This window comes from Corapipo altera, unplaced genomic scaffold (assembly GCF_003945725.1).
Source record: "Corapipo altera isolate COAL_440 unplaced genomic scaffold, ASM394572v1 114, whole genome shotgun sequence".
Taxonomy (NCBI): Eukaryota; Metazoa; Chordata; class Aves; order Passeriformes; family Pipridae; genus Corapipo; species Corapipo altera.
The window spans coordinates 823251-894802 of NW_020885009.1; the positions used below are offsets into that span (position 1 = coordinate 823251).

The 71552-nt window shown below is 40.0% G+C and overlaps 3 protein-coding genes across 3 annotated transcripts in view; 1 reads left to right on the forward strand and 2 right to left on the reverse strand.

Moving 5' to 3' along the window:
- The first annotated feature begins 10798 nt into the window (after nt 1-10798).
- CAT (catalase) lies at nt 10799-27315 on the forward strand. The gene is made up of 13 exons (XM_027667394.1): nt 10799-11066; nt 15899-16070; nt 16999-17109; nt 18409-18539; nt 19183-19287; nt 19701-19826; nt 20278-20469; nt 21342-21494; nt 22289-22427; nt 23775-23905; nt 24416-24523; nt 25123-25209; nt 25629-27315. Exons 1-13 carry the CDS (start codon nt 11001-11003, stop codon nt 25692-25694), a joined length of 1587 nt encoding a protein of 528 aa, XP_027523195.1. The 5' UTR covers nt 10799-11000; the 3' UTR covers nt 25695-27315.
- A 6328-nt stretch (nt 27316-33643) lies between these two features.
- Nucleotides 33644-43003, reverse strand: LOC113958838 (acyl-CoA (8-3)-desaturase-like). The gene is made up of 12 exons (XM_027667405.1): nt 42755-43003; nt 41025-41135; nt 40165-40362; nt 39705-39806; nt 39406-39534; nt 38254-38314; nt 36825-36901; nt 36408-36505; nt 35693-35789; nt 35143-35222; nt 34334-34459; nt 33644-34238 (listed from the first exon to the last, which is right to left on the reverse strand). The coding sequence occupies exons 1-12, from the start codon at nt 43001-43003 to the stop codon at nt 34187-34189; spliced, it is 1380 nt and encodes a 459-aa protein (XP_027523206.1). The 3' UTR covers nt 33644-34186.
- A 20833-nt stretch (nt 43004-63836) lies between these two features.
- The window catches only part of LOC113958844 (acyl-CoA (8-3)-desaturase-like), a 9959-nt gene continuing 2243 nt past the window's right edge, over nt 63837-71552 (reverse strand). The window contains exons 2-12 of the mRNA XM_027667417.1: nt 70484-70594; nt 69866-70063; nt 68776-68877; nt 68460-68588; nt 67102-67159; nt 66638-66714; nt 66115-66212; nt 65694-65790; nt 64998-65077; nt 64590-64715; nt 63837-64280 (exon numbers count right to left, since the gene is read on the reverse strand). Coding sequence (XP_027523218.1) covers nt 64229-64280; nt 64590-64715; nt 64998-65077; nt 65694-65790; nt 66115-66212; nt 66638-66714; nt 67102-67159; nt 68460-68588; nt 68776-68877; nt 69866-70063; nt 70484-70594 — 1128 coding nt within the window. The 3' untranslated portion in view covers nt 63837-64228. The remainder of the gene's footprint in view (nt 64281-64589; nt 64716-64997; nt 65078-65693; nt 65791-66114; nt 66213-66637; nt 66715-67101; nt 67160-68459; nt 68589-68775; nt 68878-69865; nt 70064-70483; nt 70595-71552) is intronic.

Genomic DNA, 71552 nt, shown 5'->3' on the forward strand with positions numbered 1-71552 from the left:
ATAAACTTCCCCACTCTCCAAGATACTTAACCCTGATATAACACCAGGTCTGCCAAGTCTGTATGATTAGCTACCAGTGTCAAATAACACTTGGGAGGCACTTAAAATAATCTCGGTTATCATGGGATCATACGTCATGTTTCCACTACTATATCACAAACCTGCTGCAGCTCTGGGTGCCAAAATACTCACATATTTGGAAGAACTTCATGTCAAAATTGCACTTATTACCGTGGCTGTAATATTAACTTGTCTCATGAGGCACTTGATAGAGCAAATTAAATGTATTGATGGCACAGGATATGTGTCATGTTTCCTGGGACGCGTGCACTGAAATAATGTTCATGTCCTCAACTCTCTCTTATTAGCCAGGGATACAGTACTGACAATAACATTATCAAGAGTCGGTCACTGTGATCACAGAGTCAATGGAAAGAATAGCCATAGTTAAATATTGTATTTTTCATAACCCTGAGCGGTCAGGAAATTGCCAGGAAGCCAAATAGAGTATTATCCTCTAACATATAAAGTGGATGCTCCAAAGATTATGGGTCCATGCTGAGATTAGTGGTTATATACAATGACAAACAGTGCTGAAAAGAATTGAAGACAAATTATTAGGGGACATTCAAGGGCAAACCCCAAATCCTAATGTGTTCTGCCTTGCCTGGGGTCATTCAGAGCTGCAGTGTTTACTGTGGTACTGACATGCAGGATCTCATTCCACGAGGTTCTTACCGGCTCTCACAAGAGCTACTACTCCATCATAGTCTACACTGGCCGTGTGCATAAATTCAGCTTCCCCCGGTTGTGCTTAGACCTTTGTTTTCCCAAGGAATACGAAACTTTGTAGGATTCGGAGCTGTGCTTTACCGCAGTGACCCACTGTCTCCCTCTTGTGGCCGGTTCTAGCTAATAACGTAACAGCACCGAACGTAAACTGCTCCAGGTTGCCGAAAAAACGTGGAGTAACTGAATTCCGAAGAACGCTGAGGGGAAGGATGGAGAGCAGCTTTCCCGGCGCAGTGTGAAGGGTGGATGTGTGACACTCCTCATGGAATGGGGGCAGAGCCGGGCACGTCCCGTGATGTGGCACCATCACAAGGTTCTTGCCTCACGGAGGGATCAGCGTGAGCAACACCTCTCCTATGTGACTGCTTGGAATAGCTGCAGGATTGCCCAGAGCAGCAGCTGAACTGCGTGGTAATGAAACCACCAACTTTCTATTTATAAAACTAGGAAGAGATGTCTGCTTTCTTTCCTTATCCCAAGCCTAAAGCCTCTGGAATGGGGAGCACCCCTTTCTCTTCACAATATGTTGGCAAAGCACAGTGCCCTGTTGCAGGCACTTGCCCCACAAAGGCAAAACTTGAAATTCTGCACGAGGAGGAGATTTAAACCTTCTCATTTGCACATCACATTCCCAGCACCTGAGGAGGTGGCCCAGCACGACAAGGTGCTGTGCCTACCAACCTTGGCATCTCTCTGTGGAATAACTTATTCCTGAGTGAGAAAATGCAAGGAAAAAGGAAGGAAAAAGCAAATGAGACGGAGATGTGAAAACAGCATGAGGAGACAAATCAAGCTGACGCATTTATGACCAGTGCAGTGTGGAAGTGGAACTTGCCTGCTGTACTTCTCTATTCTTCCCTCAGTGAGGAGTGAACCAAAAACTTTGTGATGCTGCAGGTGCCTCACTTTGAATTGGAATGTATTCTGTAATTTCTGGAGCATCCTCTTTTTCACATGTGCCCATGGGTGACAGGCCCAGGGGAAGGTGTCTCCTGCATTTAGGAATCTCAGAGAGCAGTTGGCTGGGAAATGCTGGTGAAAGCATCAATGGGAGAGGGCAGGAGGTGTGACGACTGTCCCTCCACCAGGATGACGTCACATCATTTATATAAACTGCATTACAGGGTGGTGGTGATGTTGTTTCCATGGGAAGAATGGGTAGAAGGGAGTTTGCACCCAGGGAGTACTACTTTTTCTGGTTTACATTGAAAAGTTTTGTGGGAAAACCTACAATGAATCAGTACTTCCAGCAACAAAATTATTACTAAAAGAATGCCAAATATTTTAGAATTAGAGGCAAAACCCACAGAAAATATCTTTACTTGCAGAATTTTCTTTTCACTAAGAACTTCCTACTGTTTTATTTTGTGATCCCTAATTTTCTATTCTCTGATTTCTCTGCTAAACTCCAGAGTTTTTAGCCCTTTCCACTATACACTAGAAAACCTTGCCTACCTGCACATAAATTCATAATAGAATGCTATAAATTTTTCAGTTTGAGGTATATTTCATATTGTTTACATAACTCAGAGCCAAGAGCATGTAAAGTTAATTTAGTAAATAAATGAGTGGTTGTCCAAAATTAGGCTGAAATTTTAATAAACTCACATCTAAAATTTGTAAAGCCTATGTGAAAAGTGCTATATAACTCACCTTGGGTTGGGGTTTTTTAATGAAATAAAAATAATTCCAAAAAACAAACAAACCAGAAAACAAAGCTTTGTAACACTAGTAGGCCACTAAAACGTGAATATTTGAGACAGAGGAAAAATCTTTGTTTCTCTCTCAAAGACTCTGTAAAAGAGTTTCAAGGAGATATTTTTATTTATTTAACGTTATATAACTATTTACAGTATTTAGAATATACAAATATTTACAATATTTATGTTATTTATATAATATTATAAGAGCACAGTAACTAGTTTTCTAGTACTTATCACCAAATTATATTGGCCTTATTACTAATTTTAGAAACTTTCTTCAATGAGATTTAATCTCAGTATGTTGGGAGCAGGAATTTGTTTAGTTGGACATTTATTGCCCAAATGAGTGGACTAATTAATGAAAACTTTCTGAGTTAACATGACAGTCAGAAAGTAATTTATATAAAACAGTGTTCGCTCTTTTTTAGGCTGTTTCTTCCTAGTTTTTATGTGGATGGACAGTGTTTTACCACCTCACTATTCTTGTGGAATGTGTATCCCATGGTTTTGCTACAGCAGAAGAGTATCCAACCCAAAAAGGAAAATCCTTGGAAAAAAAACATTAGGAAAACAATCCCATACTAAAGTTCCAAACCTCCTTGTCAGCTCATGGCACATGTTGTTAATTAGCATTGGTGGCTCAGGAGCCACCTTGTCTGAATAAATATAGCACCGTCCACCTCCTTGTATCCCTAATTCCAGGTATGACACAGGGCTGTTTGTTATCACAGAACCCAGCAGTATTTTTCCAACAAGGAGGCCACTGACACAGGCCAATTTGTCATTGCCACTCAGGATGAAACACATGCTGGAAGCGATGGGGACATAATTACCAACTCCCTTTTTTTCCACCTGCATCATTGGGAAGGAATTCCTGTGACACATCACCTGTAATGGAAGGATCACAGTGCTACATAATGCGCATTGGTCCCAAAAAATATAGGAACAGTCTGTGGGATTCAGTACAAGGGTATTACCAGGATTCTGAAGGATGGGATCCATCAGAGCTCAATAAAATGGTGTATCAGAAGTTGATAAAAAATTAAATTAAATGAAGAATTGGAGGGTGGATGTTGTAGGATAAGTCATTAGGACTGAATAACAGCTAAAACCTCTACCTTCTGTACATTACAATAGAGATGGATACACCAAAGCCTATCTCAAATCCATTGGGAATACTTAGAAGTTACATCTCAAGTACAGTGGAATGGAATATATTGGTTACAATCCCTACAAGTGGTAAGGAGGAAAAGGAGAAGAGCATCAATACAAAAGAAAATGGTACAAAGCCACAGGAATCTCTTGGGCAGCCAGAAAACTAAGATATCTCAGCCTTCCATATCTTGAAATCTATTTTCAGATTTCAGGAATATTTATGAATAAAAACACGAAACAGAAGAGGGATTAGCATGCTGTGAAACCAAATAAAAAAACCCCTACCATATTAACAACAACAAAAAAGGGAAAAAAATGTAAGCTTTCAAAATGATAACAGAGAACTACTGAAAAATAGCTGTTTTCACTCTGGGTGAATCAAAAGTAGTTGGTTGTCAAAAATAGGTCTAATTTTCATGATTAGTATCATGTAACTGTAAGAACTTATCAAATTATTTTAGACTAAAAGTATTGAAAAAATGAAGGCAGCATATCCACTGAAAAATATGTATTCCTCTTAAAATTGTATGGAAGTCCATGTTTTGGATCAAGACCCAACTGTGCTGTTCAACTACTGCCCTTAATCTAAGAAAAATAGGAAATGCACATAAACAAAGCCAGACAGGAATGCTGATAGATCCCTGTAGATCTGCTCCAAAGGGTTTACTGTGTTTATAAGTTTGGTGGTTTGTAAGTTATTATCTGTATTTCATTTTTATGCCTCCATCAGAAGTTTCTTGGTAATGTAAATGGCTTGTAAATGGCTTGTAAACCTCTCACAAATATCTTGTAAAGGGTCAGCCAGGGTGCGGGCAACAATTAGTAGCTAGAAAGAAACATATCAATTAACTTGGTAGCTTAATGTCAACCTCCAGGAAAAGAAAAACAAAACACATTAATTATTTGTTGTAGTTTCCAGATAAGTTTCACCTCTTGGTTGTCATTAAACAGCCAAGCTCTGTACTGATACGTCAAAATCTTTTTATCTCTTTTAGCAACATTTATAAGGAAGATGCACATTTTTAAAAACAGAGCTCTGCATACACATAAAAAAAATCTTTAAGATGTCTAAAATTGAATTCAATGTCTAGCTAAATGCTGTAGTTGTGGAATTATGTTGGGTTTTTTTCTACTATATTAGATGCTTCTATAATTTCGTTTTACCTATTTGAGGTCATGAATTTTCTGTTAATGGAAAACCTTGGAAAAATGAGGTCAAGTGTACAGAAGACAACTCTGGCTTCAAGAACAGCCACACCTAAATATGTGGAATAAAACCTGCTGTTTGTTTTCCAGGTATCTACCTGTGGCCAAAAGACTCAAGGTCTTGTCCAGGGCTTTAATCCAGAAGCAGGTCCCTGGCAATTGTGTAAATCTCAAAGAAAACAATGACCATCTTTGCAACCGATAATGATACATAACTAGGCAGAGTGAAAAACTGCTTTTAGCCAAGGACTGGAACAACAACTCCAATGGTGCCGTTACACAAGAGAGCTGGGGCAAAGGGCATCAGCCAGCTCCTGGTCATATGGCAGGCACTGGGCTGGATCAATTATTCCAGGCTGCAAATGCTATTTTATGTTTATTTAGTATGCTACTGTTATATTTCACTCCAGCCATACACCTTGGTTCTTTGTATCTCTCAAAACCCCAGAACTTTTTGTAGTCTTTCTTATTGTCAAAAATAAGATATGTAAGCAGAGGGTTTACAGATTTTTTTGCCACTGTTCCATCCTTAGATGCCTCCTATTATGATGTAAAATAGAGTGATAGTGGCAGTTACTTCAAGGGAAAAAAAAGGCTAAAATATTCACACCAAAATAAAAACAGATTTTCAAAGGTACTGAGAGCCTGCAGCTCCTATCAATTCAAGCAATACTAATTAGTGTGCTGGTGCCCTAGGATTAATTATTCCCTTGGTTCTATTTGCCACCATCTCAAGGGACAAGTCTTACATCGATAGCTGTTATTCCTCTTAAATGGGACAACTAAAGAGATGCCATAATTCATCTTCTAGAATAAAGCAGAGTTTTAAAATTGCATTTATTTCACAATTCATTGAAATTACCTTAAAAATATCAGTTATGTTCAGCATCTCTTAATTAATGAAAATGAATCAGTGATGAACTGCCATTAAATATTTTAAAGTGTGTGTGTTTTCAGGACAAAAAAAAAAGATGTAAGAGAAACAATATTAAACTACATTTGGATCATAAGCATATCAAACTTAGAAAATATTATCTTAATGGGATCCTGGCAGGCAATCTGAATACTGGGAATTAGCAGCAATTCCCTCCAGGTGATTCCATGGGAACTTGACCCATCAAGTCATCAGGGCAGATTATTATATATGTAAAGTGCTCTCTGAAACTGTGGCACCCAAATACCACGTGTCCCTGTTCCAATTGTCACATGCACTGGAAGAGGCTTTGATGTCTCTGTGCTTGCAGAGCTTCACATCTTTCACAACTGACACAAAAAATATAGATCCAGCCTTTTTTTAGACACCTAAACATCATTACCCGTCTGACTTTAATCCCTCAGATTTGCTTTAGTGACTAGGTCAAGTAGGGAGAATTTTTAGCTATTTGCCTATTGGTTTCAAAAATAATGACATTTTCTCTTTTTGTACCTTGCAAACCTTCTTCTTTGTCTTTCCTTGTTTACTGACATCCATATTTGCTCTCATGACACAAATCCCTCTCATTTGTTGCCATTCCACTGACTGTTTTGTTTGGTTTTTTTCCCATAAACTCCCTGTGATAACATTATAATCTCTTTCGGTCACCACCATGATCCATAAGAAAATTCAGAAATCACCACGGAAAAGAACAATGTGTAATCAGATGACAAATTTTACATTGTTTTAATACCAAAACTAACTGATATTTGATGTTTGAACCATGCCTAAATCCATTATAGCTGGTGTTATTCACAAACTAAATGTCAGTCAGGCACTCAAAATTACACTAATTAGGGCTTTTCTTTCCCTGTTGGTAAACCAGTGCTGATATTGTAAAGTATATATGCCTATATCCAAATTTTTCAGAGGCACATATCTAATTTTTCCTGGCAATGAAACAACAGCCTGATTTTCCAGTCCTGCTGGGCAGCCAACATTTTTAATTGCCTTTAATTTTCTGGAAATGAAATTGGTTTGAAAAACCAGTTCATTTAGGATTCTCTTCTTTCTAGAGGATTAGAACACATGAAATGACACCTATTGTATCAAGGTATCTCTTGGATCAAACATCTATATTTATACATGCAAACACCCATCATGCCAATTAAGCACTTGACTAATTTAAAGTACATGTGACTAAATCATACTAATGGTTGACCCATTTAAAAGCTTCAGAGCTTCTGATTCTAACAACTGGACAAAATATTGCTGTGTGCAGCTGGAAATCTTTTGTTATGCAGAATGAAGCTTTTATGGGCAAAACCATGTTTCAAAACAGATGTTTTATTATTTACTAGGTAAATGCTTCAGATAATGCTGCTAATAATACAGAGGACAAATGCAGGAAAACATTCCTAACCTTATGGGTGCTTGAGCTTAAAAGGGAATCAAATAAAAAGAGCTACATTAACAAAAGAAAATTGTATGTGTATAATGTGAATTAATTTTAATAATGTAGTTTTATGGAATAAAAACATAAATATCCAGGATACCAAACACATGTTTAAGTAACTCACCTTTGACAAGTGCTGTATTTCTTATTCTTTTCTTGTTCTTTTTTCACTTATCTCAAGGGCTATATTGCAGCTGTCTTTCCAGCACTAAATATGAAACACAACTTCTTGATGATGATCATGAGTACTGTTTATGAAAACCAATAAATTATTGCAAACCATTAACATAGATTAATTACATTCTGGTTTTGGTAAAAAATACAGAAAAAATTATTTTGCTCTAGGGCTGGTGTATCTATTGGCATTTAGGAACCACAAAGTTTGAAGACATCGAGTTCAAAATCACTGAAGTCACTCTCATGTTTTCAATGTTTTCCACTAGATCTGATAACTGAAAATACAAAATTTAAAAATCTACATCTTGTCAAGTTACTGAATGATAAACTTATCACCATGATGGCTTAAGCTGTAAATTGCTTTCAGACATACCCCACAGAGTACATAGATAACCAGTCTATTATTACCTCTCTTATTACATCTTTCCTCCTCACCACAGACTATGTCCAGAATCTCCCACATGTCACCCAGAGGTTGGAAGGCCTTTAAGAGCATGAAATTCATGTGTCTGTAATTGCAAGTTTGACATATAAAATTGTTTTGGGTGTGTATTTTCAGCTTGAAATCAAGACAGACAATATGTTCTGTCTTCTGTATTACAATGGACATTAATCTGTTGTTTCTATTCATACGTCTCTGGTTTTTTTTCCAAAATATATAAGCAACCTTCTTTTTCTGCCTGTATTTGCTGTACTCAATCCTCTGTTGTGTGAGTAAACAGATAAATATTAGTCTATGTTGCTCTTTCAGTGATTTTTCTGAGCCCTGATATTTACACCAGGTGTGACAGCAAACGGATGAGTGGAAAAGTCATTTGCAGAGGTTCCTGAGGTGCTGTAAATATCCAAAGGTTGGCTATTGATAAAGGCCAATTACTATTTCAAGTCTTGAGAATAGATTCATTGTATTACTTTGCAACTGGGGTACAGGCGGTGCTGAATTTGTTTCACGACTGAAAATATACTCAGTAATATCAATTATATTTTTATTATGTGAGCCTAAACCAGAGTTTTTATGTTTTTCTTTCTGACCTTATTCCTTGTGGCATAGGTAGAAAACGTATCCAAGCCTCACCTCTAGACACATAGTTTGGATACTTAGGAAGATACAAGTTTGAACATATTTGGTGGAAGTGTCAAAAATTAGGTTGCCCAATCCTGTGATCACTGTTCTCATCAATAATCAACTTAATTAAGAAATAGGCACTCTCTGCCTTGTGCTTCTCTTTTCTGATCTTTTAGAATAAAATAAAGGTTTGGGTGCCTGTGTAATTTAATTAGCAAAGCAACAGGCACTATGGACCTCCTACTCAACTAATTCCCTTGGGTGTAAAACACTGAATTACATGTAAGTTTTATTTACAACACAATCGTGTATGTGTGTGTGAGTGACACTGACATTGCAGTTTTGTGTTTAAACTCACTTTAAATACAGAAAACAAAACACAAATGAAAAGCACCATGACTTTTAATCTCCCAAAATCTTAATTAAGGGTGAAGTGTGGTTTGGATTAGCCCTCAGAAAGTCATGCAGCAACACAGAACCAGTCTCCCTAGGTAAATAAAGATGATTAATTCGGAATTGTTAATGGTTTGTTTACTTAACACATGTATAACAGGAGGCTCACACAGGCAAATAAGATGCCGCAGGAAACAAATATCAAGATAGAAGAGTGGAAAAAAGGAAATAAATGAAGATACCATAGCAAGAAACCAGTGGGATTCAAACCAGTATTCACTGCTTTCTTGACTAAAAAGGTAAAAAATTAGAGCAAGGTGAGAGATAAATGTATTTGCGTCAGGCTTAGCTTTATATGACCTTTCTTATGAAACACAGTCACTTGGTTTTAGTTAAGCTGAAGTGCAAACACTGTTTGCAATACACGCCATTGATGTTGCCACCTGCTCTCTCTTGGTTTTTATTTTGGTTTTTGCATATTTCCTTGGTCAATATTTAATCTCTTCTTGTTTGTTTTTTTATGCAAACATACACATATGTATATACACTTATATCTTTTTCTCTAGCATATAATAAGAAGGGTTGATGGGAGAGGAAAGAAGTAGTTTTTACAAGTTACTCTTATTTTGAAACAGATTTGTGACCAGCAAGGTTATCTACACACCTTGACCAGCAACGTTAAACTTTAAAGGAAAAGCAAACAATAGCTTTTCATGAAAATATCCACATTTTCCTCATGTTGCTGATTAAGCAAACTGAAATATCAATCACTGATTCAAAAAAAATCATGTGTGTGCAATCCTAGTAGTAAATCTAGATGGTATAGTCTGATGATGTATATTTTGTATAGAAATATCAGAAACATAGGTGATCTTCCTTGCTCTTTTTTATGATGTTGGTTATCATGTTAAGGAGAAAAAGATTATGAGACTCAGAGACATGAAAGAAATGTACCAAATAAGGCTGAAGCAGAAAAAAGGGACTTTTCTGTTCTTAATTCTGAGGAAAATTAATGATATTGCCTGTGTAGTACAGACAGAGGTTTAACCCTCTAATTCTCAATAACATATACTAGATAGAGCAATTGTCAGATTGAAATAATGAGCTAGAGAACTCTTTGTGTCTGTTAAGAGAAAAGAATGCAAACATAATCTCGCAGATAAGCAGTTTAAGATAGAATATTCATGTTGCTCAAAGGTTTTACCTCAGAATTAGGAAAAACAACCAGCTGTTAATCACTTTTATCAGCTGTGGTACATGAATTAGGCAAAAAGCCAGATCTCCTTCAGTGTTACCAGTGCCTAAAGGGAGAACAGTATTTATCTCATGGTTCGTAAGCATAACTACATTATTAATTCAAGTGTTTTTGTTTTTTTTTTTAAGGGTATACATTCAGAGCTCTAAAGAAATACTCTTTACTATTGGGCGCATATGATTATTACCAATGTTAATGTATTACCTGTACCGCATTTAAGGTACAAGAGAGAACCTTTATATAGCTACACATTTATATAGTTTATATAGTTATATTTGGTCACTTTGATTTTACAGTTTACAAACATCTTTTTCCTGCCGAAACCAACCCTGCCTCTGAAACTCCGTAAGCAAGTGCAGCCTTCACAGCGCCCTGAGCCTGTAATTTCTTAACAACATGTCCACCCTCAGCGGCTGTAGAAAGCTCCGACATCTCAAAATTTAAATTAGAGCCGAAAAAAAGTACTTTCACAGCTCGGTAATAGTTAACTGCGCCGCAACAAGGGAACGCCGCAGTCCCCCCGCCCTCTCGGGGCGAGGCGGCGGGCGGTGCCTCGCAGGGCCTGATTGACGTGCCTGTTGGCCAATCACAGGTCGATCTGACGGCTGGCGGCGATTCTATTGGCTGAGAAGGTAGCGGGGGGCGGGCGCAGTGCCGGGGGCAGGAGCAGTGCGCGGGGTCCCTCCCGCTACCCGCTGGTGCTGCGGGTCCCCGCGGGGTGACACTGTGACACGGTGACAGGGCGGTGACAAGGCGACAAAGCGACCTCTCCGGCGCTGTCTCCTCGCTGGGAGCGAGCGCAGCCCCTCCGCTCCTGCTTTCCCGCAGCTCCCGCTTCCCCCTTCGCCGCCCTTCCTGCCTCGGGGGTCGCCCGCGATCGCAAAATGGCCGACGGGCGGGACGACGCCGCGGACCAGCTGAAGCAGTGGAAGAGCCACCGGGGCTCGCAGGTACTCGCCGGCACGGCCCGTTCCTCGCATCCCCGGGAGGAGCGGGCGAGCCCTGGAGCCGGAGGGTGCAGAGCCCGGGGCGTTCCGGGAGATGCGGGGCTCGCTGTGCGCGGGAGTCCTCTGGACACCGCCGGCGGGCGAGGCGCCCTCACCCCCACGGACTGGGGCCGTGCCCGGGAACAGCAGGCGCACGGAGGGCAGGGGAGCTGCCAGCTGACCCCGAGTGATAAGGGCGGTCAGCGCTTATCCGGCCCCGGCATATCCCTTAGGCAGTAGTGGGGCTGCTCTGCGCCCAGGCCGGCAGGTCCTTGGTCAGAGATATTGTTAATTTTTCTCGTCTCAAGTCAGATGCTTGCATTTCAGTTTGCTGTCACATTGGTAGAACCCAGTGAAATTGTAACCAGGGAATAACATAAAAGATAAAGTGTGTTCAGCGGTATGTGGGGACTTGCTGACCAGGTTGAAGTGAATTTTTTAGGAAAAAGTTCTTCCCTGAGAGGGTGGTGAGTCACTGGCACAGGTTGCCCAGAGAAGCTGTGGCTGCCCCATCCCTAGAAGTGTCCAAGGTTGGACGGCTCTTGACCAGCAACCTGGGATAGTGGAAGGTGTCACTGCCCATGACAGGGGGTTGGAAGTAAAGGGTCCTTTCCAACCCAAACCATTCTGGGATTCTGTGATTCTGTGAAGTGAATTGACTTGAAATCATAAAAGCATGTAACCAACAGCATGGCACTCAGCCTTCTGAAGATATAGAATATTTCCAAAATATTTGGGTAAATGTATAAATGCTGCAAGACTTGATTTCACTCATTCTTCATCAAATCACTGTGATAGTTTCTGTATGTATTTTCTGACAGAAATGTGTATATTCCATTAAATACTCTTCCTGCTGATTTTACTAAACAGAAATCTTACAAGATGGAAGTGGATGCCTCAGTTCCTGCTGGCTATATCTATTAAGTCATCTTAATATTATTTTATTCTTCTCACTTCTAAAAGGTGCTGTGTGAGAACTACCTGCTGAATTGTGACTTCATCAAGCCCCAGTGTGTGTCATAATAGCTCCTTTTTATCCATGAGTAATACTTTTTGTAAGGATGTCGGCTTTTCTGTAACATAGCAGCATTTGAAAACAGGCCAAGGTTAATTTGAAGGTTTGGGAGGCAACCCAAAGTCTGTGTTGCATAAGGAGTCATGAGACTTTAAGATAGAAAGTAGGGAGGACTTATTAGAATTTTAAAGTGAGTTGTATAAGGTACAAAGTATCAGTAATGCCTGGAAGTGTGTACTTTGATGTGTGGTGTTTACAACAGCAGTGACTAAAATTCTTCTGGCTTTGTTTCCCTTCTTTCTGTCATGGCAGGTTGGTGCTGTAATGAAATACAAATGCAGATTCACGAGTTCTTGTCGTTTAAGGTTTGGACTGTATGCAGCTCCCAACCATATGAAAATACAGGCATCAAACAAGCTCAAGCCCAAAAGTAGTGTGAGAATTCTTCTTACAGCTACTGTGTGGTTCTTTTCCTCTCCCTTCACACCGATAGAACTTATTTTGTGTGCTCCACAGGTTATCCTGAAACCAAAGTGCATATATCCTACCATTAAAAAAGTAAATATTTTTAAATTCTAATGAGAATGGTAGAAAGGACCTTTCAGAAAGTCTACCTGCATAAGCAAAAGAGACTACAGCCACAAAGCTGTTAATTTTTTTATAGTCTTAGTTTCAACAAGCTGTGGTTTTAGCAACTACTTCTAGTGGTCCTAAATGTGATCATTAGAGATGAAGTGGGTTTTAGACCTGTTGAGCTGGGAAGGGCTGCGTTACCTCTACAAACCTTTGCTCTTTGTGGCATGGCTTACAACTAATATTCAAAGGTTTTTTCTACCCTTAAGATAATCTCACAGGTATTTTAAAGGCATAGGTGAATCCAAAAGTCTCTTTAAGACTAAGGATGCACTTCCTTCTCCATTCTGTCTTTTACCAAGCTGTTGCAAGGTCTTTGCAGAGGAAAAGGTCATAGATGTAGTATATGCATTATAGTTCTGCCTCTGTGTGTTTAAACCTACTGGGCTGCTTAGAATTGATGGAGAATTCTGAGGTAACCAGAGTTCTAGTTCCACGTAATTTTTCTATGTTTCTCTGTGGACTGAGTGAAACTTGGTTGATGCTTCAAGATGACATAAGTTTCAGTGGCTTTAAAATGTCACTGTTTGGACTGGAGGAGTCTTATGTCTCATGTTGAAATAGAGTTCCCAGAATCCAGTCCCCAAATTTGCTTTTCTTGGAATATAGTAGTCAGAATTCATCGAAGGTGCTGCAGGTGTACAGAGGGTTTTTGTGTCACTGGCTGCCTTAGAGTGAGGATGAGGTGGAATTCTCTGTGCACACAGAACACGTGGGAAGGAAGGAAATGTCTAATGAATAATAACACAAGGAGGTTGGAGAGGAAAATTCATGGTTGGGATGCCACTGATAGGATCTGTTCACTCCTACAACCTCTCCTGTCTTAAATGAGTATGTCAGAGTCATTGATAGATAAAAAAATCAATGAATCCATGATAAGAAAAACTAATATATTGAGTTTTATCTGTGAGAGGCTTGAAAGCTTTTAATTAGCAAAACTAATGAATTCCTGGAATATGGTGGTGTCCTTCCAACTTTAATATGTGAAGTTAAATTCTGATTCAGATAATTCAACTAGAAATTGTAGTTACCATTATAAATGAAGATGATAGCTAAAACATAATAAGGCTTACACATTTAAGGGAGCTAAATTGTCTCCTCTAGGACATAATTTTGAGAAGTTGAGCTCTTGGAGGTGGAAGAACTTCTTGTACAGTCTAAATAGGTGATTTCTCAAATTGAGCAGTGAAATTGCTGAATTTTGAGAGAACAAAATACAAGGTAGGAGGTGTGTGATAAATAACACTGAGAACAGTTTCTTCTCTTGCATATTTCCATTGACAAACTGTAGATAATGTTTTAAGCAGATGTTGCTTTGACTTACAGTACTTCAAATACAGGAAAGTTCCCATTTCAGCTTTAAGTTTCTGAGCATCATGTGCCTGTTTGTTATATATTGTCTTTTTAAATGTTTGTGCACATTTCAGTGTAGGTGAGAATTCCAGGCATCCTGAAGGAATTGAATTTATGCTTATGTCTTTATGCTAATGAAGTGGTGAATGAAGAATAAAGAACTTGGATATTTTGGGAATGCAAGCCAGCTGAAGGAGTGTGTGTTGCATATTAGCAAGAACACAGTGGAAATGCAGTTATCCTGTCAAATGTCTTTTATGTGGTTATTCAGGTACCTGAGCTAAACTGAGTCTGTAACTCCCTGTATTCTCTGCCTCATCCGGAGCTCTGGGCGTGGATGTGAATAATTGTTCTTTCCCTGCCTTTGTGGGTTGCCTCTTGGGGAGAAAAGAAGTCTTCCATCAGAATTTTGTCTGTTTACCGTAATTAAACCCCTTAAAGCAGAACTTCCCTTGTCAGTGTGAAAACTGGAACCCCCTAAGTAGCTGATAGAAAAGTGAAGGCTTTTCTCCTCATGAGTTGCTTTTTCCTTCTCTTCACCATCCCTTTTCATCTGTAGAACTTAAAAAGAAGGAGAACTAGTTATGAGGGGCTGAGTGAGTTTATGCTGGTGTGTCCTGTGGTCCGGGTAGGGTGGTGTGGATAGAGAGCCCATATGGATTCATGGCAGTTTAGTGCAATGTGTGACTGGGTTTAGTGTTAATCTGTGACTCGGGTATTTGAGCTCATGCCAATGCAAACTTTATTTTCTTTTTTTTGTACTAACTTCTCTTCTGTTCTTCTAAGTCTTTATATGCACTGCCCTGGCTCCTGACAACAAATGTACTCCAGGAAAAACTGGCACCTGTGACCATCAGTTCTCTGGAGCTGATGGACCTTTCTTGCTATGTTTTCTGCAGTACCCGGTAATATAGGAGTATTACCTTACAGGGTTGATTGTATGACCCCATATGTGATGCAGAGAAACTCCTTTCCACTGGAATTTTTTTATGAGAAAATAGGAGTACACTCAGTTGTGGTGCTACAGAGTTCCAGCAGGTGTTTCTTGAAATTTCTTGGAGATTTTTTCAGTTACAGGATCATTCCTACTGTACAAGATGCTGCTGCTCTAAGTAGCCTATAAAACTTAAACTCTTAAGTTAAGGTGTGAAAGGGAGGGGAAAAGGATGAGTGTGGGTTATCTTGGGCAGTTTCTTTACAGACAATAACAATGTTAGAAAAAAAAAGAAAAACTATGATTGCTGTCATTTTGACAGGACATTTCCTGGCAGTAGGGCTTGTGTTGATCTTGGTCCTTCCATGGTTCAGGAGTCAGAATGATGATTCCTCAGGTGTTCCCGTTATTTTCCATAGCTCTTCCAGACCAATAGTAATCACAGATACCCCCTTTTATTCTTTATGCTGTGTGACTGTAGCTCTTTCCTTATGCCTCTGTCCCTGTACTGACATTACCTCCTCCTTCCTCTCCTTTCTCCCTTATTACTTTCCAGCAACTTTTTTAACTTTCTCTTCCCATCCCAAATTTTTCTTGAAGCAAGATTGATAGTCTCAACAAGTAATATTTCTGAACCACGGAAAACATTCTTGGATTATACATGACTTGGACTCTTGTTCTTAAATAGCCTCAGACACAGCACTGGGATGTAGTTGACACATGTATTTTCTGTAACTTCTAGAAACTTAAATAATTTTGTCATATACTTATTTGTGTGACATGTGATGGTTGAACAGTCTGCACATTGTGTGATTTAAACACGGAGGGCTGGGTGTGACATTGACTATCCCCTGCTTTCAGAAACCAGATGTCTTGACCACTGGTGCTGGGAACCCCATAGCGGATAAGCTGAATATTCTGACAGTGGGGCCACGTGGACCTCTTCTTGTCCAAGATGTTGTTTTCACTGATGAGATGGCTCATTTTGACAGAGAGAGGATTCCTGAAAGAGTTGTGCATGCAAAAGGGGCAGGTATGTTTAAACCTACGTATTTTCTTTGTGTAGAATTAGAGTTGAAAACTTTGCAGGTAACACGTAGATTGTGACAATAAATTGCATTATGTTATCTATAATTTAGTGTTATCAGTTATAATAAATCTATATGAACAACAGTGCTAGGGCCTGGTTTAAAAAAATCTCAGTGCCAAAACTTGAAGCACTGAAAAATTGTTTTAAAAAAAAAAAAGTAGAAAAAATCTAGTTATTTGATTTTTACTGCGTTTTCTGCAATCTCTGCTTCCTCTGCTTGTTCTTCCATAGTATCCCATTCCTCTGGGAGGGGAAACCTATCATCTCTATTTTAATGTTTGTTTTCATGTTATTTAGTAGAGAATCTTGGCTTTGTCTTCCAATGTATCTGTCTGCCAAAGCAAGCTGATGATATAATATTTAATTTAAAACCCTAAATAATTTAAAAATTTATTATTAATCTTAGAAGGGTAGAACTATCACCTCTGATTTTTGTTATGTGTTGCCCTAGAAGGAGCAGCATATGAATTTATAGCGTGAATGTACATGGGAAAAGTTGCTCTGTGGGAGTGGAAAAAGTTTTGTTGCTTTATCCAGCTTGCAGTTGGACCAAAAATTCTGCAACACATAGCAGGATTAAAGAAGTAATAAAGATAAATACACAGATCATGGCAGAAGAGCATCTTCTGTACTGCTACTGGGAGCTGTTAACAATCAGTTAAGGAGCAGAGAGGGAGCACTGTGCAAATAGAGTGTTAAACAAGTTTCATTTTGTGAAAATAAATGGAGTGTTTAGTGCATGGAAATGAACTGTGTTTAAACTACTGTATGTTTGCTTTTGGCTTGAAGTTGTATGTTGGACCACAGTAGAATAACAGATGAAGGGAACGAAGGTACCTAGAGCTGATCTTTTGGAATTCCTGTTCTTCAGGAGCCTTTGGCTATTTTGAAGTCACTCATGATATCACCCGGTATTGCAAGGCAAAAGTGTTTGAGCACGTTGGGAAAAGAACTCCCCTTGCTATTCGATTCTCCACTGTTGGTAAGACTAAAATTACTGTATACCCTCTCCTGTGTGTGCCTTGCTTCCCCTGAGAGCAGTGTGGAGCACTTAAGGTGGTTTCAAATGCTTTTTGCCAACCCAGTCCTCCTCTGAATTTAAATTCATTTAAATTAATTAATTAAATGAATCATGTGTAAGACCTACAGCACCTTCTGCCTCTTTCTGTCAGAGCTCTCAGGAGACGCTTTTCTAACTGAAATGTGAGAGGGAGGGTGACCTGCACTGTGTTTTTTCTAACAGAAAATCTGCTTTGTTTCTGGTTGGATCATAATCAACACTTGCACACTGCCGCTTAACACTTGGAAGTTAAATACATGTAATCTCTTATGCCCTGGGAATGTTTTGGGGATGAACGATGTAACCTAAATACTGGGCAAAGGAAAAGAAACAATCTTCCAGAAATAAACTCTGATTTTTTTAAAGAGTTGGATACATAAACTAGCAAAATCTTAAATGCTATAAGTTAAAACATGCATTTTGATCAATATCTTGTCTGATAGAAAAAATTATAATTCATAATGTGTATGTTACTACTTTATCTATATTTAAAAGAAATCCTAATGAGGATTTGGTTCTGGAAGTATTGGAGAGAAAAAAGTAGTCCAAGAAGGCTGTGTCAGCAAAAATTAAGGGGTCCTGATAGAGAGTAAAGACATGGAGCTGAGTTTGACTTTCCCTTCCTCTTCCTCTTCCCCTTCCCCCTGTTTGAACACATTCTGTAGAACACAGTTTTTATAGTGAGAGGATGAGTGTCCTGCTTATTTCATCAGGATGTTCTGAACACTTCTGGAACAGTTGTGCTCAGCTGTTGTGCTTGGCACTTCTGCCCTGGTAGAATTTACCCATTGAAAATTCTGTCCTGGATGAAGCAGGAGGAATTTAAAGGATTACAATCCTTCCATAATATTTTATTAGGAACGCTGGTTACGTTGCTACCTTCTACATGAGAACTTTAACACTGGGATTTGATGCACAGAAACAAATGTGCCTTTAGATGATTCAGCCTTATAATCTGATGATATCTCTGTTAGTGATAATGCAGATTCCACTCTTAATTGGTTTATGTGGATATACTTGTTTTTCTTTCTTTTAACTTTAGTGTTCGGGTGGGTTTCTGTTCTGTACTGTTAAAAATATGCCTAAAATTCCTTGGTATAGAAAAGACTTCAATACCATTTTAGGATATTATGGCCTAATTTCAAGTTATATGGGGTTTTGCTTACAATTTGTATGCATTTCCTCTCCTAAGACTTCTGTATGTCTGTGTGTTTCTTCAAGCTGGAGAAGCTGGGTCAGCTGATACAGTTCGTGACCCTCGAGGCTTTGCAATGAAATTCTACACAGAAGATGGGAATTGGGATCTTGTGGGAAATAATACTCCCATCTTCTTTATTCGGGATGCAATCCTGGTAAGCACCAGGGATGAGGGTACTTTGGGAAAGACTCCAAAAGCTCATTCACATCTTATTCTTGCCTCACTGAGAAGTAAAACCTGTTAAACTTTGTTACATGCTCTGAACATTTTTGACTTGAAAAGATGTTACCAAAAAAAAAGTGAATTTGAGAACTAATGGTTGACTACTTATGTGATTTCATACTTTTCACTCTAAATTTTCACTTTAAAAGCTTCTTGCAAATTCTTTGTATTAAATCTGATTTTTTTTGGTCTTTTAGTAAGCTTAGTAGCTCTTTGTAAGATGCTTTCTAGTGTCTTTGCATTCGTTTATAAGTCAGATACTCAGTAAAGTTAGACAGATTTGAAAAGATTTACCTCTCACCTTATCCATCACAGAATGAAAACAGTCTTTATCTCATAACAACCTGTTTATCCTAATTGTAAATGCTTGACTTTACCCTTATTTTACTGGTCTGTGAATGAATTGGTTGCAGGAGGGATGTGACAGTAGAAGATTTTTCAGTTATCTTACAGCTTTGTCTCAGTTTTCAATATGCTGTTCTTTCATTGTGACACATATTGAAAAATTGTTTGTCTTGTTCTTGATCTCATATAATTTCTTTTTTTTTTCCCTCCTCCACTTCCGGACAAATTAGTTTCCATCCTTTATCCATAGCCAAAAGAGGAACCCTCAGACTCATTTGAAGGATCCAGACATGGTGTGGGACTTCTGGAGTCTTCGCCCTGAGTCTTTGCATCAAGTGAGCTTCTCCTTTGACTTTATTTAGTAAAATCATGCTATGAAGCATGTTTTTAACTATCTCTTTTCCATGTTTGATCTAGAAGTCTATGTAGTCTTAGTTATATTTGTAATTTAAATTATCCATGCTTACCTGTTTCGTGCTTATGGGGAAGATCATAACATTACCACGAGGTTTATGTCTACTTCTTGTGGGCATAAAACGTCACATAGGTTTAATTCCCAGTTTTCCTTTGTGCAAAACCAAAGCGTTCTTTTCATTAACACTCTTAAACTGGAAATTCCTCAAGGAATTCCTAACATTAACATAGCTTCCAGTGATACAGATTAATGCAATAAACAAACTTAGCCTTGAATGATCACTTTATCTTTGATCTGATGAGTCCTTTAATATTGTTTCATCCTTCGCTTTAGGTGTCTTTCCTGTTCAGTGATCGTGGAATTCCCGATGGTTATCGCCACATGAATGGATATGGATCACATACTTTTAAACTGGTTAATGCTGAGGGAAGAGCAGTTTATTGCAAATTCCATGCCAAGGTATTGATCTTTTCTTTTTTTTTCCATTTATGTATTAGAGCTATACACCATGTTGGATTAAAACCATAAAAGTGTTCAGTGACTTTTCAAGTTTAAATCAGAGACAACTTTTTAGTGCTTGGACTCAAAAGGTGTGTGGTGTCCTTGTTTAATATCAGTAGCATACCTTTAATCAATATGGTGGGTCATTGTTCTTGCTAACACAGCAGTCATTTACTAGACTATAAAGAACTCTTCTTTGGGGAACTGTTTCTTGTTATTGGAGCACTATCAATGAACTGATTTTTATTTGAAAGGCAGCTGTTGAATGTACTGTAAATCTGAACTCAAATTGTTGCGAGTTGGAACATGGACAGTCTCACTCTTGGATTACAAATCTTGTTAAAATTCATTCTGATTAATGATTTCTGTAATACTTTGTAACTGGTGCTGTTGCTTTTATTGCTTTTAGACTGACCAGGGCATCAAAAACCTCTCTGTAGAAGAAGCAGGAAGACTGGCTTCTACTGATCCTGACTATGCCATACGTGATCTTTACAACGCCATTGCCAAGGGGGACTATCCCTCATGGTCTTTCTACATTCAAGTTATGACCTTTGAAGAAGCAGAGAGGTTTCCATTTAATCCTTTTGATGTAACTAAGGTATCTCTGATCCTGTTGTGAATATTCCATTTCAACTGGTTTAAGAAAGGTCAGGAGATAACATAGCAAGTGCCAGAACCAAGCTTATCTGTAAAAAAAGTGTAACAGTTTCTGTGGAGTAGCACTGTTCTCTTACTAGTTCCTATCAATAAAGTTAGTCTGGCCTTTTTATTCTTCCCTTCTAGTTTTTAAGTGTACTCTTCATTATATAGCCATGATGAGTCAAATTCTGGAGATGAAATTGCAGTGATATTGTATCTGGTGTTACTCTTCCTCAGTGAAATAGGGATAGGGCTTGATTCCAGAACTGGATGTCACTTCAGAATTGTGATCTCAGATCAGAGGGTCACACCCTGAGCTCTGTTGGTCTAATTTTGTCAGACTTCCAATAGCTATTCCTAGGAATGGCCTGTTGGAAAATCCTCACAAAAACTTTACTACTCTTTTTTTCCCTCTAATATTGCTCTCCCCAAATGGCTGAAGACTTTTTGAACTTGAAAATAATGGCTCAAGTGACAAAGACAAGGCCAGTTAAGCTAGTTAAGCATTTTGAAGTAGCTAAAAACAATTGTGCCACCAGTTCCACCTACGAGGTGCATTCCTAGGCAGTTTTTCAAGCCCCTGCAGGTATTTGATTTAAGTACACAAGAGCTGAGATTATCCTGGGATGATGAAATAAGTTGCATTAATACTCTGTATTAGTTGCAAAAGACTTCTTAAAATAAGACATTTCTCAATGTTTGTTAGCAAAAAAGAAATGCAGTAATGAATTTTCTCAATCAAGGCTTAAATCAGGCAAACGCTGCCTGGCAATTAAGCTGGATAATACTATAATAATGTTGGTTTTAATGTATGTGTGTTATGTCTTATAGGTTTGGCCACATGGTGACTACCCTCTCCAACCTGTGGGGAAGCTGGTCTTGAACAGGAATCCTGTAAACTACTTTGCAGAGGTGGAACAGATGGCATATGATCCAAGCAACATGCCACCTGGGATTGAACCTAGCCCTGATAAAATGCTGCAGGTAAACTGCAATGTGTATGAAATTTGACCTGGTGAGCATTGTTTGCTTTGCTGTTTATGAAAACATTCCTATCCCTGTTCCTGTAGCAGCAGTAAACCTGATGGATCAAACGCAAATTATTTTTTTATTTATTTTTTCTGTGGTGGTGGTTTATTGATCACCATTTGATGTGCTCATGCAGAATTGAAATATAAAGAGAACAGGACAGAACTAAAGGAAGAGAAAATCTGGACTTTAGAGGGCATCTGCAACAATTGCCAAAGTTGTCAGTCTGGGATGGGTGAAGCCATGGCAGCAATGCACATTTATTCATGTTTTTACAGCGTTTCTCAGAATTCTAAATTCTTACAAGTAAGAGGTGAACTTTGGTGCTCTAAAATACAGATATAACTAATTCCTGATACAAACCACAAGACTATTCTTTAGTAGTAGTATCAGATTTCTTACAGCTCACAACATTTGATAAGGCTTGTTGCAGAGTCATGGATACTTGCATGTTATGGTTTTTCAGATTAAATCCAAATTATTTCAAATTATATCTGTGGAAACAAGGTGTTTTGACAGTTTTAGCTGGATAAACCCTTGAACTATCATGCAATTCTTTTTTTGCCTCTCTTCACTCCCTCAAACTTCATAGTCAGAGTTAGTCTGTTGTCTTGGCATCTGTATGTCACCAGAACTGCTGAATGTTCAGTTCAGTAAATAATGCATTTAAAAATAAGTGAAATAATGTTCAATGCTTTGAATTGACATGTACCACTGCAGTGATCTCTTTTCTGTTTATGATATTTTAGGGACGTCTGTTTTCGTACCCTGACACTCACAGGCACCGCCTGGGCCCAAATTATCTCCAAATCCCTGTGAACTGCCCCTTCAGAGCCCGTGTGGCCAATTACCAGAGGGATGGACCAATGACTGTTACTGACAACCAAGGTAGGCATGCAAGTACCTTTCAGTGTAAGGACCATAAGTGTAATGACACTTATGCATGGACTGCAGAATTCTTTTCTGTTCACTTACTGAGCTTCAGAATTCGCAGCCTTCACCACTCCTATTTGTGTATCCACTCTATCTCTTGTCAGTCTTGTACAAGTTTTGAGAATCAAAACTTCCTGTAAAACAGAAGTTTGATCGGGTAGATTACAGAATATATTATCTACATGTGTTTTTTTAAGACTCCAAAGAAGCTCATGGATGTTTCTGACACAACTTCAGGCTTGTTTCCAGTAGTTGATAGGCTTAAATATAGGTGGTTTTCAAATCGATGTGTGTAACTTCTGCTTTCTAAAAAAAGACTAAATTATTCGTTTTGTAAGCAAAGGGGGGGGCAGGGGGAAGGAAGCTTTTGGTACCTGAAAATTAGAATGTTTGTCATCTTTACATACTTGTTATGATGGGTGTATATCTCTGCTTTTAATCCAGGAAAGGAGACTTCAGATGTTTGGATACGGGAAGGGGAATTTGTTTAAAATTATAACAACCAAGTGAAGCTTAAGATGTCTTTAAAAACTTAACAAATAGGCCTTTAAGAGAAAGGGGGATTGCAGAACACCTGCAGTAAAATTCATTCAGTATTGTTTGTCCCTAGTTATGTTCCTTTAAAGACTTCTAGAAACATGCCTCTTAAAGGGGTTTAATTGAAAAAGTTCTAAATTAATTATTTGAAATGAAGAAACATGTCAGAGAAATAATTTTACAGAAGTTAATTACTACTTCTTTGTTTCTACTTCTAGGTAAAATCTAATCTAAAAATAATAGAGGTGGGCTAAATGTCTTTGAGAAATCTGTATTTGAATCTGTTAAATTTAAAAACACTTTCTTATGCTCAGTCCACTTCATTGAACTGCTTTGCTTTTCTGATTTCCAAGAGATTGCGACAGGCCAGAGTGAAAATGAAGTGTAACTTTCCCTCTATTGAGCAGCTCATGGCCTGTCAGTGTTTGCCCAATAGTGACGGTTTTACACCTGAGAGTAAACAAGGATATACTTAAGCTGTGGCTCATGCCAAAATATGTATTCCCTTGGGCTAGGGATTCTTACACCTACTGAGGGAGGAGAAGGAAATATTTGAAAAACAAGAACTTGAGAACAGCTGCTCTTGGCCAGGAACAGATAATAAGTTCATTTTTATGCAGTTCTGTAAGTTTGTGTTTAAAATACACCCCCTGTATAGGGAAGCTTATGTTCTTCTAAGCAAAGAACATTGTCTTCTGGCTTAATCTGAGAGTGCTGGCATCTGATTGTTTTGGCTTTTGGGGGGTTGTTTTTATTTGTTTTCAGGTGGTGCCCCAAATTATTACCCCAATAGCTTTACTGGTCCAGAAGATCAGCCCCAGCTTAAGGAGAACCGAACGTTCGTTTCAGGGGACGTGCAGCGCTACAACAGTGCCAATGAGGACAATGTGACTCAGGTGTGGGGCATGGAAGGACAGGACGGGTTTACAGGGTGACTTTAGAGAATATTAATAGTGTCATGCAGATGTAGGTCCTTTCTGAAGCATCTGGGCTGAGCTGAAGGTCTCCAAACAGCACAGTTTCATGAATAACTGAATTTTTGCTGGCAGGATAATTAGCAAATTGTCCCAGACCTTTGCCATCCATATTTTGGGCATCAATATATAAAAGGCTGTGACGTGACTTCTTACCAGTAGTATCTGCAGATATACAAACTAGAGTTTGTCATGCTGTGATCCTCAATTTCTGAATTAGATGGTAACAACAATATTTGTTTTCATTAATTCCATAAGCAACAGTTAGTTCAAGTTAGAACCAGAAGGAATTGGTAGCAGGTTTGCCAAAGGAAAACCCTCACAGGTTGGTTGCCTTTTGAGTTTTAAGTATTTTGAGTGTTTTGAGTATTTTCTAACTGCTTGCTTTTGGGAATTTCCAAATAACCCTTTTTTTTTTTTTCCAATGGCAAGGTACGGGAATTCTACCTCAAAGTGCTGAATGAGGCAGAACGCCAAAGGCTCTGTAAAAACATTGCTGAGCACCTGAAGGATGCACAACTCTTCATCCAGAAACGAGCTGTAAGTGACCTCTTTGGTTTTTAGCCTTGGCTCTTTATTCCAGGTTTTCTCCCAGTCCAGTAATTTTGTCAAAATGGCAACATGCTTATGGAAAAGAAGATCAGGAATTCTCTGAGAAGGCTGGATTTCTTCTTACACAGGAATTCTCAATACAGATGTGCCTATTTACATAATATAAATAACATGCAACATGTTAAAATAACCTTTTCCTGGTGGGAAGAGTAGGGTAGATATTGAACATTTAGGATGTATTTAGCTTGGTGCTTAAAAAATCAGATGACTGCCAGTGTAATGTTTAGCTCTAAACAAGGAAAAGGCAGTGAGGGCCAGGAAAGGATTTTATCTTTATCCTTCCCAGTGCAATTTGGTTTAAATTGAGAATGAGCTCTAGGTGAGACAGTAGAAATAGTATTTCAAGATGTTCATATCTCATTTCTTGCTGGTCAGAATTAAACTTAGAGAAAAGAGTTTTCATCCTCCTTTTCGTCCTCATGATACAAGTACTGCTTGTAAACTACAGAGCAGAAACATGCTAAAGAATATGTTTAAAATGGAGGAAAAAATTCCTGTTGCCTTTTCTGTTCTGTCTCCCTGTTTAGGTGAAAAACTTCACTGACGTTCATCCTAACTATGGTGCCTCTGTCCAGGCTTTGCTGGACAAGTACAATGCTGAGAGTGGGAAAAAGGTATGGTCATGATTTTTGTAGCTGAGTTTTGATTGGCTGTGAATTCTTTTGACTTCTCTTGTAAATCCAGTGAAGTGAGAAATTGGTCCTGATTCCCATTTGATTTGAAGGCCAAAAGTCAGTGCATGTAGAATTACAAAATAAGGAAACATCACTCTAATAACACTCAATTAAATGTTGATTAACCAATGATGTGCAATTACTTTGTGTCAGCTGGGGTTTGTAAGGCTTTGGAACATAACTGTGTGTGATCTGTGATGTGTTCAGATTAATTGCCCCCTCTTTGTAATGATAATGAAGCATTTCCACAAGCCTTTCCTGGGCTCAGTGCTTGCTCCAAGGAGCCACAGCATTGACTCAAGTACTCGTTTTTTCTCTGAAGTTCTCTAATTTTAATGGAAGTGTTGTGTTATTTTTAGGATGTGATTAGGACATACGCACAGTCCACATCTCGTATGTCTGTCAAGGAAAGATCCAACTTGTAAAACATCCTGCAGAGATTTGCTTTATGAATTTTGCATCCCTGCAACTGCACAGGAACCAGTTGAACACGTTCATGAATGTAGCAGATCTTGGCCCAAACACAGGAGTGTTCTAAGTTGTGATTTACTGAGCTCTTCCAAGTGCTTTTATCTGTATTGGAAACCAAGTAACATGATCTAATGATGCCCTCAATAGTGCCTTTCAACACAAGTACTTTACTGCTTGATATGGTGTTTTTAAAGGCAATTCATGGTTAGAAATTCTCTTCTAATCAAAATACTGTCTAATTTTGTTGTGTCAAACTTTCCTGGCTAAATCACACAGTAGGATTTCTATAATGACACTGTGATTGTCCTCATGGATAAACTTGTAATGTTAAAAAATCGATGTTGTTCAATTATTTCTTATAAAATAGTTATCTGTATGTATTTGTAAATGCATCCTTTAAATTTCAGTTTTGGCCTTCCAGAAGTAAAATGTTACGCAGTAGTTTGAGTAAAGCATTGGTGTGTTTCATTCCTTATGGTAGAAATGAAGTTAACTACAAAATTTAATCTGAATATAGGTAAATTTTATCCCAATATGTGTTTTAAGGTAATCTTTGCTTGCTAATGCTTGGTTGGGATATAACTGACAGAGGGGACATAGGAAAGGATATTTTCTTATTCCATACACTGTCCAAGAAATTTGATTCCATCTTAAAGTCTTTTCAGGCGTAGGGAGGTAAATTGTTCTTTCTAATCTGTAAGAAATTAAATAGAAAAATATAAATATGCCACCTGTTTGACAGATTAACCTCCAAATACACAAGTATTTTTAACTTGGCCGAATTCAAGCTCAGGGCCTTTCAAAATTATTCCAAATGGTTCCTGGAGTTCTGTTGGTTTACTGCAATAATCTGATATTGCTATTTCTGAATCAAGCCAGAGCTAGTTTTCAGAATAAGACTTTGAAGTGGAGTGTTCTTATGAATGTAGGTATCTAGAAAATGTGTATAAAGCCTGATTTTAGGCATGTTTAATGTTACCTAATATAATCAGTGTCCAAGCTAAATACAGAGCATTTCAGAGCCCAGCTACTAACTCTTAACTCAGGCAAATGTGATATAAAAACATCAAATCATGGCAGTTTGGAGGTGATTTTTCAATATTCAGTGCACTTTTGGGTCTGTCTTGAGTTGTATTTTGAATAGCATTATTTCCTGATTTGACATTTAAGTGGGAATTCCCTGAAGTGATGGCAGATAAAGAAAAGTACATACTAAGTGCTGTCCCATTAAATTAGAAAGCTATTAATTAAATTAAGTAGAAAGCTACTTTTTCTGCAACTCAGTGATCTACTAACATATAGTGTTAAATTATCTGGGATAGAGGTGCAGTAAAATAACATGACCTGATAACCTATTATATTCTGGAATTCCATTGGATTTTTACCTGATCGGGCAGGTGGGAGCTGTGAAAGAGCTACGTGATTAGGTGGGAATATTTCTTGCTGGAACATTGAATCCTAGTGGGTTTTGGAAAAGAGTAAACAAGGCCTAATCTTCTTAATTTTGGTTGTGTCTGCTAAGTGAATTATATTGTTGTCTTCTTTTGCTTCTGAAATAAACTGAATTTAAAAATCTCTTGGCTGCATGTGTTCTGTGAAAATGTCTTCAAATAGTGTGTTTTAATCTAGGAAGTTCATAACTTCATCAGCTTTTTTTGGAGATAGTGCAGAAGCTGTTGAAGTTCTGGGTAATTGGTATCAGTTTCCAAATGTAGTTATTTTGTTCCTGAATCCCTACTTTTTCTTTCCCAGGTAAGGAACTGTGTGTCTTGTTGTACATTGTGAGGTATCAGACTATACCCATAAATTATCATTATTAATAAATTCTTCTGTAATTTAGAGTAGTTAAGAAATTAGGCTAAAATTTGGATGGTGTCAAGTTTAAAAAAGAAAATCAAGCACCAGGGAATGAGGAACAGAGAGGAAACACCTCTCTGATGAGGAGACATGGAATTGGCTGGGTAGGTTGTATGTACCTTTTGCAGCTGCCTTTGTTCTGAAAACTCACATTTCAACTACACAGTTGTGCTTAAATGACCTGTGTTGTGCTGCTAAACTAGCCACGACAAGTGTCACACAGAAAACTGGGCTTTTTCAGAAGGTGCTGAGAGGGTTGGGCAACACTGGAAGAACCATAATGCTGTTTCTTCAAACAAATGAGACAACAAATCCAGAGAATTATAGACTGTTGACATGGCACAATCTCACTTGTGTTTTGATTTTGTGTTTTATTCAATTAAAATCAAACATTCCTTTGACAGGTTGTGTCATTACAATTTTCAGGGATCTATAGAGGAGAATTTCTTAATGTTTTCTTATTACAGTTCTATTTCAGATGCTCATCTGTAACAGTGGAATTGGTAATGAATTTGAAAGTAATGTTTTGAAAATTACAGCTTCTTCAGGAGTTCTTCTTCTCATGACCCTTTATTCCTAGGTTGTTTTCCCTTTCCCAAAATGTTTGATCTTGAGTATCCAAAAAACCTGAGCAGATTGTCAAATCACATTTGTTGAGGTGAGCTGTGCCACGACATTAGTGAGTTCATGGGATTGCTACATGTTATCCAGGGAAGAAGGGTGAGCTAGGTTTGGATCAGACTGTTACTGCTTTAAATATATTGGAAAAAGGAAATCAGGGCTTTCTTGAACCCAGCTGGCTCATTGCCTGGTGGAAACCATGAATGGAAATTGTCTCCTAAGCAGTGCATAGGTATCCATAACTTCAGCATCCATCAAACCAATCATGTTGATTTGCCAAATATTGTTACTCATCTTGGAGAAAAAGCCTGTTTGTTCTCTGGAGATCTGATACATAAATTCTCAGACAGGCGGATCTGTGAGTCACCATTTTCTCACCAAATGTCTCACTGTGAGGGTAGTGAGGCCCTGGCACAGGTTGCCCGGAGAAGCTGTGGCTGCCCCATCCCTGGAAGTGTTTAAGGCCAGGTTGGACAGGGTTCTCTGTCCCTGGTTGCTGCAGGAGGTTGGTAGATGGCCCTTCTATGACTTTTCTGCACTCTGAGTTTGGTTTGGTGTGGGGTTTTGGGCTTCAGGGCAGCCCTGCAGAAGGCAGTCAATCCAGAGATATGTTGCCTGTTCTCATCTCCTGTTGATAGTACATTACATGAAGATTTACAGTTCCTTGGCCATTCCCCCCAGGCAATATAGTAGAACTTAAGCCAAAATTGTAGAACTTAAAATTGTGGGGTCAGGACAAAGGTCGTGACATGCAAATGTAAACTTGAGCATGCCCTGGACTCTGTGGATATCAAGGGTGCAACCCAAGCCGTTGCCTAAGGCCATTTTGAACAGAACTGGGAAAGAACTAAGGCTCTATTTTGATTATTTGACATGAAATTAAGGCAGTTTTGCCAGATTTGTGGTTTATGTTTCAGTAATTGCAGGATTCTAACTTAGCCTAAGAGCTAAAGACTTTCAGTCTGTGCTGTACCATCATCTCACGAACAGCTGTTTGAGGTACGTGCAAATCTATCACATTCCTGTTCTCTTCTGTGCCGTATCAATGTACTTTTCTTGGGGAAGTTTCTCTCACATGAAAAATCCTGAGGTTTTCTCATTCAAAGTGATTTCAGTTGTGGGAATGGATCAGTCAGACCAAAGAAATATCCCTGAAGAATCCCTGAGTTTGCAAAAGCTTGTAAAAGGGTGCACAGTTACACACTCTGGGAAAGCAAATCAAGGCTGAACAATGAGGCAGTGGTGTAAAAATAACAGTTGAAGACTATCCTGATAGTTCCCTGTTAATGATGACACTTTTACAGCCTGGATTGCTGAGCAGAGCCTGGGATTTGGTTGTGTGATGAAAGCTTAGATTTTGTCACACTGGAGTTCCACCCAAAGCCAAACTCCCACCCCAGAACAGCTGGAAATCTCCCTGAGGAGAGCTCTTAGGAGCTGGGCTGAAATTTATTTTTGTTTCACCCACTGAAGCTGGGTAAATTGAGAGTTTTAATGCCTTTTTAATGAAAAAGATAAAATAATTTTACATTCTGCCTCCCAGACTACAGTAGCTGAATCAAGGAGGTCAAAGAAGACAATGTCATGATTTCTTATGAACCTCAGAAATTCACCTTGATCTTAATCCATTTCATTTAAATCTTTACAAGATTATAAAAGGCTTTTTGCTTAGTGGAATCTTATGATTCAAATACTGTAAATCTCTAATGGACTAAGTCAGAAAAAAAACTTGGCTTCCTGTTTTGTAACGTGATAAAACAGAATGCTTTATATAGATTTACTGTGTCAGTAAATGTCAACGTTTATTCTTTGCTCATTTCTCTCACGTTTCCCCATTTTAAAACTTTGACCAGTATTGGGAACTTTGTTATTATTTTATTGTTTGTTTGTTTGTTTTCCCTAGTGCAATTATCCTCCTCTCTGATTGTTGATTCAGGATTGACACACAAGTGGATGCACTTTCCGACAAATAGCTGGGAAGCCAAACTATTGTATGATCCTATTTTCCACACTTAAGTCTTGGGAATCTTTGACCTTGTGCATATATTTTTTAAGAATTATTGAGGAGAGATAGATGAGAAATTCTGTTTGCATACCTAGTTGCAGCTGCAACACTCCCCAAATAGACTGAAAATAAAAAATGCCTTAAGCCAGCCTTCCCTGGGATGGGAGCTGGGCAAATTGGCAGCTTTAAGCCTGGCTTACAAGATGTGACTGGATTGCACTGGAAGTGTGTGAAAAAGTGGTAACTGAGCTCTTGTGGAAGTTGTTCTCTCGGACTGTGTTTGTGAGAAGCTCTCCAGGAGATGGAAACCACTGGAACACCTGAATCTAAATACTCATTTCTCTCTTCCTCTTTAACTTGCTTTATTCCATCCACTGCAGTCACTTCGCTCTCATTGCCCATGTCCAGCCTTCTTTTTGCTTCCTCCTTGCTTTTAAAAAACTCAAACGTGTTTCTTCACCTTGGCATTGTCTTGATAGAACAGATCAAAGGAAAACATGCAAAATAAATTGCCTGTTTGGCCAAACATCCCCTTTTGTTGGGTACTGGAGTGAAGGTTTGACCCTGCCTGAGCCAAGGGCTGCACGACCTGTTCCAACCACCTCTGCTCAGGCCCTTACATTACACAATACCAGCTCTGCCTGAAGGTGGAATCTTTAGCAGAAATTTAATGTGTTTTGTCTCACTTGCATTTTTCCCTCTGATCTTTCTGTTATACCCAGTTAAATCAGGCAATAATTCTGGTGTTATTTTTTGTGTAGCTTGAGTTGAGGGGGAACATCAATACTGATGTGTATGAAGGAGATAAAAGTATGTAGCTCTACTTAATCATAGCTCCTGTGTTGTCTACACAGTCTTAATGCTCTTGATTTTGTGGAGAGAATTTGGAAAAAACAAGGATGAAGGAATCTGCTCATTTTTCCTGCTTTACTTATTGCAGAGTGCAAGATGCTTTAAACACTCAGTACTTTACCTAAATGCTACTCTTTATTTAGAGTTAAATAAGTTTCAAGCTTCTTTTAATAAAATTATGCATCTGGTAGGTGTATATGTGCAGTTTGTGAGGGCTGCAGGATGAGCAATAGTTTCAACACTTGCATGAAATAAACATGGTGATTATACTATAAAAATTTTGGCTAAGATCTGTCAGCATTTGAACTGACACAGCTGTTTGTTAAAATAGTCAAGATTTTTTAAAATTATTTGCTATTCAACTTTACAACACAAAAAATAAAGTGCTTATTTAATTTATTTAGTATGTCTGTTAATGTGAGGTGTTGTATGTAAAATGAAATTTGTGATGAATGTTGTTGTTTCTTAAAACAGGGCCCTTTTCCAGAGAGATTTTATTGGAAAAATACTTCACTTTGAATTTAAACTTTCACTATTATTTCCAGTGGAAACTTGTCTCTCCTGAACCTCTGATTCCAAGACCATTGGAAAAGAACAGAATTTGCCTTTCAGAGTTGCAGGAATCAAGGGTGTATTTTAGAATAAGTCAGTTAATATTTTGTGTTGTTTTCACCGTTCTTCCCGTTTGGAGAAGATCCTTTAGTGGTGATGCTTATTGTACTTTCACTCTGTTTCCATGTACCATAACTGCTTAAGAAGTTTTTTTGTGGTTTTTTTTGTTTGTTTGTTTATGCTTTTCTGTGGTTGTGTAACTAATTTGTATGTGTTCCCTACCTTCTTTGTAAAATCTCACCCAGCTATCAAATATTTTCCTGAGGGAATGCTGGCAGCCTTTCCTCTGGGGCTGATTCTGATAGGATTGGTCAAAGATAACCGGCAACTCCTCCTATTTGCTCTGGCATTGATCCATATTGCTTAGGCTTTATTCCATATTTATCCACAGCCCTTCACCTCAGTCTTGCTCAACTTTCTTACACACCTTTCCTCATTTGTGCTAAAAACATTTACGGCTCTCTTTTTTAATTGCGTTTTGACTTGGCAGGATCCTGACTGCAAGTTGCACCAAGAGCCCAATGATGTCAAAGGTCCAAAAATCAAATAAGGATCTTCAAAATCAAGTTTTTCATCTACCCAATAAATTTTCAAAGACTACTTAAGGTAATTTTGAAAGGCTTTTTAAAGTAGTGGAAATGAGTTTGTGAGTAACTGATCATTTGACTAATTTACACAGAATTTTGGGGAATTGCTGCTTTTACTCCCATAGGTCAGTTAGGAGTTAGACTTTGTGCTGTTAACCTCTAACCATAATTGCACATTTTCCAAGGCAGAAAATGATTTAATAGCAAATCTTTGACATGTTCTGGCTGCCTGTGCAGGGGTTAAAGGTTTTTAAGTAGAAGCCAGAGCTGAGCATGGTACATGTAATTCAGTCATTGCACAAACGACACAAAGTCCATTCATTGTATCAGCAGAGGCTTTTTTATATCTTGCTTTTTACCTTCTGAGATTTCTATTTATTTTAACTTTACATTATTCTCAAAAGTGGTTGTAACTGCTGGTACTCAGCTTTTGTTGTTCCTACAGTCCCCTTTCCAAAAGATGGTCTTTTATTTCAGGGTCTCAGTACTATGTAACTCAATTTAGACAAAGATCATGCTCTCTTACTAATTAGTGGAAAGATATTACCTCCTCTCAGGGGTGATTCAAGCACCTGGATCAGCCTCTTTCCCTGACTCACCTTTTGCCTGGCATAGCCAAAATCTGAGTCCACTCAGGTAATTCCATTTACCTTTTAACTCTCAAAACTGCTTTAACAAGCTTGAGCTTAATAAGCTTTGACACACAAAAATCCATGTCTCCCTTAAAACCTTGAGTCTGGGTCCTGTACTTTTATTCTCTTACGGTATATGACCTTTTCCTAAGTCCAGCTGGCTGAGGCTGCTTTAAAAAGGAGCCACGATCTAGTCTTGGATTAAGACCAGCTTTGCATCATGACCAGTTCATGTGGCTGCTGTTCCTGCAAGCCAGACTTGCATAAGCAACTATCTAACTCTCCCCTTTTCCCTGCTTGCTTGTCCCACCTTCCTCACCTGGTTTTATTTGTAATTCAAACTCTCAGCTGGGAAGGGCAGCTCTCTGACCCCCAAAATGTCCCAGAGTGCTTAGAAACACAATGTGACTTTCTGAATAACCTCCAGAAATTAGTTGTGTTTGCAAAGCCTTGGAACTGAGGCTTCTCAGCCTTGCTCAGTCTGATATTTTACCTGCAACTTTTTATTTGGTTTAGCTGCAACAGCAACTTTTCGATTTGACCAGAGGTATATAGATATTTTACTTTTGGTTTATCTTTCTGTAGTATGATCATAGTCCTTACATGGATAGCAGTACCAAGCAGTAAAATAAGAAATAGCTGTCTCTTAATATATAGAATTGGTAGCAGCTTTGAGAAGTGAAGACAAAGAATGTGGCTTGAAAGAGTACAAGGCGTTAAGTGTTTGAGAACAGTAATGGAAACACATTTACATTTATTTATTTGTCAGTTCATTGTTTTCTACATTTATTTATTCAACTGTGATCTGTAGTTTGTTGTAACTTATTATGATTTAACTACATTCCTGAACAAATTCAAATTGTAATTTCGAGTAACTTCAAATAAGCAAATATTGTGTTAAGCATTAAACCTTCCACATGAGGAGAACCTAAGAAAACATGGTCAGAGGACTCTGACATGAAGTGAGGTGTGTGCATCAGTACAAAGTCTGACTTGAGCCCATGCTCAGACTCAGAAATGCTCAGACACATTTAGCAAAGAGCTTCTTCCTGTTCTAACAATTCACCTTCTGCTTGCCCTCCCCACTCTTAACAGATCTGAACCAAAACCCCAGGAAAGACCAGAAGTAAAATTCAGGCGGCTTCATCCCTACTGGAATGGTATCCTTCAGTTCTTATTCATTCTCTTCTGCTAGAGAGTCCCTTGTTGTCCCTGCTCCTCAGCTCTGCTGGGAATGCAGACATGGCAGGTTCTGAATGGCACCACCGATCCTTGGCTTCTTATTTGTGCAGGTAGGCGTCGAGCCAGAGCTCTCCTGAGCTTTTCAGGGAACTAGGAGAGGGAGAGAGAGAGGACACATTGCTTAGAGGAGTGTTGGTGAGGGCCTCCTCCTGCAATCCTTCTGCCTTTTTGTGTGCTTCACTTACTGCACGATGTCTGCAAAGGCTGTGAGCAGGGGCTTGCACTGATACTCCAGGCCGTGCTTGGCACACAGGGACTTCACCAGAGGGGCCACCTTCCAGTAGTTGTGTCTTGGCATTGTGGGGAACAAGCTGTGAACATGAGACAGGCAGGTTCTCTTCCGGTGCTCCATGAGAAATCCTGCCTTTCTCGTGTCCGCATCCATTCATACTTCTCAGGAATCACCCAGCTTGCACTGAGCAGGGTCTGTAGCTGCTCCCAGCTCTTCTTTCTTTTATGACTTATACAACTTTTCCTGCTTTTCCCCCTCTTTCCCCCCCCCCCCCCCCGTTTGTCTCTAGCATCTTCAAAACAATGTTTCTCTGAATTAAGTGCTGCTTATAGAAGAAACTACTTTCCCCCTGCCCTTTTTCCAGAATTAACCACCTTCGTAGCACAGAGAAGGAGATGAGCCCATGCTTCTCATTCTCTAAACTAACAGCATAAATAGTCAGCATAAGTGGGCTTAAATTACTGTGGCACAGTGTAAACAGGTGATTTAACATGGATATTTTCCCTAATCCTTACAAGCTACTACTTGAGATAGACCGTGTTGCTGCCCATGTGGTTGCACGGGTCCTGCCCATGTTCCATTTTCACTTGTCATCCCTGTGATTTTCTTTAGGGGTTTCAGTCTTTTTAAAGACAAACTCATTAGTGCCCCACAACTATTTGTAGAATTCAGAGCAAAGAAGAGAAGGGAAAAGAAAGAGAAATGAAAAATAGTTTTAAATAAAAGGAGGGAAGAAAATTCCCTCTTGGTGTGTGCACTCACTGATGTTCAATCTGGAAGTTCAGATGCCCAGTGAACCAGTCATTGAAAAGTGACTGCTCAACATTGCATGTTGCCTGGAGCTAGAGGAGGGCAAAGGAAAGCAAAGTTAGTCCAGCTTAGTAACTGCAGCCTTTCTCATCTCTCTGAAGAGCACAGTGCACTGTGCTGCTCTGCTCTGTTGTTTTCTTTTAGCCTAAGCTGAGCTACCTCCAGCCAGGGATCATAACCCTCCTGCAGCTTTGTCAGTCAGCAGATGTACAGACTGGCTAAACTGGACCACGGTAAAGCTAGGAGTTGGCTCTTGCAGAAAGTGAGGAGATGGGTGTGTTTAGGAACTGGAGCTGGGACCTGGGTTTGATTTTAGATTGCCCATGAGTGTGTCATTGCTGTGCTCCTTTACCATTTCCAGAGGTGAATCCATTACCCTGCTAACCTTCCCTGCCCAGTTGCCAGGAGGCTTCACCCCCAATGCCATAGGAGTCTTGCTTATCTTATGTTTAAAATTTGTACCTGTATGGCCACAATCCTTAAGAATAGAAAAATATTTTACCTGCGTAGACACCCAGTCCAGGTTCTTGTCGTAGTAAATATCCATAGGGATGTGGTTCATCTGGGAAACCCAGACAAACCAGCTGCTCTCCAGCATCCTGTGCAATCAGACCAGAGGGCAGAATCCAGCGTCAGGTGGGAGGGTTAGTGATGAACCATTAAATAACAGCATAGCCAGACTCACAAAGACATGGCTGAACACCAGCCTTGCTAATCTGGCACCTGAAAGAACTTCCAAAACCTGGAAGTTTCATACTTCCTTTTGAAACTCATGATTATTTAATGTGTTTTAACACTGACATAGCTTGTGTGCAGCTTGTTTTATCTGCAGCCAAGGACCAAACTGATTAAAATCAGTGAAATGGTCCAAGTGGAGAGTGTGTTGTCCATTCAAGCCCGGGTATTTGCAAACCCAGACTAAGCTGTTTTGGTTAAATGTTCTCTTAACCAGTAGAAGACCCAACACCCAAAGCACTGAATGTAATTTAAGTATTTCTCAATTTGGTCAGCACCCAGTGAAGTCTCTTTGCTGCCACAGCAACCTAAAACTTGCCCTGGCAATTGAACAGATGAGTGTTAGTTTAACTTTATGGAATTAAAACACTAAGCAAAAAATGAGGTGGTTAAGGGAGAATGTGGTAAGATAAGCAGAGGCAGACAAAGGCAGGCAGGTACAGATGGAAAGAATGTCTAGAGGAAAGCTAAAGAGACATCACCTGAATATAAAATAATATGCCAGGACACTCTTTATTTCTAATAATGATCCATAAATATAAAAGAATCTGATATAGAAGGTCATCATCCAGGCCAAGTCCTACCAAAAACAGAGACAACAAGAAAAGGAAAAAAAAGTGAATTACTTTTTCTAAAGTCTTTCTAATCTTCATTTGTATGTGCAAGAGAATAATTTACATTCAGCTTTGATAGTTTTGGGGTTTTTTTTCTGAATGGTATAATCTGAAGAAATTCAAGTTAACACAAGTTAATAATAATTTTTTATGGCTTGTGTAAGAGATGAATCTGAGCTTTCACACCCAGTAAGGAGATTTTTATAGGCACAGCTTTTCCACAGAGCTCAGAAGGTTGAAGGCCCCCAGCTGACCCCCTTTTGTCACACAAGGAGCAGTACTTACCACCCAATACCTTTTTGTGTAAGCAATGTAGAACGTATGCCAGTGGAAGTAGGTGGGAAACAGGAGTGGAGGAAGAGCTGTAGGGGAAAATCCATTATCATTGGGAATGTCATGGACTGAATGACTGGATCTGTCCATTGATCTGGTGGTGCTTACAAACCTCAGACTTCATTTTAAGCTTTTAGCTGGGTAACAGCCACAAGTGAGTATTTTGAGAAGTGGTTTCCAAAGCCCAAAGCTTATCTGGCTCCCCATTCTGCTGTACAAAGCAGGGAACAATGAGAATACACACGAAATCCCTCACCTACCAGGGGTTTGGGGTTGGAGAATTAAAAATTCAACCTTCCAAATAGACATCTCACTTGCAAAGAAAAACCCCCAAACCCACAAAAACTCCACAGACTGTCATTTAAATTAGAAAAGTACTGAAAGATGTGGTGTGATATCATAACCCAGAGCCTCTGTGGAGGATGTGGGAGATCTGAGATATGATCTGCTTCCTCAACCAGGCATCTTGGAATTGTATATCTGAGATATGCACACCTGAAATAACCCTGCTGTTTCTGTTAGCCAGAAGAGAGAGACCTGACACTGCTGGGAGCAGTTCTTGCCTTCTTCAGACGTTAAGGGTAAAAAAATAGGTGAAATTAGTCAAATCAAAGTGTCCATTTCTGCTGGGTTTTATGGTTCAAATTCATACTGTCCATTTTCAAGCAAGAAGGAAACTTTGGACTATTCTGGAGAGAGGCAAAAGTTGATTATCACCTTGTTCCGTGTTGAAATTGAGCTGCTTTGCAAAAGGAATAAAGCTTCATAAAGCTTCACTAGGGTGGGAAGAAAAGGGAAGAAGGAGCGAGCCTGGAGATCAGGGCACTGACGGGAGAAATTCCGAGTTTTTCCCTCTCCTCTAAATAGTTTATTAACGCTCATTATAAAGCTCCCAAACAGCCCCTGGAGCCTCATCTCAACTTCCTTGATTAGGGAGTTAAGAGACTTTCTCCTTTTCTCTGTCCAAATAGCTGTATGTTTATTATTGCAAAGCCATACAATTTTAAGATGACCTGGTATAAGGGTACCCCCCCTACTTTTTCTACTCTGGAACAAACAACATTTGGCTAAAAATTCTCAAACCAAATCAATGTGTTTCAAGTCAAAAAGGGCACAGAAACCTGATCTCACACAGATAAGATAATTCCGGCTGGAAAGGACCTGAGGATCTTGGAGCAGCACCAGCTCTGAGGTCAGACCATTTGCTTGGGGTTTGATCCAGTCAGGTCTTCAGCTGTTCCAAAAACTAGGTTATTATGTTCTTTTATTTTGCTCTTTGACACAGGTACCTTCATTCTGCTGAATTTCTACAGGTCAAAAGTAGAATCTGCAAGCTCCATTAATACCCCTCATGGTATTGCAGGAGAATGGAGATACTCACTGATGAAGAAGTATTTGTGTTGGTGATTGTAGGGCATGTACTTCTTCTTTTTGATCCCAAGCTGTGAAAACAACCCAGAAAAACAAATTACTGAGTGGCAACTAGGAAATTTGCACAGGTAACTTGCTCTTTTCCGTTTATTTTCCAGAGGCAAGTTCTTGCAGACTTCCCACAAGCCTCATTCCTTCTGTCTCCCTCCTATTAGTTTACAATATAATATTGTCTATAAACCCTCATTGCATTAATGTAGGGATTTGATGCCTTTATCCATTAAAAGGTGGTGTGATCTGTAAGTTATGGTAAAAAGAACATTGAGCATGGACAGAGGTGAATTTTAGCTGGTGAATTTATTGGTTTTACATTCTTGCCACATTTGTAATTAATTTTGTGAGGAATTAGATATTTCAAGGCTAAATTGTATTATCAGTCAAAAATAGTTATATGTATTTTCTCTCATTTCCCCCCTGCTGTCTTCTGTGTTTTTATGCACTTAAGTGACAGCTTCATGACGGCAAAGGTCTGCCAAGGAGAAAAATATTTCACTGCTGTAGCTGCTGTGACAGGGATTCAAGAACTGATGAAGATTTATAGCAAAAAGGGTTCAGCACTCTTAGGTTGTCACTTCTGGAAGTGTCCAAGCACATCCTGTATGGTCAAATGACTTCTGCCCAACTAGAGCTACAGGAACAGCCCTGAGTTATTAACTTCTACTGTTCCTATCACAGCAAGGCTTCTGCCTTCTGGCAGACACAGCCATGCCAAAGGCACTTGTATCTCTGAGCTCCTGACATTAATATAAATATCATAAAAAAGACCAACTGCAGACATGCTTTATATTAATGTTTACAGGTTATCTAATAATCATAAATTACTGAATTGGTGTTCCAGGTCGTTAAGTTTCTATAACCATTAACAATCCTTTTGCTGGTGGATTTTTCACCCTATGTGTGATGCACGTACATCATGTCTAATTTATTTACAACTTGTCAGCTGTTTAAGATATTCTTAAAGGGATTTAATGTGAACTATGAAGAAAGTAGACCCAATCTTTTTGCAGAAACTGCCATCACATCTCACTTTTAGATCTTTATGGTCCGGCATGGTTTTGTTGACTGAGGTGTTCTTCCCACACACACACACACACACACTGACCTCCACTGAGAGTTTCTTCCCCAGAGTGAACAGGAAAGGGTGCATATCGATGTCAGGGTCTTTATGGAAGCAGTTGGGTTTGGAGTGGTGCTGGGAGTGCAGAAGAGTCCACCAGTTGGCTGATGCCCCCTTTTTAAATGAAGAACAAAGTGTGAAAAGTATGATGCTTTCAGAGCCAGATTCTCCCCAGTTCCCCACTTCCCCCAGTGCTGAACAGAATCCCCCACAGAGTCTTCAGAATGCACATTTTTACAGGAAAACCATCCAATCTCAGCAGTTTTCCAGGGTCAGGTACTTACAATCAAGTGGCACATCACAAACTTGTGCAACAAGTGGTTCCACTTGGTCTTCCTGAATACTGAAAGGTGTCCTAAATCATGTTGTAGCCACGAAGCCTGGACCTGGAAGAGGAAAAAGAAAACTTTGGGAGGGGAGAAGACCAGGATGGTGCCACATCCATCCTTTGCTTCAAAATACCCAGATTTACTTCTCTGACACTGCTCCAAAGTCACCACCAGAAAGGGACTATGAAATCCTGATGCTCTTAAGGCCTTCCCCAGAATATATCTCACTGAAAGGATGCCAGACTTAGTTTAGTGGGAGCCCCCCACATGCAGAATTTCTTATTTATATCCATATAGTTGTCTTCTTATGACAAAGGAGGACTTGTGCCAAGTCAGGAAATGAAGGACTAGGAAATGTAAGTGGATGAAAGGTGATGGAAGTCCTTGTGCACATTCTGTGGGCTCCGTTGCTTACCTGGGAAATTGTCAACACAAGCAGGGAGACAACAAAAGGCATTAAGGATGTCCCAAAGTAGAAGAGAATGAGCCAGGCAGCAGAATCCAGCAGCAGGATGTGAGCGAGGTGCAGGAAGAAGAAAAGCTGATTTGGCTCCATAAGTCCCGTTTTCTCGACAATATGACGCAATTCCCGGAAATCTTTCACCAGCATTTCCTGGGGAAAGCACCAGGGTTATACATTCTCTGGTTTTAGATGGCACTGCAGCCTCATAACCCAAAAAACAATTGAGGAAAGAAAGAGTAAAGGCTCTGGCTAAAAGGGCAAGACTTGGGCTTGCACACAAACAAACTGTTCACGGCTCTCTTACAGATTCTCTGTGTCTTTGCCAAGGTGCACAGAGCAAAGAAGCCATCCCAATTTCTGCACCCCCAGCCCCTAAGGCTAATCTTTGGTGCTCTTTCCATCATCTCCTTGGCAGGGGGAGAGTAGCACAGTAGCTCAGGTGGAGGTTGTGTCTAGTTGTACTTTATATGCATGAGCTTCACATGCCACCTTGTGGTAGGTCTTCAGATGAAATCATTCCTCTTAATTTACATCGTCACTTTACCCTTCCCAGGATTAACAGAGGAGGGTTAAACTCCTCTATTAAAAATCTGCACCTCCAGCCCAGCTGGCCCCCAGCTAAATAGGAGTTACTGTGATAAGAAAAAATAATCTTCAGGAATCTCATTCTCAACCACAGACTGTGGATTTAGTCTAATATTCATTTATGGTTTCTAAGTGGTAGCACAAAAATTGGGAAGATACAGAACAAGGCCTAATCTCAGAGTATCTTTTTAATCTGCCTTTGATCTGATTTTTGAGGACAGACTTACATTTTTAGTGGGCTCAATACTGGGTTGGTCTGGTGCCAGCTCCCCAATCTGTAGTGGCTTCAAGTACTTGCTCACCAGCACCTTGTCAACATGGAATGCCACAAAGGCATCCTGCAAATGCACAAGAGTAAAGGAAGAGGTAAGAAAACCAAATTCCAGGTGACAAACCCCAATCTGCTGTGCAAGACATTCTCTGTGGAGGAACCACAATAGCAAAGATCATTTATCTTCCTGATTCATCAAGCTTTTGCGGCCTTTGCCTTCCCGTGTTTGTCCTAAGCTCTTGAATGAGATCTTATTTCAGAAGAGGGCTCATGTCCACTATTGCAATTAATGCAGGTGTACAGGCTTCACAATACAAAATAAAATGAATCTCCACCATATGCCTAAATGAGTCTTGTGCAGTGTCACCCTGACTAATATTGTGGCATTAATTATCCTCATTTTACTATCCCTCAGGTTTCTTTGCTTACTGAGCCCCTTCTGTGTTTTTCATCCTCTCCTGAGTTGCTCCTTTTTCTTTTAAAATATGCAACAAAGAAACAATCACATTTGTCACATCTTTGTCTAGATGTTAATTTACCACTATTTTCTACTCCTGCACATACTAAAAGGCAAGAACTCCAAGGAATTTCCTGAATGGTCCTGTGTGTGTTTTACCACAAGTTTCCATGGCATTAAACGAACAAGACAAGCAAACCTGATGAGCAGAAGTCTTTTTACCCACGCACCAACTCCCATCCTTGGACACCTCTTAACTGGCTTATTCTTTTCATTTTGTTCATCCCAAAGGTCAGAAGGACCACAAGCAATAACCTCAGAAACTTTTCCGGGTGCCAGCCTGGAAAAGCATTGCTGTCTTTGCTTTCCCTCCAGCTTATGCTGGGGGGCATTTAGGAGGGATAGAATTTAGGAGGGGTGTTTCTGGAAGCAGCTCCTGTGGCAGCTTTCTCACCTTACCCTGGCTGTGAGCAATCACTGCAGCTCACAGTAGTTGCACAAGCAAGATCAGGAGATAAAAGTAATCCTAAAGGTTTAAGAATTGTAGAACTAGATAAAACTAGACCAGGTTGCTCAGACTCCTGGCCTTGAACACTTAAGGGATGGGGCAGCCACAGCTTCTCTGGGCAACCTGTGCCAGGGCCTCACCATCCTCAAAAATTCTTCCTTACATCTAATCTAAGTCTACTCTCTTTTAGTTTAAAGCCATTCCTCTTTGTCCTGTCACTCCAGGCCCTTGTCCAAAGCCCCTTCCCAGCTCTCTTGGAACTCCTTTAGGACTGGAAGAGGACTCTCCCTGGAGCCTTCTCTTCTTCAGGCTGAGCACCGCCGGCTCTCCCAGCCTGTTTCCAATAGCAGAGGTGCTCCAGCCCTCGGAGCATCTCCATGTCCTCCTGAGAACCGGTTCCAGTACCTAAAGGGGCTCCAAGAGAGCTGGGGAGGGACTTTGGACAAGGGCCTGGAGGGATGGGACAAAGGGGGAATGGCTTTAAACTAAAAGAGTCTCGACTTGGATCGATGCCGTTGCCCCGAGGGCTGTCTCTCCTCATTTTTGCGTGTCCGCAGCACGGGGCTGGGGAGGCTCGCACGGGGCAGCGACGCTTCATTCCCCCGACCCTGTCCCATACCCTGAGCACCCCCGCATCCCGCAGTCGCCCCCCCAGGCCCTCCCTGCTCGGCCCCCGCATCCCGGGGCGCTCCCGGCCCGTCCATGTCCCGGCACCCCTCACCGTGGCGTCCTGCCCGGCGTGGCTGACGAGCAGCCGGGCCCCTCCCGGGTGCCTCCGGCAGAAGTGGCTGATGTCGTACACCTTCCTGTCGATCACCAGCCAGCGCTCCTGCGGGGCCGGCCCCCGCCCGTTCCGCTGCCCGATCTCCTCCCAGGTGAAGCGCCGCAGCCCCGCTGTGTCCCCATCCCCGTCCCTATCCCCGTCGCCATTCCTGTCCTGCACCGCCCTGCCAACCCCCAGCCCTGCCATCCTCCCTCCTTCCCTCCTCCCTCCCGTCCCTCCAGCCCGGCATCCCGCTCCGCCGTGGCATTTAAGGGTGGGACCCGCCCTGGCCCTCCCGCACCCCCTGCCCCGCCTTTCCACAGCTTCTTCATGAGCTCCGACTGCTCCGAGTTGGGTTTGTCCCCAAAAAATAGCCCTTTCCCTGCCCCGGTTCTGCACCCCCAGAGCATCCCCAGCATCCAAAGCCCCGCAGTACCTATAGATGGGGAGTACCTGACTACTTGAGGGGGGGGTCTCAGCAAGCTCATTCTGTTCCCAGGACTGGCTCAGACAGGGAAAACTTCCCTTAAAATACACCCCTGATTAACCAGAAATGTGATATTATTCTGCAGTTTAGCTTTGATGTTATAGTCCCTGAAACCCTTGGATGAAACATGAATTAAGCACATTCTTATGCACAGTTAAAAAAAATCCCAACCAAAACACACCAATTTCAAGGAAACTCAGTATTATATTTAGCACCTGATGAAACCCAGTATTTCTCTATTTCCGGTTCTCCAGCACTCACAGCAAAAAGGGAGCAGAGAGCAGGGGGTTCCACAGAGCCCTTGGCAGTAATAATCCTTGGAGCTTGCACTGGATGCTTCTGTCACCTGGGATAAACCTGGGATGACACACACTGAATGTTGTACCAGATTCTGATGGGAGATTGTGAAACTGCTTTTTTTTAACCCTCTCCGTGCCCCTTTCTTGTTTGTAAAATTATAAGTAAACTACTGACTTGGGGACTCCAAGAAATGAGTACTAATTGCAAAACAACACTTGGTTCTACTTTTCCTATATTCCTAAACAGTCACAGCATCTACATAATCTTCTGTTTTCAAAACAGACCACAATCTTGAAAATATAAAACTGTGATTGAGTCGATGATTTCTTTGTTCCATAGAAAACCACATGTTAAAACCTACATCAGCAGCAACCCAGATGGAGGAGCCCACAATTAGGACAGAGTTTTCAAAGTGTGTGATCAAAGCTGGAGTTAGTTTATCTGAGTTACTGTCTTTGATGATTAATTTGAATTAATTCCTTTACATTTATAACATTTCTCGCACATCTACTTGCCTTTTTTTTCCTCAGTGCTCATTTGCTCTTGAGTTTGCTTGTGCTGGTAAAACTCTCACTCAGTAATGATTCTGCAGTTTAGCTTTCAAGTAAGAAATGCTGATGCAAAGAACCAAGAGAAATCTCATCTAATTATCACAATTAAATTGTTTACACGGTGTTTATGGCTCCTCCCCTTTACAGGAAAATGTGAAAATCCCAAAGCCAGTCAGTGCAATAAGATGCCTTAAAAAAAGGTTTAATGGCTTCTATCATCAATCTGTTTCTTTGCTTCTCCCCTGTAGGCAGTCAGGAAGCACATTTTCCTTCTCATTCCTGGGCTTTGGCATCCCTTTAGGATCACATTTGGTACTTTTTATAGAATATGTTTTTATAACATTTGAGGTAAGCCGCTTCCTGCCCACCAGCACGCACCTTTGGAAGGGCAGCACAACTTGTTCCTTTTAGCTGCCCTCCTACACTGAATACTCAATTTTGAATATTCATCAGAAAAGGAGGAAGGATTCAGCCCCTCCTTGGCCTGTGTTCATACCTCCTTAGCTACTTTATAGAATTATTAGGGTTAGAAAAGACTTCAAGACCATCAAGTTCAACCTTTCTCTGATCCTAGAATCCTGCACCAAATTAAAAAGCTCCAGTGACATCACTGAGAGATTTCTGTGTTTTTCCCCACCTCTCCAAGTGGAGATGGAGTGTTTTTCTCGATGGCCAGCACAATCCAACAGCCCTTTATTAATCTGCTCCACAGCTCTTGCATTAAGTCCAGCTTCTCACTTTTCTACTGGAACCCCACATTAAGCTAAACTCGAGCATTTCTAGTCTTGCAAGCACTGGTGTTTTGCAATCTGTCTTTTCACAATCAAGATCTCAGCTGCTAAAAAGATAAACATCAAATTCTGACTTGACATCTACCTGATATCCACTTGTTCTCTCACACATCCCACGTTTTTATGCTCTGTAATCCATTTTTATTCTCCTTGCAGCAGGGTGAATTGGGCCAAACCTGCATGATGGTCCCTTCTGGAACATTTATCTTAATAAATATGTCATCAAGCCTAAATTAAAAACCCTAGATATCTGGAGCAAGGATAAATGGATCTTTTGTGCAGGTTAAAATCTGATTTTTCCAAACTGAGCCGTTGCATCTCCTAAGTGATTAATATATTTGCTGCTTTTTTCACTGTAACTCGGTAAAATCTCTTTAATGGGTTCATCTTTCATTACAGTTTGTGGGCAGCAGCAACAGCCTCAGCAAAAGATGATTCTGTGACTTCCAACAATACAAGAAACCAAGGGATGTAATCAGAGGTAACTCAAAATCTCCATAAAAGGAGAAAAAATGCCACACAAAGCAAAAAAACCCCAACAAACCAACCAACAAACAAAAACCACAAACCCACAAAAACAAAAGAAAAAAAAGGGGAAAAAGGAGCACTAATTAAGCCGAGCAACCCAGAACAAAATATAAATAAAATATAAATAAAAGAAATTATTCATAATGAAGAACCAAAATAAATTATTCATAAAAATGCAATATATAGGAGGAAAATGCAAATTGTATCCATAAGTAATTATTTGCAGCCTATAACTCCTTTCTTTTTCTTTGCTCATTCTTCTTGCTCATGTGGTGCAACTTGTCAGAAGGATGTTCTCTGTTCATTCCTCATTCAGAGCAGGATCTGTGATTCTCTCCTTGAAGTTCAGAGCATCAAGCTGGAAAAAATGCCATGGTGGGGACTTTTGATGGTCTTAATATTCTACTGAGGACTTGGGATGTGGGACTGTTCAGCCAAACTGGTGCTGTGGGTCAGGCCCTGTGATTTCCACGGGTCTGAAAGAATTTGGGATCTCCTTTGAGGAACATCAGGATGTTCCCCACGGCCTTTTAATTTGTAAAGGGGACATAAAGAAGACGGAGAGACACATTTTTCTAAGACATGTAGTCACAGAACAAGGAGCAACAGCTTTAACCTGAAAGAGGGTGGGTTTAGACTAAGAATAAAGAATACTTTTGTTGCAATAAGGGTGGTGACAGTGGAACAGAGAAATTCTGGATGCCCCATCATTTTTGTTGTCAATCAAGCTGACAAATGCAAATTTGTGTGGAATTATGACAGAATATCTCTTAAACTTTATAGCTCTCATTAAAGTTGATTACAAGAACTTTGCAGAAGTCCTCAGAGGTGTCACACCATCTGCATAAAAGATGAATCCATATTCCCCTCCAGTTCAAAACATCACAACTCTTGTTGCTTCCTGGGACTAACTGATGACCAGAAGAGTGTCCCTCTTCTGCTGTAACTTGAATACTGTGTTTTAGGGAAGAGCACCGGTGTTATGTAGCTTAATCTGAACTCTTCTAGAGCCACAAGCAGAGTCACATTTTGGAAGAATAACAATGACCTTTAGGAAATATAGAAATTCTTCATTTCCTTTTGTTCAAGGTCCTGAATGCTGGTCTAGAAAAGACTCAGGTGAGTAAGGATTGGACAAATAGCATTTTAGTGGAGCAGCTGATGAGGCCCAGAGTTGATGCTAAAGCCCTATTCTTTATGGATGTTCCCTTTTATTTGAGTGTGCTCCCCTAGTTTTAACCAGCACTGGGTTCAAAGGTTGTCAGTAATGCCACTGAAAGTAGTTCGTTTGTGCCACTTTGCAGTAATTTCTGAAAAATTCAGTACTGTAACCCAGTGGAGGTCAGTAAAGAGGCAAAGGATGTGTGAAAAACTGGGAATTTCAAAGGAAAAAACCCACTGTATTTTGACTGAAAGATTTCTTATGCTTATACTGTGTAAGTTGTGTCTGCACGTCACTCAGGATGGGATGAAAAAAATTGTGCTACCCTGTTTGCATGAGACATCTGACTGAAACACGAGGTTTTACAGTAGGGATGGAAGGGAGGCACTGGTAGAACTGTATCCTTGCATCTTCTCCTGATGTAACCTGTTCTTTCACAAGAGCAGATCTTATCACTGCCCCTCAAAAAGCATCAGCATGTGACTCAAGGTTTGCAGCACAGACTTGCTGAATAGAAAGTTATATAATCTGATTTTTCTATCACACCACACACCCTTTTTGGCCAGTAGAGCTGATTATATCCTGTTTTGGCTGCACCCACAGTCGTGGTATGGGTGCCTAAACCCCTTGAAGAAATTATGGAAACATATAGAGCCATTCTCCCACTATTTTTCCTCACTTTTAACAACTCAAACTTGCTTTTCTAAGCACCAGATGACCCTGTTTCCATCTAAATCAAACCAGAAGTTCTCTGTCACAAATTCAGGGCTGAGGAGGCACTAAATATGCAGCTCTGCATGTCTGAACAAGGCAGGTGCGAATGTCATGATGGAGAGGCTTCCATGGAAACTCAAAATATAATTGAGACTCACTTGAGCCAAGCTATGAATACAAGAATAGGGGAGAGAAGAACAAAAACTACAAAAATGTGGCTTCCTGGGGTATGTCAGCAAGGAATAACTTCTAGTTAATGGGATAAATGGAAAATAAGCTGAGAAAGGTGCTGCGTACAGAAGTTATGGAGGTGTCTGTGCTCATGTGCCTAAAGTTGCTGCATAATGGATTTTGTAACCCTAATGGGGATGTGATTTCTCTCATCAGCCCTGTTTCTCACACCTCAAACTTCATCAGGCATGACAGCAATTACCTTGCTTCTACAGCAGAGGACAGAAAGGAAAGTCCTACTAAAGGATCACATACCACCTCTACATCGAAATGACACATAAAATGAAGTGCATGATCACTTAGTCCGACAAGGGAGCATTAGGTAGTAAATTCAGCAGCTGAAAGCTTTATCAGTCCACATAACTTTTCCTGGTGTTATCCTCATCCATTTAGAGAGCAGCTGTCCTACAAACACCAGAAAATCAGTGAAAGTACTTCACAACTAAAGTATTTCAAATTTGGTCCTGTGAAGAACTGAAAACAGAGTTAAGGTTATGCCCATTATTTGACTGATATCCAAATATACCAGCCCTTCTCCCTCTGCAAAGACAGACACTCCTACTTCATTTTAGAATTGCAGTGAACAGGATTTGGCCTGGTTTTGGTTTAGCCCCTTTGATTTTTCCTACAAGGCCAAATATTTAAGTTTAGGCTCATCATTCCTCATTTAATTGCCAAACTCCAGTTCACTGCCTGCATTAAGAGACCAATTAGACTCTCCTTGGCCAGTGCAATGAGATAAACAATTTGAGTGGATGATTTGTAGGTTTAAATTGATTATGGAGGTTTATATTGGATATTAGGAAGGAATTGTTCCCTGTGAGGGTGGTGAGGCCCTGGCACAGGTTGCCCAGAGAAGCTGTGGCTGCCCCATCCCTGGAAGTGTTCAAGGCCAGGTTGGACAGGGCTTGGAGCAACCTGGGCTAGTGGAAGGTGTCCCTGCCCATGGCAGGGGGTGGAACTGGATGATCCCTTTGCACTGGATGACACCTTTACATGTAACACTGTCCTCTGTGCTCAAAAGGGTCGGGGAGAGCCTGAAATCCCTTAGGAATTCTTGTCTCCTCCAGATAATTCTGTATCACATCATAGCTGAACTGACCTCTCACCATCCAGTTCCCTGACATTTTAAGTGTACCTGGAATGTTCTCGGCTGATTTCCACTTTGCATTGCCAATCTGTGGGGGAGAGAGGGATTAATATTGCATAATTTCTTAGTTCTATATATCATAACCATAATTACTTCCTTTCCTAATCTGCAGAGAGTGATGTTCTGCTGAAGAGAATATTTGGAAAAGGCCAAAGGAACAGCCTAGAAACTCTAAATATGTTGGAATTATGAAGGAAAAGGAACAAAATTAATGTCAAATTATATGGTATAGAATTATGAAAGGAAAGGGACAAAACCAATCTCCAATTACCTGGTATAGAAGGTGAAACATGGGTTTCATGAAAGTCAGCAGAGAGATTTCATAAGAGTTATGTTGCCATCACACCACTGGCAAGGATGGGGAAAGACAGAAAAACTTAGAATAATTTGGTTGGAAAGGACCTTTAACTCATATTCTTAAAGCAAATCTAGAGAGAAACTTACGACAGTGTCCACAGTAATTACACATTTTCTCCTGGAAAGGAAGACAGAGAGGGACATTCCTCATTTTTATATCACTGCACCCCCTGTTTTTCCTATAAAAGAGAGGAATTGTGGATTCCAAGAGTTGAAGAAGCACAAGGAGATGAAGTGCAAGGAGCCAGCAAGGATTTCCTGCACATTTTAGACTGTGTCCACACTCAGACTTACAGACACTGTTTGTAGAAAGCTTTGTCTGCTGTTAGTACTTGGAGAAAACTGGTCATTCCAAGCTAGAGATCCACCCAGCCTTCCCATCTGAGGTGTGTCAGCACGTCCAGACAAGTCACAGCAGGAAGGGGTGAAAACACGTTGCAAAACACCCCAAATTAGCTCCCTGAGAAGTCTCTTCCATAACATGTGGGCAGAACATTTGTTTCACTCACTGGGGCTCAGGAGAAGAACTTCCTTTGTATTTCTTCAACCTTAAAGGCTCCTACAGGGAGCAGCACAAATTCACATTGTTCTCCAAAATTTAAATATATACATATAAGTTACTGTTGTATTGGTTCCTGACTTTTCCTTTGGAGAAAAATACTACAAACATCACCTGGAAATTTGCTTGTTTCTTTTATCTTCTGATAATATGATCACCACAGCATTTCTCTGACCTACCAAGTAGCCCTCTCTTTTCAATGTTAATTAATCATTCTGTGGAACAGGCAACCAGCACTTTGCACAGCCATCTAGAAGAGATTTCCCCAATCTTCTACAAGACCACTACATTTTTTCTGTCACTACTGATCCTTCCTTTACTGATATTTGTTTCTTTCTTTTCCAGAGATGCACCAAAGCACTTGGTTTGTAGATATCGTTGCTCTAGGAGAGTTCAGATATAGTAAATGAATTAATTACCTTAGCTTTAACTGTCTTAAAATGCTTAACCTAAATGGATTATGTATTCTTACTGTGTAATCATTTAAGCAAATGGGCAGCATAAATTACATCTGGAGGTGATTATCTCACTCTGTTGACAAGAAAACTTAGGAACTATCTTGGACTAGATGCCTGACTTCATAAAGCTGAACAACTTAATGAGTCCTTCAGTGCTTGGGTTGATAAGTTTTTTTCTAAAATGTCACTGCTGGAGGCAGCACACGTTTTAAATTTAAAGAAAACTAAAGTACTTGAGATCTAATCATCTTTTCTTTGTGTTCCTTCCATCTGTTATGGGCAGTGACCAACTTACCTCTCATCTTCTCTCTCATAAGTGAAATAACAGAGTTCTTTAAGGAACTGCACTTGCAGAAAAAGTCTGAAGAAGCAATTGAAACGGAAAATTAAACAATTAAAATAACCTCTTGCAGAATTGCTCTCTTACAATCAGCTTTTACAATCTCCTCACCTCTAGGAACGAGTCTAAATGATTCTCCTTTATTCTCCCCAAGGGAGACAGAAACTAAAATCAAGTTATTCAGCCAGTCTCAACTGAGAATTGGTGTTTTCCACACTTAGAATTGTCTTACAAAATCCCAGACACCCACTCACTCTGTGAGAACAATTTACTGACTTTTATTTGAGGGAAACGAGGGGGAGCAAAGCAGAGGAGTATAACTCATCTTGTCACTTCAGAGCATTATCAAGATTAAAAGGGAGGAACTATATTTTGTAGCTGGACCAGTTCCTTGCTCAACCTGTACCCAGCACCAACCGGGTTACCTAATTCCCTTTTTTCTCTTGGAGTGAATGGATCCACATTACATCACATCACAATTCATCCTTTCTTCTAGGGTCTTCTTCTTTCTGCTTCCCTGCTAAGGGGAAAGAAAAAGAAACCTAAACCACACAATCATTCTTGCTTGCCAAAAAGAATTTATCTAAAATAATCCATAAATTATCTAATTTGTTTATATTTTGGCTTGTATAAATTTCTATAGATGCAACAGGTACGGGATACACACCAACTTCATTTACATCCCCAGGAATCATAAGTGCAGCTCCCTCTTGAAACTACATGGATATATTAACTGCACCTTCAGTGTTGTGAAACAAAGGCTACAATTCAAGCCATCAGTGTCACATCAATCACAGCCACTCACTCTCACTTTTGAATGTATGTAATATTAATCAATATCTGTCAAAAGCTTCTTACACATTGATTAACAACCAGAAAAATAATTATGTGATTAGAATTCCAACGTACAAAGAGCAGATTATATAATTCAGTCAGCCAATGTAAATGGTGTTACGTAGTGAATGTTGCATTGCAGTACCTCCTTTTTTATTTTCTTTTATAAATATCTTTTTCATGATTTCATATTATAAACATCTTTATCTAAGGGCAGGAGATGTTTATATGTCCTTCCCACTCAAGGACAAACCCGTTGTTCAGTTAAAGATTTCTTTATCCTACTTACCTATGATTAAAGTTTCTTATTTTTCAGACAGAACTTTTAATTATCTTCTCCGAAACCAATTTTTAAAGAACCAATAAGGTTAAAATTGTTAATTCTATCTATAAATGTAATTGAAGGTAGCAAAACTCTTTTCAATATCTCTTTTTTTGTTCGCTTATTTCAGACTAAGACAGGAGATTTAGTATTAACTCATCTGGTACAATTTTCAGCCCTTTGCCCCTTCAGGATTATTTTATGCTCTTCATTCAGAACTGACCTGTATGTTGCAGGGAAATTGGTAAAAGTACAGTTCAACTGTTCCCAGTTGATTTTAACTTCAGCTTTTTCTAATTATGGGTCAGCAAGGGTAAAAAAGAGTAAATAGGAGTTTATTCAGAGTATGCACAGTTTAAAACTATCTGAGTAAAACAGAAGGTTAAAAGCTTGGGGGGGAAAAGCATCTTTAAAATATAAAGAAATGATAGAACTGAGGCAGATAAAGCAGCTACTGAGGGAAGCAAAGACTCAAAAAGTAACTGGGGAAATTATAATGCCTGGTAAAAATAAAGAACAAGGAAACAATGTGGACTTAAGGTGAATTTTGATGTGCAGCCCATCTCTTTTCAGTTCTAAATCCCTGAATTGATTGGAGTAAGAGCTCTCCTTTCCTAAATGAGACAAGTCCATTGAGGGACAGATCCTAAATCTTTAGTTGGATTCATGGATTACTGTTCCATAGGTTAACTAGATTAAGTGCTTTGTTCTTCTAGTATGGTGTTTACCTAAGACATTCCATGATCCACCTGGAGAGTTCTCCTTGGGAGCAAATTGATTGCATTAAGAAGACACATTTCCTAAATCTTTTGCACCAGCCCAGCATGATGGATATTAGTAGATATAGTGCAAGCATTGCATTTGACTTCTAATTGTTCCTAATCCTTGATTAGAGAAAGGGAGGCCTTGGACTATGCCTGTGGGATACTTCTGGAGATCCAAGTGAAGTACTAATTGTTTAATCTTAGCCGTGGGCAGCTCCTAGTTGCTTCTGTACTGATTGCTTCCAGATTGTAAACCTAAGGAGGTGGTGATACCAGGCACCAAACCACTCCACACATTACAAGTGCTGTCCTTTGGGCATGGAACATGAAGCTCGACAGCAGCTGGGATTATCCCTGGGAGCTCTGGATCTTGAAATGTGACCTTCACTGTAGCAGGATCTCCTGGTGTCCTGGAATTAATTTGCAGCTAAAGGCATTATATCAGGGACATAAAGAGACTTCATTTCCCATTGGAAAAGGGCTTTGTGAGCTGCAGATGGAGGCAAAGGAATGAGTTTGACTAGCCTAGGCTGTTAGAGTCAATCCCAACCACTGCTAGTCTGTCACAGGATATCACATGGATAAAGCAAAGGAGACACAAGCCTGCTCCTGGCCTGTGACACTACATCCCATTTCACTTTTTGTAAGATGGATTGAAAGAAAAGGATATTTATATAAGAGTCCATGTAGCTATTCCTATGCTTCTTTTCTTGGAGAAGAGGTTTTGGAGGAGTCTTGTGCAGAAGGGAACTCAAAAGACTGACCTGTCATCCAAATCTCAAGTCTCTCCCCTTCAGAAAAGGATGAACCATAAGCTGGTAGCAAAGAGGCCTTCTGTGGTGCAGAGATAGTGTCCTTAAAGGTCCACGGATGCTCCAAATAATCTGTTGTTCCAGTCCCTGCAGCAAACAGGGAGGAATTCATACAAAGAGAAGGTAAATGTGGTCCATTTCCAGGAGTAACAGCGGGACAGTACCACAAGGGGGCAAACTTGGATTATTTTGCTTATACTTTCCTGGGTTTCTCCTTGAGAAAGGCTATGCATCTAAATTATTGGAATGGTCGAGTGGTTTAGTTTTAGGTGGTCCTGCAAGGAGCAAGGGGTTGGACTCGATGATCCTCATGGGTCCCTTCCAGCTCGACACATTCTGTGATTTTAGGTGACATGGGCAGGACACAAGTGAGTTCAAAGCCTGTAAATGCTCTGGGAAGCTCCTTTGGCTGATGACAGGATGACACAGGGTGACACAGGTGTAGTTGCTGGCCAAGAGAAGGCTCTCAGGATGCAGCCAAGGTGAGCAGGTCCCTGAAAGTGCTATGAAGGGCAGCTGAGGGGGCTGGGGGAGTTTATCCCAGAGAAAAGGAGGCTCAAGGGGGACTTTCTTGCTCTCTACAACTCCCTACAGGAGAGTGGAGCCAGGTGGGGATCGGGCTCTGCTCCCAGGGACAGGACAAAAGGAAACAGCCTCAAGTTGCAGCAGGGGAAGTTTAGGTTGGATATTAGGGAAAATTTCTTCACAGGAAGGGTTGTCCAGCCTGGCTACCCAGGGCAGTGGTGGAGTCACCATCCCCAGAGGGATTTAAAAGCCATGTAGATGTGGCACTTGGGGACACCGTTTACTGGTGGTCTAGTGCAAAGACCATAATTGGTCCTGACGAGTGTATCAGTAAATGCTCCATAACTGAGGAGATAAGGAGGCTTCAAAGCACTAAAATTCATCCCTCTTCATGTGTTATTTGTGGTGATAAAATTGCTACTGCAATATATTCAAGTTAATGATGTGTATGTTGCTTCTCAACCCCGCCAGCCTCTGATCAAATTCTTGAGGCTCTCCAGCCCTCCTCTCATTAGTTGTCCCAGTATCGATCGATTATAAACTCAGATGTTTCTCCCTAGGGAGTGAAGAAAGACACAATTTTCTCTAGATCTGCATCCAGTCAAACACTCCTTTGAAAGCACTTGGTAAATAAAATTTTAAAAAAAGCTTTGACTTGACTTGAAGTCGTAAGGGGAACTTCTGACTCCTGAATCGAGGTGTAATGCACTCAGGAACCAAGAATTGCACTCCAAAAGAAGGTGATTTGGCATTTTGGGTTTAGAAAACGTAAAGTAGAATCCTGGCATATATTTTATCTGCACTTGGATGCATGTGCCACCAGAGAGAGCACATTGCTACAGCCAATATTTAACCTTAGTAAGAGCTGGACAGCACTTGGAGCAGGCAGGTTTTACTCCCAGTTTCAGGTGGAAATGATGCTAAAAGCATCAAGCAGTGACTTAGAGGACAAGTTCAGTTCAAAGAGGAGTTCCGTAGAGAGTGAGTCTGAGCTACTAAATGGGAAGAGAATCTAAATGGGAAGATCCCCTTGCCAGTAAATAGAAGGAAGTCTTACCACCTTCTCCTGGTAGTGCCACTATGCAAACATGCAAACTTCAAGACAAATGAAGAATTTTTTGGTCTCAGCAGTGGGCTTATCAAGTGCCAACTCACCACTTAGCACCAACATCATTTGCCTTTTCATCAGCATTAATATCACAGTGAAATGTTGTTAAAGTATGTTGGAAGGCACACAGGGAGAGTAAATGACACAAGTGCCACATGGTAGGCTGAGACACAACACAAAGACAGAGCCAGGCAAAAAGGGACTGAACCCAGTTATCTTTCCAGTGCAAACACTCACCTTCAAAGGCCTCCAACCTGTTTTTAAATTACCATTCTGCGTTTCTTTCTTGTCTTTTTCTTTTGCACATGAAGCTCCCAAAAGTCTTTTGAAGATCAATGCACAAAAAAATCATGTGGTATGATCAGATACTGCTGTTGTGGAGTTACAGAAGCTTCTAGTTACTGCTTAATTTTTCTCCTAAACATCTCATAAGGTCTTCACTTAAACCCCTTCACATTAACAGACCAAGGCACACAAATGAGTAACAAGTCTTCTGCAAGCACTGGCACAGATTGCCCAGAGAAGCTGTGAATGTCCCATCCCTGCAAACACAGACTCTTATTTTATTTTAGAATTGCAGTAAATAAGATGTAGGGCTTATGGAACCTATGTGGCCTATGAGTTCTACGCAGCCTGTGGGGCCTATGAGGCCTCTGGGGCCCATAATTTGTCCTGGTTTGGGGTTTTTACATTTGGTTTTCCTTACAAGGCCAAATATTTAGGTTTAGGGTCATCATATCTAACTTTAAGTGTCAAACTTCAGTTCACTGCCTGCATTAGGAGGCCACTTAGGCTCTCCCTGGCTGGTGCAATGAGATAAACACTCTGAGAGGATGATTTGTAGGTTTAGATTGGATATGGAGGTTTAGATTGGATACTGGGGAGAAATTCTTCCCGTGAGGATGGTTGAGGCCCTGGCACAGGTTGCCCAGAGCAGCCTCATCCCTGAAAGTGTTCAAGGCCAGGTTGGACAAGGCTTGGAGCAACCTGGGATAGTGGAGGGTGTCCCTGCCCATGGCAGGGAGGTGGAAATGGATGATTTTTAAGTCCCTTCTAATCCAAACCATTCTACGATCAGAGAAAACCCCCGACTGCCTTTCCACAGCTTTTATTTAAAATCCATTCAACCTTACCCTGTCCCCAGGGAAGCTCTACACCTGGGAAACATGCTGAGAGGGTTTCTTTGTAGAGAGAAGAGGGATTATATTCTGTCAGCAGATTCAGACATGACAGTAAGAAGAACGCAAGGCACACCTTGGTTCACGCAGCTGAACAGTGACAACACACTCATGGAAACCAATAAAACAGTCTGTATGAATGAGGCAGTGATGCCTCAACTTTGCTTTTAATATCTAAGGTCATATTTAAGAGCTTGCTAGTGGAGACAATTCCTTTTCCAGGACTTCTCTTCCACAAAGATTGCAGCTCTGAGGAAGAAGCAGCAAAGGGAATTATATTCCATGGATTTTTTCCAAAGTCACTCTTTTATTAAGAGAAAAATTGAAGGCACCTTTTTACTGCCATGACCCAGCAACACTGACACTGAGCAATAGGACCAAGTACACTCCAGTTTGTGCTGGGCATGTCCTAGGACAAGGGGGAGGGTTTTAAACTGTCAGAGGGCAGGTTTAGATTGGATATTGGGAAAAAATTCCCTATGAGGATGGTTGAAGCCCTGGCACAGGTTGCCCAGATAAGCTGTGGCTGCCCCACCCCTGGAAGTGTCCAGGTTGGACAGGGCTTTGGAGAAACCTGGTCTGGTGGAAGGAGTCCCTGTCCATGGCAGGAGGTGGAATGAGGTGATCTTTAAGTCCCTTCCAACCAGAACCATTCTATGATTCCATTATTCTATCAACAGGGCTAGAGGGAGAACTGGAGCTGGAGGAAATCAGGTTAGAATGACGTTGGGGAGGTACAGAGAAAAAAGGAGATACAAGATCCTTGTATTCCTGTAGTTCAGATTTTTCAGGAAACAGAGGTCCCTTGGTTCTTTGGAGGGGACATACTTCAAAGGGGCGCTCAAAGTGTAAATCACAGTCCCAAGAATATCTTATTTCAGTCTGAAAAAAGTTCCTTTAGTACTTTTTCCACTACATTATTAGGCACTGCTGGATTTCATCTCATTCCAGAGAGCAGGATGTGCTACCAGCCTGCTGCCCTAACATCCTCTGGATATTGGATATATATATTTCATTCTGGATATATATATTTCATTCTCTTTTATGAGTCTACAATAGAACACAATTAATTCAGCAGAATGAACATGAACTCTGCAAGTTTAAACCTGCCTGCAGGTAAAAAGTGAGGACAAACCATGGTGTTACAAAAAGTAGGGTTAAAATGTACTCTGAGATCTTCTCTTTCATTTTAACACACCCACAGCTGCAACTTCATTCCTGGGGTTAAAAACTTACACCACCACCCCTTACGCTGAGGAAATTCAGAATGCTGCAATATACAACTTTTTGCTCATGTCTCACAGCTGATATTTAAAGTTATTATAATGAACATTTTGCTCCTTGCTGTGCATGGCTGATGAATACCAGCCTTTCTGATTCAGCAAATTGGGCCTTTATAATGGGGTGTTGAAACAGGGCATCAGAAATCCTAGTAGGCCCTCATAGAAAGCCAGATAGAACATTCCAATATTGATTGCCTCCTCTAACAGGAAGAATACAGCAAATCTTAGTTCGAAATAAGTGTTTCCTATGGCGTAGGTTTTTAAATATATACTATTTATTTGGTTTGGTGTTGGTTTTTTTTCTCATGGTGTGTGTGGCTTTAACACCTACTTCAACAAATATTAAAAAATAAATCCTTTGGCAGCTTCTTGAAGAGCCACAACCTGGTAAATCCACTGCTATTGCAACAGGTCAAGGTGTTTTAGGTTATTTCATCATTCCAGAGGAACAGAAGAAGGTTAGATGAATATTTGGGACATGTGGCATGAGGATGCAATTTCCCAGTAAATCAGTGGGAGTGGAGTAAGTAATTCCTGAGAAGAGCTACCATTTAAACCAGTCTCAATGGTCAGAGCTGCTCCTTCCCACATTGGATGTCAGTGTATATTCAGTCCATATATACTAATAAAATAGACACTGTCATTAATCTTTACTGAGCCTGGGTTTATATCCTTCTTCAGGCACCCACTTTTGGACACTGGACTGGTTGGACTATTGCTCTCTTTTGCCCCCTCATACCTATTTGTTGTTTTAGATATCCCCCAGACCAGTAACTGAAGCTTTAACCAGTTTGTGACGCTGATACAACAGGTTGTAAATGGGTAGAAATACCCACGTAAGCAATTCTCAGTTCCATACCGACTGGTATCCAGCTGCTCACAAAAATGGCATTATGAATCACAGTGAAAATTAAGGTCCTGCAGATCTCTGTGTGCAGCAATTCTCACGGAGTATATAGGCTTCATTTGCATAATTAGCTTGTTCTTGCTCAATGGTCTCCATGTAGGGCTGGGATGGGCCTGTGTGGATCAGCACAGCATTGGTTTTGGCACAAGAAATGTGCCATGATAAATAGGCAATTTTAAACTTCGTATTTGACATGAGACACCTAAACCGAAGCAGAGTGAAGCTGCTGTGCTCAGTAGACACTTCTCACATGTTTTTAAGACAGTTGTTGATGCTCTTATTCTCCTGTCAAGTTTGATACACAGCAGCAAACGGGTGAAAAAACCCAAAAATCAGCAGTCACCATGCAGGGATGGCTTCCATAGGAAATGAGGCTCATAGAGCAAATCTAGTATTAATTCACACTGGAGTCTCATGCTGGAGATTTTAGATCTTCTGTTAAATTTCTTGGGTATTATATGCCATTAAAAAACCAAAAGGCAAGAAATGGTGCTTCAAAAAATTACCCTTGTATTTATTTCACTAATATACATAGGCTGAATCTCTTCTAACCCAACATAGGTCAGAAAAACAGCCCCCTTGTGTCAACACCTTCAATCAATAAACTTGATTAATTGGCACAAAAAGATAGTGTGGTCACTAAGCATGTTTCCAGTAGAATGGGAAAACCAAAACCTCAAACATAAGCATGTTTGCTTCTAAGAATAACCACCCTGCTGATAAAATATAAGTATGACTTGAGTGGTAAATATATTTAAGGATAGGGCAGTGAATAGGGAGATTTCTAGATCCCCTAGGAACCTCAACCATCCGCAAAAGATGTATTTTCATATTATGTATATGTTTTTTTCAAATGTTAATTTTCACTTCCAAGAAGGAATGTGGGTCCATTAGAGGAGAAGGAATTTTTTCAAATCCTATGTCACTAGATTCAGTTTAGTGACCAGGCAAATCAATAAAGATTATTTCACTTACTTCTCATTTTTCCTCGTGTATCCTCTACCAGAAGAGAATATGAGGAAGATGCATTTATATCTTCTGAGAAGACAGAAATACCCTTGAGGGACCAAGAGTTCAAATGAGGAACATCCTCACAACTCATCCAGACTCCAATTTGTACATGCAGAGCTTAACTTGTACTGACTCTACCAGTGTAACAGAACTCATCCCATACCACGACAGATGGTTCCAACAGCTCTTACAGCAGCATCATGAAAGTCACCACTTCATATTGCACAAGTTTCTCTAGGCTGTCCAGTAATCTCTGCTTCTCACGCTGAGTTTATCCTCAACTTCTGCACACAGCTGTTTACCCTCTTAGTATTCAAGGCACATTGTTTAATTCCAGTTGGCAATAATGGGAGCAGGAACAGGGACTGGATGGCACTACGATGATTTTGAATTGTTACCTAAGACCCATCAGGTCCCTTGGGAGCAATTCCTCAAAAATTACACCAAATGCAAACATTTGAACAACTGACTCAGTTGCTTTTTAGTCCCTGGTGGAGTTTCAGCAGGGACAGGCTCAACAGAACAACTTCAGGGCCCAGGCTGCCCAAGATAACACCTTAGGTATCACAATGCTCTTTAATTGCAAAGGTGGAAATTTGTGTTGCAATTGTCAGTTGCCATTGAACCCGAGATGTAGAAATCCTCTAAAATAGGGCTCAAGTTCCTGCTCGAAGTATTCTGAGAACCAGACAAGAAATGCCATAAATAAGAGGCTTCTACCAGTTTTGAGTTCTTTGCTGTGCTGTTGTCCTCATTCCAAGGAGAGGGGAATGTGCTACCAGTCCATCCCTGGGGAAGAGGTAGGCACTATGGTTTTAAACAACTTTTCCTTGGCAGAGAGTCAAACCAAGGTAATTATACTGCCACAACCACCCTTTATGGAAGAAGTGGAGGATCACCTCTTCCAGCTCCATTTTAGAAAGAAAACAGCCACAAATGTCCTCTGAAAAGCACTTTCCTGCCTGGCTGCCAAGTGGGACCAGGCCTCTTGGGGTACGACAGGCAGGAAAACCAAACACACCCCACCCTTAGGTGGGTGATAAGATAAAAATTGCTCAGACAGAGGCAGCTCTGTACATGTAGAGACACCCAGCTCAGCGTTTTTAGAGCTTTAGAGTAACAGCAGAACACACCTACTGTGGGCAACACCTGAAGAAAAGTTTAGGTGGTGAGATGGAATATCTGACCTGGATTGTCAGAGTTCAGTGTAGATAATGCTTTTATTTCTGGCTGAATGTCCCTTTATGGGTGTACATTATATATATAATTTATGTATATATTACACATATATTATATGTATATTTTACACATATGAATATATATAATATATATAATATATTATTATTATATGTATATAATGATAAACATTATATATTGTATATTTCATATACATATATATGCATATATCATTATAGATAGATTTTTATGTAATATATACACATTATATATAATGTATATCTAATAATACATATGTATAATATATATGTGTATATATAATATATGTATTTAACATTTATATTTCTAATATATATTTACTATATATAAATGTATAATATAGTATTTTTATATATGTATGATATATGTGTATTTAATATACATATATTAGGTATACATTTATATATAAATATACATACTATATATAATGTATGTCTAATAATATATATGTGTAATAGATATGTGTATATATGTATTATAATATATATAATATATAATAAAATAATATGCTATATATTTTATATTATGTGCATATATATTATTATACATATATTATATACACATTTTTATATAATGTATATATAAAATTATAAATTATATTTTATAAACATATATGTATAAATTTATATTATATTTTATATAATATGTAAAATAAATTTTTAGATATAAAAATTTAAATGTATATATAAATTTCCTTCAGGTCAGACAACAAGTATGCAATAACATTGAAGAATTCAAGGAATTTTTTTGTAGGGATGGTTGGCAAGAGGAATCAGCGGATAAATCTTTCATGGGAATCATTTTACCCTTTGGTGGGAAGGTGCTAAGCCGAGATCCCGCCATACAGAGCAAGACAACAGCAGAAAAGAGAGTGGTTTTTCCATATTTAAATTCTTTCCAACATAGTCCACCCAAACTACCTTATCGAATTGCATCCCTAAATCTGGAGCCTGAGTGAAGAACAAAAACAAAGATACAGAAGACCTTTTGCTCCACCTGGATAAGAAAAATCACTTTAGCAGCACCTCAAACTCCTGCAGCAAATAGGATCCTGCAAACCATCTCCCTCATTTCCTTGTCTCTTCCAGGTATTCCAGATGGCATATATTGTCTCTCATGAAATATTGCAGTTCTCAGCAGCTGTTATCCTACCCCTTGAAGTTTATGAGCTATGTCTGACCAAGGTAAACCAGCTCCATTGTTAATAACTTTTATAAAATAGATGAAGAAATGAATATTGGCACAGAGCAGCCTGTTAAACCAATCAGAGAAAAGAACATTTTAATTAAAATGAGGCTGCAAAAAGACAAACTCATTAAATAATGACACTCAGACAAGTAGAATTCCAATTAAATGTAACAAATCATCAGATTTATGAGTCACACCAGAAGGAATCATTTTGCATCAATCTTATGCTGGTTTCAGTGGGACTCAGGATATAATGAGCAGAGCTTTCAAGTCTCACTGGTAAAAAAAATGTAGGCATCCTTAATATTTATATTGCCTTCAGCAAGACATCAGTTTAACACTATCTTCATGTGCATGCAATACAATCCCTGCAGTCATGTTAAGACAGTATTGTCCCTTAAATATTTATAAAATGTTTCTACTGTTGCAAATAATTGTGGATATCACCATTCTAACCAGGCTAGGATTTCAGAATACAGTTGGTATAGGCACTAGTTAGCAGAGGTTTCCAAATTACCTTTTAAAAAGGGTCATTCTCAAAGGCATCTGTCAGCTATTATTATGAAATAACCAGAACAGTGCTATTAGTACCTGCACCTACACAAAAAAGAAGTATAAATAAAAAGAAGAAATGGAGATGTTCTTAAAACAACAAAGGCAAAAATAAAAAGCCCAAACTCCTGCTTTGTGTGGGGGTCTTGATCTTGTTACCTAGAAGAGGCTGTTGGTGCCTGTATCTTGTAACACGTGAGTTGCTGCTCAGTTGTTCATGGTGGTATCTCACTTTAAGATCTTCCACATCTTCCTCCTGTGGGTGGTTTGACCCCTGAAAGCTCTGGGTGTGAATAGCAGAGGAGAAGAACCACATGGTCTTTGTTTTTGTGGGCAAATTGTCTATTTATTTGCCATTGTAGACTCACCTTCACAGGTTTTGGTCAATTAGGTGGACACAGCACAACACAGGTTCTGCCAGTGTGGCTCAGCTGTCTCCTAGTGGAATATCTTTGCTCTACACGGTATTGGGAGATATCATTGAATTGGAATTCCTTTGCAAAATCAGCAAGATTAATCAGAGGTCTCACACTCTCTCTAAAACAGGAATTAATTTCAATCCAAAAATCGTGAAGAAGAACTTTATTCATAATTACAGCTAAAATTTCTTACAATTTCTCTTTTTTCCTATTTTTAGCTTTTCTATTTTAGCTTTTCCAAACAACCAGGTTATCACCACTCAGCTTTTTTCCCCCTGCCTTTTTCCCTGCTGTTAAATGATAACCACACATCAACTTGTTCTTTCATACGTCCTCTATTTTTACTATCTGTTATTCAACACTCATCTCTCCGCCTTGACATTTTACATTTCCCATAAAATTTAAAGCACTCTGAATGAAAATATTCAACTATAGACCCACTTCTTTCTTTTATTGTCTCTCTCAAAACCCAGTAGTGTTCTTGGAGTGCCTCTACACAGGCGGGTATGACACTTTCCACCAGCAGAAGCTGTCCTTGACCATAATCACAGGTCCTTAGAATGACCAAGAAATAATCATTTAGATAAAATTTAATACACATAAAACTCAATAAAAGCAAGAGTGCCATAAACACCCTTGAAATGTGGACCTGCTCCTCAGTGCTTAGGCTTGTTCTCAGTCTTATTCAAGGTTGGTCTACAACAGAAAGCCAGTCAGACAGCACAGTCAGCACTCAACATATATACATGTATTTATGCCTATAAATAATACATGCAATACAAACTGGATTCAAACTGCCTACTACAGGTGTAAACCAGCAATTAATTATCTCCCTCCCCACGCAATCCATGAACAGAACTAGTTATAACACCTAAGTAATCAGAACAAGTAGTTTACATGTGATCAGTAGCAATGGGGACATACCCCAGGCCATCTTGTTCTTTGCACCTTTATCTATTCAAAAATATCCCTTAAAGATTCCCCCTGCCCTAATATCTCCTGACTTCCTGCAGTTTGCTTTGTGCTATCCCAAAAACACTAAGGAGACCTTAATACTGAAAGAGGCTTGAAAGGAAGATGGGGAGAGAGTTTTAACCAGGACTTGTAGTGACAGGACGAGGGATAATAGTTTTAAACTGTCAGAGGGCAGCTTTACATTGGATATTAGGGAGAAATCCTTCCCTGTGAGGGTGGTGAGGCCCTGGCACAGGTTGCCCAGAGAAGCTGTGGCTGCCCCATCCCTGGAAGTGTTCAAGGTTGGACAGGACTTGGAGCAATCTTGTCTGGTGGAAGGTGTCCCTGCCCGTGGAACAAGACGATCTTTAAGGTTCCTTCCAAACCAAACCATTCCATGATTCTCTGACATTGTAAAGAATTTCAGTTTAAACTTCTTCCATAAGCAATGAGCCTCCAATGAAGTTCAACTCATCAAGTTGATTCAAATTCTCCCCAGTTTAAAAGCCCATCTCTAAATTCTGAGATTGAGAGCAGGAAAAATAGAGGTTCATGGTTGAGATCAAGAAAAAAAAAAAGTATCTTTAACCCACTTTCCCACTTGATTCTTACTGAAATTAGCTTTGCCCAGCTCCTGAGTTTTTATGCCTGAAGACAGACACATGGATGGTCTGTGCTGAGTCCTGGCAGCAGTTGGGTGGTGAAGAGGTTCCCTTTGAGAGTTGCCAGTTTTTATCCATGCAGATATGCTTCAAGCCAGTGCTCCCCAGAATCCTTCAGGGAACTGCAGGAACAGAAGTTCAAAAAACTATTTATGAAGAGACTATTCAGTTTTCTGGGAAGCAAATTGTAGTTAAAGGAATAATTGGAAAAAAATGGATTTTAAAGTGCATGGATATCTCATAGCAAAGTCTGACTACTGGGAATGAGTAGAGAGGATTTAAGGAAGAGGGAAAAAAAACTTTTCAAATTGCCTGTAGAAAAATCTAAATAAACTACAGGTTTGATCGTGGTCGCTGACTTGCAGTGGTTCCCTGTATCCCTCCCTTACATGACATTAGAATGCAAAACTATCTTGTTAATGGATACTTACTGCAAAATATCTACAAAGGCTGTCAGTAAAGTCTTGGTTTTATATTCAATGCCGTGCTTATCACAAAGGCTTTTCACTAGAGGAGCTACTTTCCAGTAGTTGTGTCGAGGCATTGTGGGGAACAGGCTGCAGAATGGGATGAGACAGAGTTATTGTAAGACTTGGCTTGCACCACTTTCTGTCCTCCCTGATCAAAATATTCCCCTGCCCTCCCCCAGAAGGAGAGCAAAATGTCTCCTGAGATGGCTTATTCCTGGAAACAAAGAATAGTTTGGATGGGAAGAGACCTTAAATATCATCTGATTCCACCAGATCCTTTAAGGTCCCTTCCAACCCAAACCATTCTAGGATTCCACAGTTCTAAGTGCCCCATATTATTCCCACTCTTACGCCCAAAATTATACTCACTGGTGCTCAATTTGGAAGTTCAAGTGCCCAGTGAACCAGTCATTGAACAAAGATTGCTTCACGTTGCAGGTTGCATGGAGCTGGGAGGGAAAAAGACCCCAAAATACATGATTTTGGTTTTATTTTCCTGCAAGTCTGATGTTTGAACCGCAGCAATCATTGCCCACCCTCATCTTGCATAAAAGAAAAGTCAGGGATTACAGCCATCATTGCCCTGAGGAATTAAATAAAGTCTAGACTAGCCAAGATGAGTCTTTTTCCCTTAATAAAAGGAAAAATGCTTAGAACACACTACAAGGGATTATGTTGCTGGAGGTATTATATATGTGAGTGAAGTTGTATTTACATATTTATTTTTATCAGACTTTACCAAATTTTGTCAGATTTATCTTATCTGCAATAAACCTGCAACCTGTAGGGTAAAAATAAAGGGATCCAATCCCACTTTGCTTCCTTTAGTTGGCCTAAAAGGGAGATTGACTGTTTCACCATCAATACTTTTCTGTAATAGGAAGGGAAAAGTACTGTAAAAAATATATCAACACCTTTCAGTCAAAAAACCAAGACTTTTTAAATCTAGATGTCCTGTTTTCCAACTAAAGCTTTAAATGGTTTGATTATTACAGAAAGGATGTTGTCTTTGTCCTATGATTCAGAAGTGTAGACCCAGTATTCCAGAAGAAAGGAGCTTCTCACCTGAGTAGACACCCAGTCTTTGTTCTGATCATAATCAATGTCCATTGGAATGTGGTTCATCTGTGACACCCAAATAAACCAGGTGCTCTCAATGTACCTGGACAGATAAACAGGGAAACACTTGTTACATCTCCAGTGTCGTCCAAATTTACCATTAAAACACATTGCCGAGTCTCTTAATCTTAACTAAAAGAGCACTTTTATGTAATTCAGGATTTCCTATTCCTAACTTTTAGAGTGTAAGAACCACTCAACTTGTAGTTGAAGGTATCCCTGAGCAGCGACCACCACCCTGAAGTTAAACTGTTCCTTCTTGACTATTTATTGCTGAGAAAATTGTAGTGACTGGGACTAATTTTAATTTATTTCAGTATTGATTACATACATTAGTCTTGGAGACTCCAGATGTTCTGTGTGTTACCTGGACAGCCAATAGTATATCATGAAGTTCTTAAATCCCATTAAAGGAATATACATGAGGGAAACTCGGATGGTGAAAGACACAATCAATATCAGGTCCTGTAAAAAAAATAACGCAAACCAAGATGAAAATCAGCCCTTGTTGATGAAATCCCTCCACTCCATCCTCTCCCCTTTACTTGAACTGCAGCTAAAAACTGTTCTGATGTATGGATTTCTTATTGATTTATCAAGAGGAAGCTCCACACCAGCATTCTACAGCAAGTTGAGTGTATCCCTAAAATATTCCCACAGCACTCACTTAATAACTGCAGACAACAGCCCTGTCATCACACTCTGTCTACATTTGAGTTTGCTCTTAACTTTTATTTATCTGCTAGAAGATTGAAAAGCCTTTTCTAAACAATTCTCCCTTGCTGCAGCAAGCCCAGAATCAGCCTTTGCTATCTTAAACCCCTCAAACAGAGGTAAATATTAATACAGTGACATTATTTGGGTTTTCCAGATGCTGAAGCTGTGCTTACCAACCACTTTTTCCTCTTGATTGTAAAGTGGAATATAGTCAGCTGGAAGAAGGGGATGAGTGCAAGTGGGGCCAACACTGAAGGAAAGAATGGAAAGAGAGAGACATTTATCATTTCACTGCATCATAGCTCTTACAGAATAGTCTACTGTGAGAACAATGATTCTTCTTTCCAGTGGAAGAAAAATTGCTGTCTTCCATTTACACCAACTTTCATGCATTCACAAAATCTCTTAGTCTTTTTTTCTCATCGCTTCTTCATTTCTTTCCCATCCCTTTCTTCCCTCTACTTGACTCACCCTCATCTAGTACTTCCATCACATAACCCTTGCAGAGACACAGGGGCAATTCCTCCTCAAGTGGACCTTCTTGAACATGAAGGAAGCTTTCTGAAGGTGTCACTTCAATCTTAAAAACACCTTTATTTTGGGGAGGAGATATACTCCTGGTTTAGCGGATACTCACAGAAGAAATACTTATGTTGGTAATTGTAAGGCATGAACTTCTTCTTCTTCTTTCCAAGCTGAAAAATGAAAAGATATTGTAATGAGCCAGTGAGAGACTACACAAAAATGCTCAAAAAAATGCTTACAAATAATTTGCATTTTGTAGGAGAATGAAATTCAATCTAATCAATTCACCATGGAGCGCTGAGGCTATTGGCACTTGGAGAAGAACAGGTTGTTAACATGGAAACTCAGCCACTGAGTTGGTGGGTTCCAACTTTGGAGATTGGATCTAGCTGATCTTTAAGGTCCCTTCCATCCTAAACCATTCCAGGATTCTATGAGTGCAGGATGTGTTTGCTGTGGAAGCTACATCTGAACTTCTGTATCCCAAATTTCTGAGTAATAGAGGAGAGGGTGGTCAGATATGACATAATTTGGAAGTTGTCCTATAATGTCTCTAAAATAATTTCTGCAAGATCAAAGTACTGAATGTTCTATAAAGAAATCTGCCTTCTTGTTTTGTCAGATACTTTGTCTTCAATTACAGAAATATTTACACCTCAAAGATGTCTTCCCTGGATCAAAACCAAAACAACAAAGGAAGCAGACAAACAAAGCCCCCGAAATCCATTTTGCCTGGTCATGGTGTGTGGTATTTTGTAATTCTCACTAGAGAAGCCTTTCTGAGACAGCAGAGCCAGAATTTTCCATGTGCCTTGGAGAGCTGTAGTTTCTTTGCTTATTACTAGCTAAAGGAGAGAAAGAGGCTCTATTTTAAGAAGCTGATTACCTTGCAATGAAGTAATTTCATCACCCCATGAGTAAATAAAATTAGTAGGAAAACAAAAGTCAAATGAGACCTTGATGATATCAGAAATCATAATGGTGCAGGGAGGATGTATTCCTAGTTTTTCTTTTTGTGAAAGCCATACAATTTTGGATTAAGAAATCATCTGCACTCGTGTTCAATGCATGGCAGCAATACTGGTCCTGAAGGATTTAGGTTCCAAACAGTCAGAAGGACCCAGAGGGAACATCTGACTCACTAATAACTGACTAATAACATGTAACATTATTGTAAATGCACTGACTCACCCTCTGAGCTTCCTCCAATGTGCTCACCCTTCCTTAAGCACCAATTGCAAGACTTGGCTTCTCAGGAGCTGGTGCCTCAGCATCATAATAACCAGGCAATACATGAGACTCTTAGACCTTGGAACACTTTGGGAATTACCAGAGAATCCTGAATGGCTTGTGTTGGAAGGGACCTTAAAGATCACCTAATTCCAAGGCACAATCTGGATGATTATTATCATCCTTCCCTCTATAGATTTCTACCATTAAATCTGCTTTTCCAGACATCCCCATGCTCACTTCCACAGAAAGTGTCTTTCCCAGGCTGAAGAGGAGGGGGTGCATGTTGAGGTCAGGGTCTTTACGGAAGCAGTTGGGTTTGGCGTGGTGCTGGTTGTGTAGGTGGTTCCACCAGCTGGCAGATAAGCCCTGGAAAAAGGGAACACCAGGGATTCAAACCAGAACAATATCAGATCACATTGCTATTTATCCACCTGTTATTGACAACTTGCACTGCAATTCCCTCCCAGTTGATACTACCTGGATACAGGGACACTCCAATCCATTGCTTTGTCCCCATTAGCCCCAGAGAATATTCCCACCATGAGCCAACTACCTTCAGAACATTTATCACCACCATCTGCAGCACCCGATTCCATCTGGGCTTCCTGAAGACAGAGCAGTGCCCCAGATCATGCTGGAACCAGCCCATCTGGATCTGTAAGACCAAAGGGTCAATGAAGAAACAGAATCTTGGCAGCATTGCAATAATTTGCCTTGTAATAATAATTTGCCTCCGTAACTTTGTAGTGTGATGCATCTTCCTTCTGCTTTGGGGAAAAAACACTCCCTGATGTCTTGCATGTTCAGTGCTGAGAACTTCCAAACAAGCTACTGTCCACTAAAGCTGCTCAATTCCAGATATTGACTTTAGCTGGAATATAGGGAAATCAGTAAAGCATCACAACAATTAACTGTTACAGCATTGAAGTCTGTTTGCTCCTATCACAAATAATGAATTTCCAAGTAACCAGCTAGAAAGTGGAAGCATTTCCAAGTCTACAGCTTTATCGCATTCCATATTTCCATGGAAATATGAGTGCTCTTTGAGGAATATCCACCTTAACAGATAATAGGCAAATAGAACAGATCATGTAAATGAGTTGATTTGCATTTGTTCCATGTATGTCTGAGCAAATTTAAGCTTTTAACTCTACTAAGAAAATATTTCTTCTTCCCCTCACCCTCAAATTTATTGCATCTAAGGGCCACAAAGTCCTATTCCCTCCTTCCCTGCGTGGATCCTGCCCTTCTGTGGTTGAATTTACTAATTCAGCAGAAAACTATTCAGGGTTAGTGAGGGAAAGTGGCTCATAAAGGACCAAACAAACATCAGACAGAAGGAACAGGGAGCCAAAAGTGCAGCTGAGAATGAAATAGTCCCTCTTTTGTGATTAGATCAGCAAATCCCATCTTGTGAAACAGCCAGTTCCACAACATCCCACCAAATCTTGGGTTGTCAGCAAAACCAGATTTGCTGGAGGCAATAAAAATTGTGACGTAGAACGTGCTTGTCATCTTCAGGCAGGTAACAGGACCTGAGGAGAGGCAGTGGAGCAATGCCTGGGATGTGAACATTCCATGAATCCTCTCCATCTGGAGGAACCAAACATGTCTGCAGGGCTGAGCAGCTGTCAGCACTTTACCTGAGCAACAGTGAAGAACGCCATGCCAGCCAGAAAAGGCACTAAGGAGATGCCAAAGTACCAGATCATGAGCCAGGATGCAGCATCCAGTACCAGGATGTGAAGGAAAACCAGGAAGAAGAAGAAGTAGTTTGGCCTCAGAAGTCCCATCTTCTCAACAGTGCAGCGCAGCTCACGAAAATCCTCCAGGAGGGATTTCTGGAGGTAAAGTAAAAATTAATGCACTATTTACTTTGAAAATGTAACACAGCAGACTAAAAAACCCCAAAGCAGTCATGGGAGTCAGAGGAGATATTCTCTCAGAGGGGACTCTGTGCAAAACAGGGCATGAGATCAACAGGTCTTGGTTTTGCTTTGATACTGAGACATCACAGTGGGGAGAATTGAGCAGAATTTGGGGCTCTGGAGCTCATTCCTCACACCCAGGGGAGGATTTAGTGATCCTGGGATGGTCATGTTTCCATGCCTGACTAGCACCGGCTGCCTCCCCACCCCCTAGCCCATGGCACGGCGTCAGGTGTGCTCCTTCAGACAGGATTCCTACTCCCTCTCTTATTTTCCTTCTCCTCCCAGGCTGAACCCCAAGCCGTTCCCAGCTCTGGAATCTGGGACACTCACCTTTTTATTGGACTCAAAGCTGGGTTGATCTGGTGCCAGGTCCCCAATCAGCAGAGATCTCAAGTACTTTTTCACCAGAGACTTATCATTGTGAAAAGCTACAAAGGCATCCTGAGAAACACAAAGGGAGGGAGTGAGAAAGGGCACGTGACTAAATCCCAGACGCTGAGTCTCTCCTTTCCTCAAGTCTTTGATATATCACGTAATCCAGTTCCCATTGCCCAGAACCCTTTGGGTTCCTCTTTACCACCTACTGGAACTCGGCCCAAGGATGCTGGAGAAGTTTCAAGAAACCAGATTTCATAAAAGGCCCTGGGCGAGGCTAGTAATGAACATGAAAGGGTTTGATGAAAAACTCATTGCAGAGGGAAACATGTTCTTTCATCTGCTTGTTTCAGCACAGTCTGCCCCTAGAAGGCTCCAGCCAGCAGCCCTTCCCTATGGATGGGACCCAGGTGTGGGAGAACACATCAGGGAATGAGATGTGTCTTCGCCATGCTTGGGATGAGGCTTTTAAAATCCTGTTTGTAACCCATTAGGGCCAAAGGGAATATGTGCTGAAGCTCCTTACACAGCAGGAGTGCAGTTCCCTGCAAGTTTTCAGGCTGGATGATATTTTGGGGAAGTAGGTAATAGTAGTGACACAATGGGTCCGTTCAAGAAGCATTTGAAATCCCAGTTTTAAAATCAAAGACAAGCAATGGAAAAAAGGGTGAAATTCCAGGTAAATCAAAACTCTTCTTTAGCTCAGTGAATTTTCCAGAAGTAAGATAAAAAGGCTGACCATACTCTATTTAGGTCCAGAAGGAGTAGATATGGCAAAATCCTCAGTGTTTGAGCAGTCAGGTACTTGCTGATTTTGGGTGTGAGAAACAATGTGGATGATCATGACCCAAAAAAATTCTGCATGTGCTTGGTCAGGACTAAGTCCCTGGAAAAGGACAGGGGACTTCCTTGCAGTCTGACATTGCTCTGGAGCCTTTTGGCTGGAGAACTGGAGACAGTCTTTCTCTGAGTACTTTAGTCCAGAAATACTCAGAGCAAGGTGATTTTTTGGACATTTGAGCTT

Excerpts from the sequence above, each read along its gene's own strand:
- CAT (XM_027667394.1), top strand. The coding sequence starts at position 11,001 with ATGGCCGACGGGCGGGACGACGCCGCGGACCAGCTGAAGCAGTGGAAG. Across the intron at positions 16,071-16,998 it reads TGTGCATGCAAAAGGGGCAG|GAGCCTTTGGCTATTTTGAA; the intron begins GTATGTTTAAAC and ends CCTGTTCTTCAG. Across the intron at positions 17,110-18,408 it reads TATTCGATTCTCCACTGTTG|CTGGAGAAGCTGGGTCAGCT; the intron begins GTAAGACTAAAA and ends TGTTTCTTCAAG.
- LOC113958838 (XM_027667405.1), bottom strand. The coding sequence starts at position 43,003 with ATGGCAGGGCTGGGGGTTGGCAGGGCGGTGCAGGACAGGAATGGCGAC. Across the intron at positions 41,136-42,754 it reads ACGCCGGGCAGGACGCCACG|GATGCCTTTGTGGCATTCCA; the intron begins GTGAGGGGTGCC and ends GTGCATTTGCAG. Across the intron at positions 39,535-39,704 it reads TTGTGATGTGCCACTTGATT|GGGGCATCAGCCAACTGGTG; the intron begins GTAAGTACCTGA and ends TCATTTAAAAAG.